Source organism: Helianthus annuus, chromosome 13 (genome assembly GCF_002127325.2).
Source record: "Helianthus annuus cultivar XRQ/B chromosome 13, HanXRQr2.0-SUNRISE, whole genome shotgun sequence".
In the NCBI taxonomy this organism is placed as follows: Eukaryota; Viridiplantae; Streptophyta; class Magnoliopsida; order Asterales; family Asteraceae; genus Helianthus; species Helianthus annuus.
In genome coordinates this window covers 88076395-88148483 of record NC_035445.2, presented here as the reverse complement: position 1 = coordinate 88148483, position 72089 = coordinate 88076395, and the positions used below count along the sequence as shown (strand labels likewise).

The 72089-nt window shown below is 35.3% G+C and overlaps 2 protein-coding genes and 1 long non-coding RNA gene across 3 annotated transcripts; all 3 read right to left on the bottom strand.

Moving 5' to 3' along the window:
- Positions 1-30410: 30410 nt before the first annotated feature.
- Positions 30411-33505, bottom strand: LOC110901223 (protein FAR1-RELATED SEQUENCE 5-like). The gene is made up of 6 exons (XM_035982263.1): positions 33424-33505; positions 33374-33379; positions 32349-33144; positions 32055-32253; positions 31248-31817; positions 30411-31175 (listed from the first exon to the last, which is right to left on the bottom strand). The coding sequence occupies exons 1-6, from the start codon at positions 33503-33505 to the stop codon at positions 30411-30413; spliced, it is 2418 nt and encodes an 805-aa protein (XP_035838156.1).
- An 8489-nt stretch (positions 33506-41994) lies between these two features.
- LOC110901224 (protein FAR1-RELATED SEQUENCE 5-like) lies at positions 41995-45088 on the bottom strand. The gene is made up of 6 exons (XM_035982262.1): positions 45007-45088; positions 44957-44962; positions 43932-44727; positions 43638-43836; positions 42832-43401; positions 41995-42759 (listed from the first exon to the last, which is right to left on the bottom strand). The coding sequence occupies exons 1-6, from the start codon at positions 45086-45088 to the stop codon at positions 41995-41997; spliced, it is 2418 nt and encodes an 805-aa protein (XP_035838155.1).
- A 13766-nt stretch (positions 45089-58854) lies between these two features.
- Positions 58855-59294, bottom strand: LOC110898527. Its single transcript, XR_002569470.2, has 2 exons — positions 59191-59294; positions 58855-58907 (listed from the first exon to the last, which is right to left on the bottom strand). It is a non-coding gene; the product is annotated as an uncharacterized LOC110898527 (long non-coding RNA).
- Positions 59295-72089: the final 12795 nt, after the last annotated feature.

Sequence of the window (72089 nt, the reverse complement as noted above, 5' to 3'; positions counted from 1 at the left end):
CACCAACATACTAACATACACCTACATACATACATTCATTCATACACTTATTTACATCCTAAACTAAAAATTATACAATTTCTAAACTAAAAATAATACAATTTACATCCTAAACTAAAAATTATACATACTAACATACACATTTTAGAATTATACATACTAACATAAGTCGTCAAAATTATACATACTAACATACACATTTTCACCAACATATTTACATCCTAAACCAAAAATTATAGAAGTTCTAATCTTTAAAAAAAAAATATAAAACTAACCGTTTTTTTCAGGTTTCAAGTAGACTAAGACCGCTGAGACGAGGTGGTGCCGGAGAAGTTTCGGTGGTGACCGGAGAAGATATGGTGGTGATCCGAATATTCTTCCATAAACACAAATATACACAAAAACGAGCAAAGATTAAAGCCTATAACATGTAAATAACAAAATAGAGAAGAGATTTAAGAAAAACAAAGTTAAACTCACCAATTTGGGCAAAAAACGCGGTGTAGCGGCGGTGGTTCGCAGAGTTTTTGGGGGAAAATGAAGGAGGAGGGAAGGAAATGGCGCTGTCTGTGCTTTTACGGACAGATCAATACCGGCGACAACCTGTCGCCGCTACTGACTTATGTGTCGCCGCTACTATGCTAACTAGGGTTAAAGAGGATAAGATTTCTGTGGCTAGGGATTAAAGTGAGACACAAACCTTTAGCGGAGACACATTGTCGCCGCTATTAATTATCTACTGTCGCCGGTATTGCTTCTGGAATCCCCAACCGTTAGATCAGAATACTGATCAACGGCTGGGGAATAGGTTTGACGCGGATCGACCAATAGCGGCGACAGCTGGCCTGTCGCCGCTAAAGGTGTCGCCGCTAAATGTGGGACGTTCTTGTAGTGTATGCATGATCCAGTTGACTAATATGCACAATCATGTAACTATAACACTGTTTCATGACAAACTTCCTAAATCCTAAATCCATGGTCAAGTTTTTTTTGACTAATTTACAAGGTTTTTTTTTTTTTTTGTTTTTTTTTTTTTTTTTTTTTTTTTTTTGAAACAATCATTTACAGGTCCACTCAAGTACTCGCCCGATTATGTACCCACTATTTTATTACATTAAAACAAATAGCAAACATAAAACATCCTGCTATTACCATAAATCAAGACAAGAACCATCATTCACAATAACATATCATCATTCATAGTTGACTAACACTATTACATATCAAAAAATGGGTAACCCTGATCATTAATGTTAAAAACCCCAAAAATGATCAGACCAAAAAAACCCATTTATAGTGTTTTACTTAAGTTTATAGTTAGACATCATAATATGTATAAGACACCACCACCATCTTCAAACTCCAATGTCAAAAAAGAGCTCCATGTTCAAGCTGCCTTTGAACCACCACACGATCCAGATCCGGATATGACAGCGGGTCCATTGCACTGTTCGGGTTGTACTAGTTAAAACCAGACGTTTTCACGTGCTATCCCGTTTAACTTGGATTTACTTCTTTTACTTTTTGGGGGTTTTGTGGCATTTGTTGGTAATTGCATGTTAATCACTAACAAATTTCCTGACAATATTCAAACTTTTTTTTCTTTTCTTTTTTGGGAATTTTCGTCATCCGTTGGTGAACATATTACTAACGGATTTTTTGACGAAATTAAAAGTTACTCTTCTCCTTTTTGAGATTTTGTGGGATTTGCTACTAATGATCGACGAATATTCAGACTACAAGTTAAAAATTATATTTTTAAGTATGCGTTGATAATCACTTATGTATTGATAATCAAGGGCTAGGATTAGTTCACTAGTGTTCACCATCAAGAGGTTGTTCACTAATGAACCTAACCCTATAGAACTTTTATTTAACGTTATAAATATCAACATATCACAATTTTAAAAATTATAATTTGTTGAATCGGGCATTCACAATTTTTTATAATAAAAATGCTATTCACCATATCCGGATAGTATACATATATCTAGGGCCGTTCAAATCGCTCGTCGCTCGTCGCTCGTTCGACGCTCGTTCGAAAATTGCTCGGAAAATGCTCGTTCGATTTGACGCTCGGTTGTAAACGAGCCGCTCTGCTCGGTTCGGTTTGTAAACGAGCCAATCATGAGCAAGGGTCCGCTCGGATCGGTTCGGCTCGAACTATTATTTTAATTAGTATATATATACATATACATATACATATACATATACACATACATCTATAAACATGTATATACACAAATATAAATTATACATATATATACACACATACACCTATATATACACACACACTTACACATACATATATACTTAAATATAAATTAAATTTATTGTTTTATATGTACCAATCTATTAGAATTTGGTCAACTATATACAAATTTACAACTATATCTATACGTACTAGCCCAACCACGCCAATAAAAAATAAAAAAACAAACTAAAAGTTAAACGCTAAACTGATAAACGACAGTCTGTTCATCAACTCAATGTTTCATGTCGTTACCCTAAGTCGATCGTCTCCTGCTCTCAACGTAATTGTTCGTGCAATATGATCATCGCCTCGCCAACCACAACAGTGTTATTCATAAGAAAAATATTATGCCATAAAATGTGCATGTTTTTAAAGACATAAAAACTTGAGAACCAACATTGTCACTATCTCTCTCAGCAAATTTAAATTGGACGACACGGTTATCCAAATCGCTCGACGCTCGCTCGGAATTTTTACTGCTCGAAAAATGCTCGCTTGATTTAATGCTCGGTTTTAAATGAGCCGCTCCGCTCGGTTCAGTTTGTAAACAAGCTAAGCACGAGCAAAGGTCCGCTCGGTTTAGCTTGGCTCGTGAACAGCCCTACATATATCGTTGTTTTAATATCTTGACCAAGCACTTTTATAGAACAATATATATTTTTTTAGAACAGATATGTTTTAATAATCATGAACTTTAGATTCAAGAGTTTGCAAAATTGTAGGCGCACACTATTTTTATTGGGGGATGATAAAGAGTGATTCTAGTGGGGAAATGTTTTCATGTTATCAAACTCACTTTCCCTTTTATTTTGTTTTTTCTTTAATTCTAGCTTTGGAACAAGTTTTACATAATAGACACCCATAAACTAACTAAAAATATATTACAATATTTGCTTGATTAAATAAAATAGTGGTATTTCTCCGTACTATACGCCGGGCATGGTTGGTGTCAATTCGGTTCGTTGCAGTACCAGCACGTTGATATACGCAAAATTATACCGACACGTGTTTTACAACGTTTGAAAACCATAAAAGCGAATGGTAGTAGTCATTTCGATAATACCGATATGTCGAAATACCGATATGAGTACCGATGTGATCGACAGAAAAATGTTCTGTTGTGAATGCTACTTTCTTTTAAAAAATATATATATACAACTACATATTTGGCTTTTAGGAAGGCAAATATATATATATATAGGGGAAGGTTCATTGGGGAACATTAAAAAAGTGGGGAACAGCGGGGAACCGGCTCAAACGAACTCCGATTTGACTCATTCCGGCAGCGTTGGAACCGGCTCGTCGAACCCTAACTAAGATCTCTTAACCCTAAACCCTAAATCCTAACTCCTAAACTCTAAACCCTAAAGCTAAAAAATAAGGCTAAAACCTAAGCTAAACCGTAAAATCTAAAATATAAACCCTAAAAGCTAAACCCTAAAGGCTAAAACTAAAGCTAAACCCTATAACTAAACCCTAAAGCTAAACCCTAAAGCTAAACTCTAAACCCCAAAGCTAAACCCTAAAGTTAAACCCTAAGAGCTAAACCCTAAAGCCAAATCCTGATATATTTAAGGTTTAGGGGTTATGATTTAGGGTTTAGGGTTAAGAGATCCTAGTTAGGGTTCGACGAGACCGTTCCGACGCCGTTGGAATGAGTACAATCGGAGTTCGTTTGAGTCGGTTCCCCACTATTCCTCACTTTTTTAGTGTTCCCCGATGAACCTCACGCTATATATATATATATATATATATATGTATATATATATATAGTGGAGAGTTCAAATGAAAAGAATCACAAATTAAGAATAAAAAGAATAAAAAGAATAAAAGGGTACAAAGGTAATTTAAACCAATCATTTAATTAGTCTACCCTTTATTTTTGCTATTTAAATTAATAAACATTAATCATTTAATGAGTATATCTGTAATATACGAGAATTCTAAAACTCTAAAATATATTTTTTTTTTTTGTAATTAAGATGTCGGATCTTAAATGAGTACAATCGATTAACTGATTACCGTTACATACCTAACGATATTTTCTAGTAAATATTAGTTAATGATATTGTAATTTTCATATACTCATATTAATAATTATAACATCTCTTTTGCTAATAGTTTAGGGATTTTTTTTAGACTAAACTAAAAGGTTTGTTTTGTAAATTGCCTAATATTGTAAGGTTAGAATTGTAAATTCAAATCAAATCTGTTCATCTTCACTATTTAAAGAAAATGAAACCCTCGCCGCATCCTCGTTCGTGACCGGCGACAATTGGACTTTTGCTTCACAATCATCAATTGTATTGACCGTACTTGAATCGAACTCACACACCCACACCTCTGATCTGTTCTGAACCTCCACTGGGTTGATCGATCGCACATCATCGTCGTGTCTTCATCTTGTTTTTGTGTAAACCAGCAACCGCCATCGCATTCCGCAATAACCACCACTACTTAATTGTTCTCTAGCCTACACCACATGCCGCCAGCTGTTATGGCCGCCGTCATTAGCCTCGGATCAGATTGCTTGTCACAAGCCGTTGCCTACCGCCGCCGCGGTTCAGGTCAACACTGCCGCACACCGCCGTAACGCCACCACGTTCCGCCATGAAGCAAAGTTTGCCGCCGTTGGTTCAAACCACAATCTCCGCTGTCGTGTTCTTGTTGTTGTTACCAGGGTGTCTGTGCTGGGCGGTTTGATTTGGTTTTGCTTGCTTGCTAAACTAAGGTACGGATTCCGTTTCTTTTACATCATAGTATAATTTCATTTTCGTTACTCATTGGTACGAATTCTGTTTCTTTTTATCGTAATATAATTTTCAATTTCTTCTACGCGTACGAATTCTTAGGTCTTGATATCGGAGTGTAATTTTATTTTCATTACTCTCTGTATGGATCTTTGTCTTTGTTTTAAAGTCCGGTTGCCATGGTTTGATACCTATATCCATTTGATATGTGATACATTATCTGAGTCAGTATTATATTTGTATACTTGTTTGTTAGTGTGTTGTAGCATGCCATACCTCAGACTTGTATCATGGTCGCATGTTCCTCTATAAATTATTTATAAGGCCTTAGTATTTGTACTCTGTCACCCAAGCATGTTTGGCTTATCGTTTGGGCGTCAACGGCATGGCACTTGTCGTGACAGTGCGTAATTAAAGTTCACGGCGTCTCTAGCCCGTGCTTGTGTAGCACCTTGGCCACTAGAGGAGTATAGATCGATCTTAGCTCTGAGTTTGAGTTTGTTTGTCTGGAGATGGAATAAGGGGTGAACGCCACACTCACCATCTCATAGGTGCATGGACTAGCTAGCTGTATACCAGTCTGTTTCTGTTTCTGGCTTTGGGTGCTTCTGTGTTACACGATTTATTTTGTTGATATATAGTTGTCGTGTAAGTTAGTATATGTTTCTGTATGTGAATATGTTAAGTATCTGTTCTGATATGTCTGATATGTTTGTACGCATCCGGTTTTGTTTCCGATCGTGTATTGGGTTAAATATGCTCCTGATTGTATTCAGTATCCGATTCTGTTATGTATTAGCTATGTCTGTTTCGACTCAGTATCTATACCGGTTTGTATCAGATTTGTCTCGATCACTATATCAGTCTCGATTTGGATTTAGATTCCGTGTTACACATTTAGTTTGTGTCCGACAATATCTGTATTCGGTATTTGATTCAGTGTCTGTCGATACTTGTCGTTGACTCTATGTTTGTTCCGTGTCCATTTTTCTTATTGGTTTAAGAAATTTTGTAAGGATTAAATTATTCTACTTTTAAACTCAAGTTATCTAGATTATTTTGGTTATTAAATATAAATCTCCAAAGTTATACAAATAGTTATTGTAAATTAAATAATAACTTATGAAATTTGATTAATTAATATAGATGGATTTGAATCTAAACATTTATTTAAAAATAATTGTTCGACAGTTCTTTTCTTTTAAAGATTATAATATTTTTATTGGTATTTAAAATGTTTAGGCTTACGTATTTGGTTTTGATTCTGTATCGGCTTTCCATGTGTAACGCCCCAAAACTCGGGTCCAAATATTTTATTTGGACATTTAATTAGGACGGAATAAGTAAATAGGATTTATTGACTAAGTGGGATATTTAACTAATAACCAAGTCATTTAACTTGGTTAGGTAAAGTTGGCTATTAAATAAGAGTGGAAAATAATGGGGGTCAAATAAATAAGAAAAGAACATGAGGGGCTAAAGGTGGGCAATAGGGATGAATTTTTATAAGAATGTGGGGGTGGGAAAAATACCAGACATTTAGTCTGTGTGCACCATCGCCATTTTGAGAGAAGCAGGAGGAGAGTTCTCCAACTTCTTGATGAAGCTCCAATTGAAGAGGAATTCTAGCCCAAATCTCATGCATGGATGCTAATTCATCACCATCTAGTTACAATAATCATCATGTAAGTCATAGTTTTCAACTTAGAGAAGTTGTTAGTCATGGGTAAATCTTGAATTGTTGAAATTGTGAGAAATTGAATATGAATAAGTGATAGTATCATGAAATGGGACATTATTCATGGCTAATTTATATCAATTTGATGATTTGAGGTGAAACCCACCATGGTGAATGAAAGTGCCGACATGGGTGTTATACCCATGTCCAATCCTTGTTTGATTTACTTGTTCCTAGCTTGAAATGGGTTTTAAGATGATAGTCTAGGGCTAATTGTATGAATGGAATGTGATATTGAGCACTCTCTTAGTGATTGGAACTTGGAAGGAGATGACTATGCTTAAACTAGTTGTAAACTATGCTTAGTAAGTTGTATGCACACCAAGTGTTTGATAAAATGCATAACTAGTGATAATAGATGATATGGTGTCCTTGAAATTGTGAATTACTAGTATAATGAGTTGGTTGTGTTAGTTGCTAGTAAATATGAAAAAAATGAAGGTGTCTTGAATGAATTTCATGTTGCAAGTATAATAGTTATGCAATTGGTGAACGATGGCACCTTAGAGGTCCATGAACCTTGTTGTTGTAAAAGATACACACTATGTGATCCATTGGCTTGGTAAACATGCAAGTCATGTGTTGTTAGGGATGGTATGTAGAATCTTAATTGAAAACATTGATGTAGGTCCATGTTACAACGATTAGTCTAGATGTGGAAAAGTTTGGTGGTTTGACTTCTAAGAAACCCAACAAGTAGGAAGTAAACTTGCCTTGATATAAGTAATACTATGGTTAAACTAATGACCCTAGAATCTATGCAAAACTACGAATGTAACATGACTCTCATAGACATGTTGTGTGGTGTGATGAATGCGTAATATGTTAGATGGATAAGGTCACAATGTGTGTGTTGACATTGAATGCTTGGAAGTTAATGTGACATGAAAGTCGATTGTGGATGTGGTTAGCTAGTATTAGATTGTGGGTTAACGTGTGTGTGTATGTAAATGATAATGAAGGATAGGTCCTCGGAAAGGCGGACTTGTACCTTCGGAGCTAGCAAGACAAGGGAAGCAACATATCAAGTAAGAAGCATGAGGTTTACAAGATAAGTGATTTCCGTAATCACTTCTTAGTTCAAGTAAGTAATAAAGTGTTGAAATTAATTAAACATGATGTTTGAGGTTAAATATGTAGGAAAGTCTTTCGTCGTAACTGATGGGATTAAAGTTGACCAAAATGCCCTCGATGGGTATTTTGGGCAAACGATCTTAATAAGTAGTTTAGAAACAAGTTATTGATTAGTGTAATGTCTTGGACAAGTATGAAAGTGAAGTATAGGGTTTTGTATGTTATAGACCTTTTAATGTATAAATACCCATAACGGGTCGAATAATTCATAAGTGAATAATAAGCCGATAGTGTAAGTTAAGAATTTCCTTAATCCGGATATGGGATTTTAAGTTCATATGATAGAATGTGAATTTACAAGCATGTAGGAAGAAACGGGAGGTTAAACGGGTAAACGGTTCAAAAGTTATGCGCGTTTTAGTGCGTACGGACGACGAAACGGAGCTGCAGAAAAATGCAAAATCTAGAGGGCGTCGCCGACGGGCATGGGGGCGTCGCCGACGGGCTCTAGAAAATCAGTTTTTGTGCTGACGGGTTAATTACCTGTCTACGGGTTTTTGGGCTACGGGTAAATGCAAGGCCCGTCGCCGACGGCCCTAGGGGTGTCGGTGACGGCCTTCCCAAGTCCCAAAAGCTGAAATCTTGTTATTTAAGTTAATTTATGTACCGTGGGCTTCGGTTTGATATCCGTGGACTACGGCGGACTTTCCAAACATGATTTTGAAGGTTCCTTGGATGTTTATGGGCTATAAAGCTAAGTCTAAGACCCACGTTAATAATGTATGATTATGTAAGAGGTACGCGTGATCTAGTACGTGTTCGTTAAAGTATGTACATATGTAGATAAGCAAGTTTGTGTGCTTGTATGTATTTGTATACGTATGTAGAAGTTATGTAAGCATGTATGTAGGCATACACGTATGTATGTTTATAACTCCAAGTGTACGTATGTAGTAGGATATGTAGTTATGCTTAATGATATGTATGAGTGTATGTACGCATGTAGATGTATATGTATGTGGGTATGTAAGTACATATATGTGTATGATTTTGACACATTGAGGATTAACGTTATTAATGGTGTACCTTGAGAATGATAAGTAATGCAGGTACATTCATGAAGCCTCGCCAGGAAATGGATACGCAGATGAAATGCTTGAAGTTTGATAAAGAACGAGATGTGAAGTGTATGCGAATGATCTTGTTTATACATTGTGTGCTAATGTTTTTGAATGTATGTGGTGAATGCAGGTTGTGCGGGTCACGGAGGATCATCAAGGAATAAAGATCGAAGACCGAGTCACTTAAGGGATTGTACGGGGTTGTCTAAGGATGTAAATTTGTTGTACATAAGCTATGATTTATTCTATAATAGAGTCAGTTTGTTGTATTCGATATAAAAGAGTTATTTTAAAAGTGAACTTTCAAGTAAGACGTAAGGTTTATAGTGAAAGAATTTTTATGGCACGAACTTCCGCTGCGACTTTCGCTAATTACGTGTTAGGGTGTTACAAGTTGGTATCAGAGCCCTGGTTTGAGAGAATCAAGTACAAGAAAGTAAGTACTCGAACTCAAACTTGTGTGCTCTTATGATAAGGAACCCGTACAATCCAAGACTCGGTCAAGGCCTAAAGGAATAAGCAAATGTAAGTATGTATTAGCCTATGTAATTGAAGGAAATTAATAGTATGTTATGTGAAGGGTAAGCGCAATTGTTTGGAAGGGAAGATCCGTGGATGCGGTCTAGGACCGACATCAAGGCAAGTAATAAGGCGAATTGACCCCAGGTACGTAAACCTAACGTGTGGGCATATGAAATGGTATAATTAAGCAAGTGAAAGAAAATTTTTAGCAAAATATAATAACGACATAACAAATAAGTTGAAAAGGTTACACGAGCCGAAACTAAATTCTTCGACATAAGGTGGCAATTACACGAAGGCACGAAACTAGTACGTGGAATGTGTACCTGGCCAGTACACAAGAAACGTATGACGTTCGTGAGACCGTGATAATTATTACAGGTATGTCCGATAGAGTTTGGTAGCAGCTAGGCGTGTGGGTGAAATGGGTAGTAAGACTCTCGGGGGATTGAGAGTACCTTGTAGGAATGAAAGATGTGAATGCAATGCTTGAATCCGCAAGACGGATTCAAGGAATGAAATATGCGAATGCAATGCTTGAATCCGCGAGACGGATTCAAGGAATGAAAGATAAGAATGATGCAAATCCCTTGCGGATTTGGTTATGATAGCGAATGCTATGATAAGCTATGCAAGTCGACCGGTTCAAGTTGAACAAGTCGAGTAAGGATAAGGTACCATCCGTTTAGAACGGGTGGTCGTGAATGCAATAACGAATGTATAAGTTCGACCCGTTATACGGATAGAACGAAAGATTTATGTTGAAAGCAATTAACCCGATGTGACCGGGTCGTAAGTGGTATGCTTGAATCTCATTACGAGAGTATATGCCGTTACCCATTTAATTGGGTAATCGAATGCGTAAAAGAAATGAAAGTATATAAGTGAAAGGAATGAAAAGTAGAATGAAAAGTTTGAATCCAGAAGTGAGTACGAGTCAAACAAGTAAGAATGAACTATAGGAAAATGTTTGAATTCGTAAGTAAGTACGGACCAAACAAGTAAATATCCTTTCAAGCGGATATTATCCAAATTATGTTTCAAATTTTGCATATATATTTATATGAAAATATGTTGTATGCAAGAATGGTTAAAAGGACAAATGAGTCATACGGGTCAAATGGTAAACGCCATTTGAACCCGGTAAGTAATGTTTTGATTGTCAAGTTTTATGCTTATAGGTAAGCGCAAGGTACGGGCATGCATCGCCACAAATTTGAAAGAAATAACCATCGCAAGGTATTGATAGTGAGTCAATGCTTTTGACTCACGCCAGGTATGTATAAAAGGTTATGCTTTCAATAGTAGCTTATGGCTCGACTAGAGAAGGGTGTGTCAAAATTTGGGTAACTAATAAAACAGAGGTGAGAATGTATTTAGTATGGGACTTTCGAAAAGTCAAACAAATGAAGATGATATACTAAGGAACAAACATGCATTGACCCATTACGAGCGGGCCAAACGAACAAATATTTTAAAGGAATTTGGAAGGGGGGTAGTATGTAAACAAGATAACTTGATAAATTTCATGATTGATGGAATTGAATGAAAGGCGCTAATCATCGATTTTATATGTAAGGATGGTAAAACTCTTGAGGTGATGAAACCAATAGAGTTAGTAAAAGGATGCTCGCGAGCTAGAATATGTCATAAAAATGAATAAAACCCATCCAGAGATGGCACAGACTTGTGACAAAGTGGACCGATCTGTTCTTGCAAGTCGTAATATTGCGCCAAAGTAACAAGGTTAGTGAATTGTTTAATATGTGAATGTAGATATAAGGCTATGGGTTGAATAGGTAATTCCATATGAACTAATGGTAGCACAATTGTGATATGGCAAAAATGTATATATATATATATATATATATATATGCGTGAAATAGTAGCTACGTTGTGGTTAGGGTGAGAATTTATAAGTCAACACAGGAAGGACATTGACTCATACTTGAGTCATGGATAGGAACATAAAACCCTAGAACGGGATTTTAGGTCATGATTTATTATCTCGGGGGTTACCTTACAAGGGTACGCCTAGTGGTTATACATGTAATGACAACAGAATGATACTTAATCTTCTAGCAAGTGCGAATTATGAGAGTGAAATAATAGCTATGTAGTAATGATCATAACCCCGAATGAATGTTAGCAAGATGCATGTGTACATGGTCTAAATGAACATGTGTTAATGAGAGTAACTAGAAAGAATGCTAACGGTAGAAGACCAAAGCAAAGCCCTAAGGTGTACGCATTATGAGTGTGTTCTTAATATGTAAATGAATGAATATACTGACCAAGAAGAAAAGGCAGTTATTTTTCTGAGATAATGAACAAGGTTTCGGGGACGAAACCTCTTTTAAGGGGGGTAGACTTGTAACGCCCCAAAACTCGGGTCCAAATATTTTATTTGGACATTTAATTAGGACGGAATAAGTAAATAGGATTTATTGACTAAGTGGGATATTTAACTAATAACCAAGTCATTTAACTTGGTTAGGTAAAGTTGGCTATTAAATAAGAGTGGAAAATAATGGGGGTCAAATAAATAAGAAAAGAACATGAGGGGCTAAAGGTGGGCAATAGGGATGAATTTTTATAAGAATGTGGGGGTGGGAAAAATACCAGACATTTAGTCTGTGTGCACCATCGCCATTTTGAGAGAAGCAGGAGGAGAGTTCTCCAACTTCTTGATGAAGCTCCAATTGAAGAGGAATTCTAGCCCAAATCTCATGCATGGATGCTAATTCATCACCATCTAGTTACAATAATCATCATGTAAGTCATAGTTTTCAACTTAGAGAAGTTGTTAGTCATGGGTAAATCTTGAATTTTTGAAATTGTGAGAAATTGAATATGAATAAGTGATAGTATCATGAAATGGGACCTTATTCATGGCTAATTTATATCAATTTGATGATTTGAGGTGAAACCCACCATGGTGAATGAAAGTGCCGACATGGGTGTTATACCCATGTCCAATCCTTGTTTGATTTACTTGTTCCTAGCTTGAAATGGGTTTTAAGATGATAGTCTAGGGCTAATTGTATGAATGGAATGTGATATTGAGCACTCTCTTAGTGATTGGAACTTGGAAGGAGATGACTATGCTTAAACTAGTTGTAAACTATGCTTAGTAAGTTGTATGCACACCAAGTGTTTGATAAAATGCCTAACTAGTGATAATAGATGATATGGTGTCCTTGAAATTGTGAATTACTAGTATAATGAGTTGGTTGTGTTAGTTGCTAGTAAATATGAAAAAAATGAAGGTGTCTTGAATGAATTTCATGTTGCAAGTATAATAGTTATGCAATTGGTGAACGATGGCACCTTAGAGGTCCATGAACCTTGTTGTTGTAAAAGATACACACTATGTGATCCATTGGCTTGGTAAACATGCAAGTCATGTGTTGTTAGGGATGGTATGTAGAATCTTAATTGAAAACATTGATGTAGGTCCATGTTACAACGATTAGTCTAGATGTGGAAAAGTTTGGTGGTTTGACTTCTAAGAAACCCAACAAGTAGGAAGTAAACTTGCCTTGATATAAGTAATACTATGGTTAAACTAATGACCCTAGAATCTATGCAAAACTACGAATGTAACATAACTCTCATAGACATGTTGTGTGGTGTGATGAATACGTAATATGTTAGATGGATAAGGTCACAATGTGTGTGTTGACATTGAATGCTTGGAAGTTAATGTGACATGAAAGTCGATTGTGGATGTGGTTAGCTAGTATTAGATTGTGGGTTAACGTGTGTGTGTATGTAAATGATAATGAAGGATAGGTCCTCGGAAAGGCGGACTTGTACCTTCGGAGCTAGCAAGACAAGGGAAGCAACATATCAAGTAAGAAGCATGAGGTTTACAAGGTAAGTGATTTCCGTAATCACTTCTTAGTTCAAGTAAGTAATAAAGTGTTGAAATTAATTAAACATGATGTTTGAGGTTAAATATGTAGGAAAGTCTTTCGTCGTAAATGATGGGATTAAAGTTGACCAAAATGCCCTCGATGGGTATTTTGGGCAAACGATCTTAATAAGTAGTTTAGAAACAAGTTATTGATTAGTGTAATGTCTTGGACAAGTATGAAAGTGAAGTATAGGGTTTTGTATGTTATAGACCTTTTAATGTATAAATACCCATAACGGGTCGAATAATTCATAAGTGAATAATAAGCCGATAGTGTAAGTTAAGAATTTCCTTAATCCGGATATGGGATTTTAAGTTCATATGATAGAATGTGAATTTACAAGCATGTAGGAAGAAACGGGAGGTTAAACGGGTAAACGGTTCAAAAGTTATGCGCGTTTTAGTGCGTACGGACGACGAAACGGAGCTGCAGAAAAATGCAAAATCTAGAGGGCGTCGCCGACGGGCATGGGGGCGTCGCCGACGGGCTCTAGAAAATCAGTTTTTGTGCTGACGGGTTAATTACCTGTCTACGGGTTTTTGGGCTACGGGTAAATGCAAGGCCCGTCGCCGACGGCCCTAGGGGTGTCGGTGACGGCCTTCCCAAGTCCCAAAAGCTGAAATCTTGTTATTTAAGTTAATTTATGTACCGTGGGCTTCGGTTTGATATCCGTGGACTACGGCGGACTTTCCAAACATGATTTTGAAGGTTCCTTGGATGTTTATGGGCTATAAAGCTAAGTCTAAGACCCACGTTAATAATGTATGATTATGTAAGAGGTACGCGTGATCTAGTACGTGTTCGTTAAAGTATGTACATATGTAGATAAGCAAGTTTGTGTGCTTGTATGTATTTGTATACGTATGTAGAAGTTATGTAAGCATGTATGTAGGCATACACGTATGTATGTTTATAACTCCAAGTGTACGTATGTAGTAGGATATGTAGTTATGCTTAATGATATGTATGAGTGTATGTACGCATGTAGATGTATATGTATGTGGGTATGTAAGTACATATATGTGTATGATTTTGACACATTGAGGATTAACGTTATTAATGGTGTACCTTGAGAATGATAAGTAATGCAGGTACATTCATGAAGCCTCGCCAGGAAATGGATACGCAGATGAAATGCTTGAAGTTTGATAAAGAACGAGATGTGAAGTGTATGCGAATGATCTTGTTTATACATTGTGTGCTAATGTTTTTGAATGTATGTGGTGAATGCAGGTTGTGCGGGTCACGGAGGATCATCAAGGAATAAAGATCGAAGACCGAGTCACTTAAGGGATTGTACGGGGTTGTCTAAGGATGTAAATTTGTTGTACATAAGCTATGATTTATTCTATAATAGAGTCAGTTTGTTGTATTCGATATAAAAGAGTTATTTTAAAAGTGAACTTTCAAGTAAGACGTAAGGTTTATAGTGAAAGAATTTTTATGGCACGAACTTCCGCTGCGACTTTCGCTAATTACGTGTTAGGGTGTTACACCATGTCCGTTTACGAAACTTTTATAAGCATTTCATTTGAAATCCATTTTATGACATTTATTATATTTCTAAATTATAACTTTTTCAAAGTTAGAAAATTAGTTCTTTTTGTCTAATGTTGATTTGCTATGAAATGTGATAAAACTAGTTTATTTTGATAAAATTCAAACGCTCAATATAAGAAAATACTTTTGCCAAGTATCTTGTTTTAAAAATAATAGCATTACTAAACGTTGTTTAAAATATTTGATAGTTATTATTTCTTCGATTTGTTTAAACGTTTCATTTTACAAACTACGAATAATAGCTTAGAAACTTTTCTGGTTATACGGATACTAGATTATTTAAACGATGTTTTCAATAAGTTTGTTTATACAAGATAACATATTTTAGTCATCGTGGTCAACCATGTATCAGTCTCTACAACGGTTTTGTGTTGGGTTCGCTATCAGTTATGTGTATGGCTGACTTTTGTTTCCGTATCAGTTTTCGTTGAAGCTTCAGATCGTTAGTGAATCAATTTTTGTATCAGTCTTTTGTCTGCATCTGTTTTCAGTACTCGTGTCAGTAATCGTTTCAGTTCAGTCTTAGTTCTATTAGGTTTTTTTTTTCTTTCCGCTGATATAACTTTACTTGTACTATTGATTTCTCCGTTACTGAGCAATTTTTGGCTCAGCCGTATTTTTCTTTTTGTGTTTTTCCTGTTTGTTTTACAGGTAATATGGGATGATATGGGATTTCAGTGAAGAGCGTTAGGAAGTTACTAGCCAAGATTCCTTACTTCAGTAGTGTAATAAATGTAATTAGGATCTTTTATTTAATGCTATGGATTTGTTTTAGTTTTGATATCTCTAAGAGTCACACGTCAGCCCTAGCGGGGTTGGGGTGTTACAATATCCTATAAATTAGTTGTGCAATAAAAACATTCATGCACATGATCCTACATATTCAACGTTTTCTACACCATAATAACAACGTTTCCTACACCAAGAAAATAATGTTTTGGTGTAGAGTACAAAATGTGTAGGTTCCCAACACTTTTAAATAATTTTACGATAAATAATAATATATGTGTAGGACACAACACTTTAAATAATTTAGTCGCTCCTTATAAAATTGGTGTAGGACCCAACACATTAATAATAGTGAAGGAGAAAATTATGGTGGCATTAATGAGATTGGAGTAACCCTTTATAATATTTCATAGTGTTATACATCAAAGTGTCTATTCTACCCTTATTAATTAAAACATTAATTGAAAGTGGATAACAATAATATCTTGATTCACAACCATTGATCAAAAACATATAGGGCCTAGATTAATTTAGTTTTCTTCTTTCAAGAATATTCTTCTCAAATGAACATTCCCCTATATATATATATATATATATATATATATATATATATATATATATATATATATATATATATATATATATATATATAGGGGACCGCTAAAATAAAAACCACCTCCAGTTGTAAGAACCATGAGAACTTTTTGATCCCAGGCGAGTTGAACCAAATTTTTTTTTTCATAAACATAGATGCGTGTATTATAAACACATTTGTAAAAAAAATTAAAAAAAAATGTCGTGAGTGTAGTTTTGAGCACCACAAGTTAATAAAATTTACGGTACCCGTAAAAACAAACTTGTGGTGCTCAAACCTACACTCACGACATTTTTTTTTTAATTTTTTTTACAAATGTGTTTATAATACACGCATCTACGTTTATAAAAAAAATTTGGTCCAACTCGCCTCGTACGGTGTAGTTCTCATGGTTCTTACAACTGGAGGTGGTTTTCATTTTAGCGGCCCCCTATATATCTATATATATATATATATATATAGATATATAGGGGAAGGTTCAAATGAAAACCACTAGTTAACGCGAAAACTCGAAAACTAATTAAAAAAAGCCAAAAAACATACAAAAATTTTTTTTTTTTGCAATCCAAATTTCGCAGGTTTTTTAATATAAAAAAATTCAAAAAAAAAAAATTTTTTTTGTGTAGTACACATGTGTAATACTGCACATATGTATGTGTACTACACATGTGTACTATTACACATGTGCACTACACAATTTTTTTTTTTTTGAAAAAAAGTTTTTTTTATATATAAAAACTAGCGATTTTTATTAAAAAAATTGAAAAAAAAAAATTTTGTGTGTTTTTTAGGCTTTTTTTAGTTAGTTTTCGAGTTTTCGCGTTAAAAGTGGTTTTCATTTGAACCATCCCCTATATATATATATATATATATATATATATATATAGGGGAAGGATGTATAGAAAACTTATTTGTGCTAAGAAAACCTAGGAAACCCAATCTATAACCATTGATCAAGATCATCCAATAGCTCATAAATTTTGAATCCTTTTTTAATTAAATTTAATAGAATGATGAGGTCAACAAAAGTACTTGAAGAGTATTTAGGTAAAATCAACCATAATTGTAGTACATTATATATATTATAATATTATGTGATTTGACATGCATTAAAGGACGTGCACAAATATCTATAAGAACTAATCAAATACGCCAACCTCATTTCAAACATTTCAAAAGACTCAACCCAGATTCATCTCTTTCTCTCTCAAACAATCGATCTTCCCAAAACCCATCGGAGAAGAAAAGGGGCACCGGAGAAGAGGATCTGACCGGAGAAGAAAAAGGGCACCGGAAAAAGGTGCTACAGTGAATCGCAAAAGAAAATAAAAACAAGGTGCGACGGTGAATCGAAATCACTAGATATGAGATCAACATTTCAGTTGTTATCATCCGGTAAAAGTTGCCGGAAATGGAAGAAAGCAAGAACCAAGTGCAGAAGCAAGTAAGTTTGGTTCGATTTTTTATCAGTAGGTGTTTTGATCGGTGATGATTTTTGCTTCTTTCCGATCGGTAGGTGTTTTGATCAGATAAATGTTGGGTTTTCTGTTTTTTTCCGATCGGTAGGTGTTTTGGTCCGATCGGTGTGTGATTTGATCGGTGGTGATTTTTGTTTTGAATGAGACTAGAAAGTGTTAATGTTGGTTTTTATGTTTTTTTTTTTCCAATCGGTAGGTGTTTTTTGGTCCGATCGATGGTGATTTTTGTTTTGAATGCGACTAGGAAGTGTTAGTTATTTTGAGTAGAAACAGTCTTGGGTTATTTATTATTATTTTTTTTTTTGGATTGCCAACTGCACGTTAAAACTATTGATTTGTAACATGTGTTAAACATGTCTTATATTTTTATCAAAAACATATTAGGTAACATGTGTTAGACCTGCCTTGTTTTCTATCAAAATTAGGTAAACCTCTGATATTAGGGTACAAGTCTAAGGGCTCTAAAGCATATAAATATATTAGCGTAACATGTGTTAAACCTGTCTGATATTAGGGTACAAGTCAGCGGACTCAAAAGCATATAAACATATTAGCGTAACATATGTTAAACCTTCTTATTAGGGTACCATGTGTTAAACCTCCCTAATTAGGTAAACATATTAGTGTAACATGTGTTAAACCTGTCTCATTTTTATCAAATGATGTAAATGTGTGTTAAACCTATCTTATTACCATGTGTTAAACCTCTCCTATTAGGTAAACATGTTAGTGTAACGTGTGTTACACATGTCTTATTTTATCAAATTATGTAACATGTGTTAAACCTGTATTATTTTTATCAGATTAGTTAACATGTGTTAAGCTCTCATATTTTTTCCAAGTTATCTAACAAGTGTTAAACTTGTCATATTTTTATAAAAATAGGTAACATATGTTAAATCTGACTTTATTTTATCAAAAACATATTAGGTAACCTGTTTTATTTTAATGAAATTAAGTAACATGTTTTAAACCTGTTTTATTTGCAGCAACAAAGAGAGTAACAAGATCGCAAACTGGTAAGATACCGAAAAAGCGAAAGAAAGTAGACGAAGAAACGGACGATGAATGGGATGAAGAAAGAGAAGAAGCTGAAGGGGAGGTCGTGCGTAGGAAAGTTGCGGATGAAGTATGCCACTCATATTCTGTTGTCGCCCTCTAACACTTTGAACGACACTCATATTCTGTTGTCGCCCTTTAATAAATGGGAGCAGGAAAATGAAGGAGGTGAGAAAGTTGCGGACGAAGTATGCCACTCATAATATTCTGTTGTCGCCCTCTAACACTTTGAAAGGCTAGATAGAAGCTGCCTCATTTATGGGAGGGCGCAGAGTGTGGTAGTGTTGTCTTTTCTACAGTTTTTTTGAGAAAATCTATGGTGGTTTTTGTAGTTATCTTGGGTACCACAACTTTTGTTTATAACAAGTCAACTGGCTAGTGATATATGCGTGGTGGTTTTTGTAACTATCGTAGTCACCACGAATTTTATTTATTTTAAATTATGGCCATAACCCAAAATACAATATGACCATTCTGGTCTTCTCTGTAATATGTTGGTGTCTGGATGTTAAATAGTTATGGTGGGAAATGTATTTGGTTACCAGTTATCAGTTAACATGTGTTATTAGTTAACATGTTTTATTCATTACCAATTGTAAGAAAAGTAGTAGACGAGCATTGGGTGGTCAACATATTGTTTCAATTGTAACCTTTGATACTAATTAACAAGTGTAACATGTGTTACACAGGATGAAGTAGAAAACAAGGTACATACCTTTAATGTTACTTGGAAACAATAAGCAATTGTAACACGTGTTACACATCTTACGTAAGTAAATGCAGTACATGGTGGAACATGTAAGTAACATGTGTTACATACGATGTAGTGAATAAAAACAAGGCACATATATAGTGAATAACATACATATACATGTAACATTAGTAACTTGTGTTACATACGATGTAGTGAATAACATACATATACATGTAACATGAGTATATGCACCACAAAGGCATACGCATGTTACATATGTGTATGAAACACACTTGGTATATATAAAACACTTAGTATATGTAACATGTATACATCCAAACATGCTAGTACATGTGATTTGTAACACACGTTACACAAGTATATGCAACACATGGGAATCATTGTCATCTAATATAATCGAAGTAATCACATAAAAGAAGTGTGTAACATAAGTAATAAATGATGGTTTGATTGGTTACCGAATTGGTTACAGAGGTGCACCCTTTTAAAAAACAAAAATAGGTCGTTAAACATAAAAAGTGGTAAAGCTAACATATAAAAGTGGTACCATATACAAGAATATACACATCTAGTAAAAAAAGTTAAGGGAAACCATGCCATTGTCAAATTAAAACCAAAATACATGTTGAAACACGAGCGGGATATTGTTTATGTTTCACATGAAACGTACATACGTTAAACTAAGTAACGAAGAACATACTGAGCTTCACCAATCATGTTGTACCTGGGAAAAAAGAGGGTAGGCGATTAGCACAAAATCATGTTACATGTCAGGGGTAACACATGTAACAAGTGTCAGAACTCAATAAAATGCATAGTCTTATTCGAACCCTTTACATTATCCAGATACATGCCACAATGCCTGTTGTTATTTGAAAAAGATAGACAATTTTAAGATGTGTAACACATGTTACAACTACCTATTCTTTTCAAGTAACAATGAAAAAAGATATCTTTACTGTTACTTCAAAACAATAAGCAATTGTAACATGTGTTACACATATTAGGAAAGATTGTAATATAAGAGCTACATGTGTAACACATGTTACAACTGCCTATTGTTTTGAAGTAATAATGAAGGAATCTTTTTTCACAACATTATACAGGTACATGTAAGAATGCCTATTGCTACTTCAAAACAATAGATAATTCTAACATCTGTAACACATCTTAGAAGGCCCACATGTAAAGGTGTCAGAAATGTAATATGTGTACATGTGTAAAGTTTTGCTATGTAATATATGTACATGTGTAAAGTTTTGATATAACACACGTTACAAACATGTGTTACATATGTGCATCCCCCTTTGTGTCCAAAAAAGGGGTTGGGGGTAACTATAAGTAACATGTGTAACATTGTTACTACATATAAGTAACTTTTTTTATTTGTAAAATTAACGAGATATTCCAAATAAATTATGAAGTTTCTAAAGGTAAGGAAAATGTGTTATCCAAGTGAAGTCCATCTAAAAAACATTTTTGCATTTAAAATCACTATTACGTTAAGTATATATGTGTAACTCCCTGTAACAACATATATTACCTCAAAGTGTAACACATGTTACAAGATATAGCACAAACAGTTTAGAATGCAACTGGCATAAATGTAACATACGTATCTAATTATGCCAGCAAAAAATGTAATAACGTACGTATACATGTAACATGAGTATATGTGTATGAAAAATACTTGGTATATGTAACGTGTATACATCCAAACATGCTAGTACATGTGATTTGTAACACAAGTTACAAAAGTATATGCAACACATGGGAATCATTGTCAAATAATATAAACCAAGTAACCGCATAACAACAGTGTTTAACACAAGTAATAAATGATGCTTTCATTGGTTACCGAATTGGTCACGGGGGTGCACCCTTAAAAAAATAGGTTCGTAAACATGTTAGAATGTGTTACACATGTTAGAATTGTCCATTGTTTTGAAGTAACAATAGGCATTCTAATATGTATCTGCATAATGTTGTGAAAAAAGATTCCTTCATTGTTACTTCAAAACAATTTGCTTTGCTCCTTGATAACCATCTTCATCTTGAACACAAAACATCCATTCACCTATAACACCAAAAAACAGTTAGTATGCAGATCAAAAGCCCCAAACAAGCAATCAAACTAACAAAAACAGGTACTGTTCAGATCAAAAGTCTCAAACAAGCTACCAAACCAAACACATTTTTTTTTATAAAATAAACGAGATCATCAACGATTAGATTATGGACTTTTTAAAGGTAACTAATATATAACAACAACAACAATCATTATCTCAATTCTAAATTTTTTTTAATACATTTAAAACAAAAAAAATACCCAACAAACAATCAAATCTATTTTACTAATACACACACAAAATCATTCAACTTTTACCAAATGAATAACATTAAGACATGGAACCAGTCCATGTCATACTTGTGAGTATGTTCTTTGTGTTCTAACAAGTTTTTCTCTTAACCAAAACCCATGAACCAAATGATTTCTGACATGCTTCTCTCTCACATAATTGTGTGTGTGTTCTTGGTGTTTTAATAACTTTCTCTCTCTAAAACCCATGAACCAAATGATTTCTGACCTGCTTCTCACTCGCACACTTGTGTGTGTTTTTGGTCTTGGTGTTCCAATAATTTTCCCTCTCTAGAAACTCATGCAACCAAACGATTTCAGCCTGCTTCGATCTTCAGATCTGGTGGCTTCGATCTTCAGATCTGGTGGCTTCAAAAGAAAGGGATGAGTACATGAACACATGGTGTCTTCGATCTTCGATCTTCAGATCTGGTGGCTTTGATCTTCGATATTCAGATCTCGTAGCTTTGATGGTGGCTTTGATGAAAAGGTGATATTTCTCTCTCTAATATCTAATGAATTATTTTGAAAATGGTTAGATGAAAAGTGATATATGAGAGAGAGAGAGATGTGACATAAAGAAAATGATGGGATGAGGAAGGGTGAGGTGATGGTTTAAACAAAATGACTAAATTGCCCTTTGATCATGTGTTTTTAATAGATGATGTGGATCAATCTTGTCCACACAATCCAGGTTTCCCAAGTTTTCTAGATTAAATGGGTTTTCCATAGATACTTACATTATATATATATATATATATATATATATATAGGCCGGTTATCATACAAATAACCTAATCGTACATTATGTACGCTTCATCCACAACCGTCGGATCATCTCTCTTAAACAGCGCGTTTTTCTATTAAATTTATCAAATTAGGATTAATAAAAAAGAAACCGCCAAGGTTAAAATCGTCAAATTTAAGATCAAAGCACCTGATAAACGGCAAACAAAACCTCAAAAATCATAAAGTAAGATCCTAAATCAAAACCAAAAACGAAATTATAACAATTAATCAAAAATCGATCGATTCCTATTCACCAAATTCTTCTGAGAAAATGAACTTCTGATGAATTTAGAAATTCTGGATGGACTGACTATCGAAGAAGATGATGCAGAATGTCAAATCATGTGCGAAATCATCGACAATGCAAATGCGAATTCAGTAAAAAAAGAATTCTTTGAAATTTCATATAGTTTGCGAATTCATGACATGCATATGCGATTTCAGTAAAAAGTTAAGTATTCTATGAGATTTCATATAGTTTGCAAATTCATGATAATGCACATGCGATTTCAAAAAACTTTTTATATAGTGTGCGATTTCAGATATTTTACACATGCGATATCAGAAAACAGGATATTTATATGTTGGTTTCTTACAGTTTGCGAATTTCTTTCGAATCAAGTGCGATTTTGAATAAGAACACTGCAAAAAAACTTTAAAAAAATACTTTGTAATAAAAATGCAAAAAAAAAAAAAAAAACAAACTACCAATCTTAAAAACTAAAAATAGTATTAGTTTATATAAAAAAACTTAATTTATTAACGATGTGACTATAATTTGACATGTAATGATGAATTTTACAATAAATACTACTGAACTTTACCACCCTACCTATATAATAAATTTACTATATTAATATAAAAAACCTAGATATAACTACCTTCCATATTAAGATAAATAATACGAAAAACACTTGGTATATGTAAAGTGTATACATCCAAACATGCTATTGTAACACAAGTTACAAAAGTATATGCAACACATGGGAATCATTGTCAGATAATATAAACCAAGTAACCGCATAACAACAGTGTTTAACACAAGTAATACATGATGGTTTCATTGGTTACCGAATTGGTTACGGGGGTGCACCCTTAAAAAAAATAGGTCCGTAAACATGTTAGAATGTGTTACACATGTTAGAATTGTCCATTGTTTTGAAGTAACAATAGGCATTCTAATATGTATCTGCATAATGTTGTGAAAAAAGATTCCTTCATTGTTACTTCAAAACAATTTGCTTTGCTCCTTGATAACCATCTTCATCTTGAACACAAAACATCCATTCACCTATAACACAAAAAACAGTTAGTATTCAGATCAAAAGCCCCAAACAAGCAACTAAACTAACAAAAACAGTTACTGTTCAGATCAAAAGTCTCAAACAAGCAACCAAACCAAACACAATTTTTTTTATAAAATAAACGAGATCATCAACGATTAGATTATGGACTTTTTAAAGGTAACTAATATATAACAACAACAACAACAATCATTATCTCAATTTTAATTTTTTTTAATACATTTAAAACAAAAAAAAAATACCCAACAAACTATCAAATCTATTTTACTAATACACACACAAAATCATTCAACTTTTACCAAATAAATAACATTAAGACATGGAACCAGTCCATGTCATACTTGTGAGTATGTTCTTTGTGTTCTAACAAGTTTTTCTCTTAACCAAAACCCATGAACCAAATGATTTCTGACCTGTTTCTCTCTCACACAATTGTGTGTGTGTTCTTGGTGTTCTAACAACTTTCTCTCTCTAAAACCTATGAACCAAATGATTTCTGACCTGCTTCTCACTCGCACACTTGTGTGTGTTTTTGGTCTTGGTGTTCCAATAGTTTTCCCTCTCTAGAAACTCATGCAACCAAACGATTTCAGCCTGCTTCGATCTTCAGATCTGGTGGCTTCGATCTTCAGATCTGGTGGCTTCAAAAGAAAGGGATGAGCTAATTACATAATTACCCTTTTGCTTTTACTAAAATAATAAAAATTAACATATTAATTACAAACATGCCACTAACTAAGATTATCAAGATCATAATAATCAACGGTCTATATAAGTTCACGCAGTTCACGTCTAGGATGTTGTTCACGCTGGAACCTCAGTACACATGTGTATGTTGTTTACTTCGTGATGTACACCGGTGTACATAGTGTTTATATTGTTATATCTGTTTTGTTTGTTTATTTTGATGGCTACATAGTTTTGTTTATGATAAATAGGGGTTTGTGCCATGTTTTTAAGTGATTTTAGGCTTGTGTGTTTGTTGAGTTATGTAGTAGTAAGATTTCATAGTTCACATGTGTAGTTATATGAATGTGTACACATCTGTAGGGTATGATATAAAGATGAGTTGAAAAGTGATATGTTTTGCCTATTATGTGCATTGGTTCCTTATTATGATTAATTTCATTTGTTTTTACATTTGTAGGTTCGAAACTTAGCAATGAGAAGACGTAAGTTTTAAATATTTTGAAAGATCTCACGAATAGAATGATTGAATGTAGGTGGTAATAAATTTAATAGGAACCTATATAACTTAATTTTGTAGGTGGAAAAAGCGAGAGGATAGCGCGTATGTTGGCGAGTAGATTTAGTAACACGATAGATTGCCCCATTGAATGTTCCGATGATGAAGAAACGGACAATATAGGTGAAAATGTGTTAAATTTATATATTCTATAATTTTATATAAATTTGTGTTTTGTATAAGTGATTAACATAATTTATTTTGAAAAAAAAGCACCGAAGATGTTAAAAGAAACCAGGGACTATAAGAAACCGACGGCTTCTTCAAAGGATGTGGACGTACAGTTTAAGAAAGATGATGGTAATATTGTGAAGTAATGTGTTTTATATTTTTTCTATGGTTTTAAATTAAGGTTCTGTAAGTATGTTTTCTGTAATGTGCCCGTATGTGTAGAGGATGGTAAAACTGGCGATGGCCGTGGTGAAAGGCAGCCGCTGAAAAAGAGGGAACAACCGTGCGAACCGGGGGTGATTCACGGAAAAGGCAAGTAAACAAAAATTACAAAACTTTAAATTGTAATGTAAAAAACGCTGTAATGGTTAATGCAGATGCATCCGGCGAGAGTCAGAAGCGTTTTAAAAGTTTAAATGGGTGGCAGCGAGCGAAAAGGTTGTCGATGAAGAAGGGTAAAAAAACAAAAATGAAGCCCGTTCGTGTTCCGTTTTCTGATGTACCAGATGGTATATGATTTGTATTTCAATTTATAGTAACTTTAACTAGTGTGCTAGTGTGATTGCATTTAAATGAGTTTTAAATGATTGTGTACAGTTGTTATCAAAGAAAGTCAGGGTACGCAACGGACTAGTGAAAAAAGTAAACCGACTGGCGTCAGTGCAGGTATGATTTATTATGTGAATGTACACATGTGTACTGTAAGGTGTATGTAATCTGGAAATTATTTTCTTATCTAGGTTCGCGGAAAGAAGGTGGTATTGGAGTGTCGGTGGGGTCATCATTGGATGATAAAAAAGAAAAGGTCGAAGAACCCAACGGTAACTGTTTTTAACTAAATTGTTGTATTCTGTATGGTGTTTTACTAGGCTGCTTGTTTATTTTTTGTTTACTTTTTTTTTTTAAATAGTTGCAGAAGACGATAATAAGGATAACGTAGTTGATGTGATGTTCAACTTGAAAAAAAGAAAAAACAAAAAATCGCCAAAAAAGCTGAAAAAAAAAGTGAAGGCAGAGGACGATCTACCAACTATACGAACTAGGACATCGCCTAATAAGCTTTATGAAGCGGTTCGTGTTATGAATAAATGGCAACGTCAAATCGTCAAGGAAATGGGTTTTGGACAGTTTTTGGGATTCAATGTCAGCGAAGTAACTGCAAACCTTGGACATTATGTGGTAGATATGCTAGACACTGATATAATGAAAATACATATTGGCGATAGGCATATAAACGTAGACAAAGAATCGGTAAGGAAAATATTAGGTTTACCAATAGGTGAGACTAGGGTGGCAAAAAAAAAGAAGGGTGAACCTGGTCATCCGTTGAAAGACAAATGGACTAGTAGGTTTGCCAAGCGTCCGATTAGTTTTAAGAACATAGTAGATAAGATCAGAGTTGATCCTTATGAGGATAGGTCAATGTTCAATATAGACTTTGTTATGTTGATGTTATCTACAATGATTGTTAGTACAAAAAATGGGAGCGTTATGTATAACATCCTGGATTGGTTTTCTCCTGAGAAGGAATTCAACGATCATGACTGGTGTCAACTTATGATGGATGCTGTGAAGTCTTGTAAGGATGACTGGGACAGATCCGGAAGATTATTTTAGGGGTCCGCTCACTTATTTGGTGGTATGTTTTACATTTAACTAAGTGTACACCTGTGTATTTTATGGTAAAATACACAGGTGTAATCAACTAAGTTTGTGGTTTTTTTAATGCTGTGTATATAGTTATTGTATCTTGAGGCCACAACTTGTCCCGGGTTTGAAGATACACACAACATGTCTCCTCTACATTTTTGGACAAAAGATAGGATGAGTATGCGTAAAGACCAGGAGATAAAGAACGGTGGGTTCGGTTTTGGTGAACTAAGAGAACTCCAAGAGTTCCATGTAGAGGGTGATGTACAAGTCGAAGAAGAAGCGGTTGACTTATCGAAGGATGAAGTGGAAAAGGGTCCAGTATCCTTCGATACATGTTCAGTTGAGGTATGAGTTAGATGTTATTGTATGTGTTTTACTGCAGAAAGTACACTAGTGTACAGTTGTTATAGTTCAATTCTAAGATTTTGTTTAAATGTGAAGGGATATGTTGCAAGCATTCTTGCGATGTGTGACGATGCAGAAAATGTTAAAGGTAAGATGGAGGTTGCGATAAACCAGTTAATTACTGGTTATCCGAAAAGTGATGATGTCATTACTATTCTTGCGCGATACAAAAGCATATTCAACAGATCTGCAGTTGGTGATAAAGGCGAATCGGACGGTTTTGTTAGTCCGACCGGGGCTAAAAGTGGTAAATAATATTATTAGGTTTATTAATTAATACGTGTATGTTTATTTAAGTCATTGTTAGAGACTTAGTTTAATATAATTGTTTAGGTGCGAATGTATCAAGCAATGTTGTAGACATGAATGAAGAGGTAGGTGGTCTCGGGACGCCTCATATAGCATCAACGTTCACTCAGGTTATCATGAAATCAGTGGATGTTTTGGAGGAAGTTATGGAAGGTGCGTATGATACGCAGAAGGTGAATGACATTCCATCTTTCAGTCTTGGATTCACACAGGATGACTCGGGGCCGCAAAATGCTGTGAGTGATAAAATTTCAATTATGGAAAAGGAGGCGGAAGTCGAGGACACTAAAGGGAAGGGAAAGCGGAAAAAAAAGATTTCGAAATATGGGCAGTCTCCCTTCATGAACAGATCCGTGAATATAGACTCCTGGTTGGATAAAAACGAAAAGGTTTTATGGAGGTATTTGTCATCCTGCGCTAGCGATGCCGAGTATGTATACCTTTAATCTCGATTTAGTACTCAAATTTTTCATATTTTTTCCCAGTTTTAATAATTTTAGATGTATGTTAGGGTTGCCCAACCAAAGCAAAAGACAGCGAAAAAGGCAGGGAAAAGTGCTGTGGTAGAAACGGAACTGAACGAGGTTGCGAGGACAAATGCGTAAGTGTGTTTTTTTCGGTTATGAAAAACTGCCTGATTTTTCAATGTACACTAGTGTATAAGTTTGTAAATTCTAGGAAATATAGGAAAAGAACATTTCTGTGACTATCGTTTACGCATATGTAGGATATAGATGTTGGTTATACACATGTGTACTTAAAGACACACACCAAAAATACACATATGTACTACGTGAAGGGATATAAATTACTGTGCCCTGGTGCATTTCTTTGACTTTCAGAATGATTCAACATTGTATATAATTAACACAAATGTTAGCGTTTTGGGTTTGGGTCAAATATCATGTGTACTCGGTAGTTGTTTTGCAATATTACACATGTGTACACATGTGTATGTGGTTTGATACGCATGTGTACTAATTTGATTGTCACACGAATAAATGTACAAGTTATTAATCGTATTGTCTCGTGCTGCAGAAAATTTGTATTCGAAACTGAAAGCGGCGTCGGGCTGTACCATTTTCAAATGGTAGATTTACTACCTAGTAGATGGATCAATGCTGGAGTAATAAATTGCTTTGCGTCAATGCTAAACTTTGAGGAAAAGGATCGAATTGGCGGACCAAGTATGTTCGGGCAAGCTGATAAAGTAAAAGGAACAAAGCCGCGGTTGTTCGGCCATACAAATTGTTTTGTAAGTGAATACTTGTATTATAATTGTCAAGATAATGGTAAAGTTTGCGTGGCCGATTATTCAAATGTATGTTGGTCGTTATTTCTGCGTTCAGGACGAGGATATCTTATGGAACGGGGAGCACGGTGAAGCTGGGCGTGTTGATAAATTCAGAAGTGCCTTGTTCTTGGTTATTGACCAAAAAGAAACGTTAATGAGTTTGTCCGAGTATTGCGTCATATGCTTTCCAATCCTTGAGCATGACCATTTTTACTTGGTGTGCTTTGATATGGAAATAAATGCCATAACGGTAATTGACAACATGGACGCACGCGAAAGCCCAATCCACCTGATCAACGACGACAACTTCTTCCGAAAGACTACGCCTTACAAAGTGGTATGTATGATTTAAATACATAAAGTAGTTCAGTTGTTTGTGTACACATGGTTACTGTTTATTACATGATGTTTTTGTGTTTCAGAAAGATATTTTCTGTAAGTATTTGAAGATGGTGAATCATCCTAAGAGTGCAGAAATTGAGAATGCGGACGTGGTAAGGTTGGAATTTGAATGGAAGACAGTGAACAACACCGTGGATTGCGGAGTCTTTGTAATGAGGCATATGGAGACGTGGTTCGGGGTAACTGCCGATAAGTGGGATAGTGGCTTCCCACTAACCCATAAGGAGAAGAAGGCGACGTTGACACGTTTGAGGAAAAAGTACGCTATAAAGCTAGTTACTTCAGAGGCCAACAAGCACCGTGGGCGCGTATTAGATGAAGCAGCAGAACATGAAAAGACGCATGGAGCAGGTGTTTTTTAGTAGGTCTTTATGGGTTGACAATAGTACTACTTTTATGGTTACAATTTTTTGGAATGTAGTTAATAACAACAAACTTTGTGATTGCCATACTAGAAGCACGTTATGGTTTGGTATTTTGTTAATTTTTAAAACAGTAGAATAAAAGATTATGGTCTATTAGATTGTTATTATGTTTTTTTTTTGTTTTGTCAAACTACTTGACAAGTTTATAAAAAAATGATTACATGTTCAGTGGTGGTGTGAACACCCAAGTACACCTGTGTACTCCGGTGTTATCAGATAAGTACACAAAGTGTACTGCTTGCATGTGTCGATTTTTCCAATATACAGTAATGTTGCCTGAGACTTTGGGAAGCTTTTTTTCCATCTATATAATAACTGCCATACCATAACGAAAAAAAAAATATAACTGTTAGTGAATGTTGCCATACAATATACATGAATGTTACCTGTGTATTATGCATCGAACAAAACACAATAACTATTAGGCGTCAAACAATCACAAAAACAAATTATCAAACGCTAAAATGAAAATCACATAAAAAAAAGAAAAAAGTTCAACAAATTGGTTTCCTAATGTTTGTAAGTTCAAGAAAAAAGTCTAGCCGTCACTATCGTTATCCTCGACATTAGTACCGGTTTCGTCTCCTTCGCCATCATTACCGGTTTCGTCTCCTTCGCCATCAGTACCGTTGTCATCTTCTTCGTCGTACTCAGAATCGTCATCGTCTTCTTCCTCTTCAACTTCTTCGGTAGATGAATCATCCTTCGTTGGTTTACCTTTTTTAGTTGGACAATTCCTTTTATCATGCTTCCTAACCCGTTTCCCACAAACACTACATTTTCTTCTCTTTTTTTTGAATTTCTTTATTGCTATTTCCCTTGCGCCAACCTGTCGTTTATGCTTACCACAGCCTTTGTTACGGATTTTCTTCGGTGCAGTACACGAGAGCGCCTCTGGTATGGCATGCGAAAGAATTTCCTGGTAGACGACATCCTTCTTATTAATCTCCGGATCATATGGAACTTCTGCAAAGATCCTATCTTTTAAAGCTTGTACTTCTGCATCGAGTTCCTCTAATTTATCAATCTTGCCTCTCACTCTGTCTCTACACATCTCCAAATTCTCTAATATGTTGCGCCATAATCTTCCGCTACTGCTTTGATCAATAGATAACCTGTTGTCAATGCTATACACACTGCTAGGAATAGCATCTCTCCTCCATCTTGGGTGAATATATTGACTTGGAATCTTATGTATGTTATGATGGCCAAGTACGCAGAACACATGACGACATAGATACCCATTTCGGGTAAATCCCATACACTTGCAGGTAACTGATAGATCTTCTTTGTTAAACGTGACCTGCAATTTAATGGTTAGTTGCTGGAAAAAATGTATTAAATAAAAAGTATATTGTAAGTGTTAGTTGCTAACCTTGAACTCATTTAAAACTTCAGATGTTTGATCTTGGTGAGCAATCACGAAACAGTTTACTCCATCTAAGATTGATCGTTCAGCAATGTAACTATTCTCCTTACCCTTGACAATTTCCTTTTGGACATCGAAGAATACTTTTCTAGTATAAATTGCGTTTGCATGACGTTCGATCGGCCATTTAGTTTTGTATTCTGGATTAGTGGTGTCTGTTTGATGAGAGAGTTCACGTTGGTCATTTCGTAACCCATCGACGGACGTATCGTAGCACAACATAAACTGTACCAACGTATTGTGTGGACTAGAGTTTGATTTGAACAAATGGTTGGCGCTTTCGCACCTAGAAGTAGTCTTCATTAACGTACACATAGGTATTTCGCGAAAATATCCTGGGATCCACTGTTCACGAATCAAATACATCTCAGTCAACCAGGAATGCTCTTGCAAACCGTACTCAGCAATTAGTAAATGCCATCTCTTTTCAAATGTTTCTGGTTTGATGTAAACATTCCATACTAGTTTGTGGAATTTTTTCTTGATTTCCGCGTTCCTTTTGTCGTTACCCTTGATCTAGAAGATGAAGAAAAAAAAAAGATATCAGTATTGTAAAAATCCGATGTACACACGTGTACATAATAGTTATAGGTAATAATACACATGTGTACATGTAGTTAACAATGCCATATTTAAAACTATGTGTGCAAAGCAGGATCATTATGCTGTAGACATGTTTGTAGCGAATACCTTTGCTGGCAACTTTTGAATAATGTGCCACATACATAGTCTGTGGATGGACTTGTCAAATACGTTGGCGACAGCTTGTTTCATAGCACAATCCTGATCAGTTAATATCAAGAGTGGCTGTTTTCCATTGTGTGCTTGAAGAAATTTTTGGAGTAGCCATGTGTATGATTCAATAGTCTCATTATGTAACAACCCAGCCCCAAAAATTGTACATTTTTTATGATGGTCAACTCCAGTGAATGGCACAAAAATCATATCATACCTGTTTGGAAAAAAACTTATCAACTGTAACTGATAACTAGCAAGTGTTAAAAATTCATAAATGAGATTATTAAAACTCACATATTTGTATGATACGTTGCGTCGAACGCCAAAACATCACCGAACGCTTCGTAGTTTAGTTTAGAAACGCCATCGCACCAAAATATTAACTGAAGTTCCATATCATCAATATGGGTATCAAAACTGTAATTAACTCTATTTTCGCTTCGAGCTTTGAACTTGTCAATTATCATTTGGGCGTCTCTATCGCCAATAAAATCTCGAATGTCACGGCCACAATTTTTGTAGTCCACAACAGTACCGTGAACATTATGGTGACCACCTTTTATTGCAACATGTAACTTGTGGGATTTGGTAGGGCCAAGATTAGCATTGCGACACTTAGCTATGAACTCTTGTGTAGAAAAATCGAGCTTTCTTCGCTTTAGTGATAAGTCAAGATTCTCGGGAGAGGTAAACCCATGGTTGTGTTGTTCAACAAAACCATAGATTTCATAATCAGTTGACTTTTTTATACGGCGAAACTTCACACATGCCTTACAATCTGTAACTTTAACATTGGAACGGCGCGATGGTGAAGTTGAGTCAATATCATCAGGGTTAGTTTCTTTATGTTTATGTTTGTTCACTGGCGCCCTTGAGCATAAAACGTATCGCCGAGTCGTAATTATCTCGTTGCCTATTTTTACTTTTTTCGAAGTACCCAAACGGGTTCCAAATCCGGCAAGTTGTGCGTACGCCTCGTACATTGCAATTGCTTGTTCAATCGTATTAAATCTAGCTTTCAAAAACGGTTTGACTCCATGGGGGACAATGGGTGTCCAGTACCTAGTCCCATTTGGCGTTTCGTAAACATTGCTAGCAACCGACTCTGCCAAATTAAAGTAAAAATATTAATTCAAAAAAACAAAGACAACAAATGGTTTGGGGTTCCAAGCCCAACGAGCTCATGTTATTAACTATCTACATATAAATACCATGTATTATGCACTAGACCGTGTATTATACACATGTGTACTATCATGTTATACACTATTGACATGGAAAGAACCGTGTGTTATGCACATGTGTACTATCGTTATTGATTAAATAAAACATACCAGTACCTGCCGGAAAAAGATTAAAATATGTTCATCAATTATATTGTTACCTGGATGGTCCATTGTTGTAACAAATATATTATCGCCATCGTTTTGGTTAGAATTGATATTGTCGATTTCTGGGTCGGCCATGATTGATCTTGATACAACAGCACCTGCCGGAAAAAATATGCGAATACGTTGAGCAATTTATTTCAAAACGACATCAAGTGAAAAACATAAATAAACAGTCAAGTTGTCGGTCAATAATTCAATAAGTAATTGGAACATGTTCGCCGGAGATTTATTCCGGCATAATTTGTGATTTCCGGCATCTGACGGCGAATTAAGCAAAAAAAAAAAAAAACGAATGTTACAGACGATATCCAGCGATTAGAGAAGACTTACTCGGCAAAAATCAAAAAATCCGGCGATATTTTCAGGTTCTTGCAAAAGGTTAATGTCCGGCAAGATTTCAGTTTACTGAAGAAGACGACGTCCGACCACAAAATACTAAAAATCTCGAACTGTAGATGATATTTATCATGTAGAAACTTTGATCGTGAAGATATAATTTACGTGAGAAATATCGTAACTGAAGCTTATTATATGAAAAGATCATGAAACAAATTTTTGATAAATATAAAAAAATGTGAAGATAATCTTTAATAAAATTTGAAATCCTAAGAATCTATAATTTTCATTATTCTCGGATAATTGTAACTGAAATGATATTATGAAGTTGAAATTAATAAGTTAATAATTAAAAATCAATATTTATATGAAGTTACAATCTTACCCTTATCAGATGGATATGAAATCAATGGTTCAAAAGAGTTCACGCAGTTCACGCTGGAGAAAATGTTCACGTTTGAACCTAATCCTATATATATATATATATATATATATATATATATATATATATAGGGTGAGGTTCCAGCGTGAACAACATCCTAGACGTGAACTGCGTGAACTTATATAGACCGTTGATTATTATGATCTTGATAATCTTAGTTAGTGGCATGTTTGTAATTAATATGTTAATTTTTATTATTTTAGTAAAAGCAAAAGGGTAATTATGTAATTAGCTTATTTGGTCATTTTGCAAGATATTTGCATAATTAAATATGAAATCCCGTGATTTTCTATTCTTAGTTATGGTTAAAATAACAAAATCCCCTTTTTTAATATAATCAACATCGTATCTTTCTCCCTCACTTTTTATATTGTTCGCCGTCTACAAAGGCCAAAGTTAATCGGCGCCGGAGTTTCAATAATCGACGGGAAGTAAGCTTCGTCTTCAACAATCGATGGTACATATTGAAATCCCTTATCTTTAATTGCTTCAAATAGTAGTTGCATGTTAATATCCTTTTATTATTCAACTAAGAACCCTAATCGGAATTAGGGCATGAAATTTTTGTTGCGAATCTTGTGTAGTTCAGGGTCCGGTGAGTATACCAGTATATGTAGACGATAAGTACACATGTGTATGTTGTTTACTTCGTGATGTACACCGGTGTACATAGTGTTTATATTGTTATATCTGTTTTGTTTGTTTATTTTGATGGCTACATAGTTTTGTTTATGATAAATAGGGGTTTGTGCCATGTTTTTAAGTGATTTTAGGCTTGTGTGTTTGTTGAGTTATGTAGTAGTAAGATTTCATAGTTCACATGTGTAGTTATATGAAAAAATATAAAACACATTACTTCACAATATTACTTCACAATATTACCATCATCTTTCTTAAACTGTACGTCCACATCCTTTGAAGAAGCCGTCGGTTTCTTATAGTCCCTGGTTTCTTTTAACATCTTCGGTGCTTTTTTTTCAAAATAAATTATGTTAATCACTTATACAAAACACAAATTTATATAAAATTATAGAATATATAAATTTAACACATTTTCACCTATATTGTCCGTTTCTTCATCATCGGAACATTCAATGGGGCAATCTATCGTGTTACTAAATCTACTCGCCAACATACGCGCTATCCTCTCGCTTTTTCCACCTACAAAATTAAGTTATATAGGTTCCTATTAAATTTATTACCACCTACATTCAATCATTCTATTCGTGAGATCTTTCAAAATATTTAAAACTTACGTCTTCTCATTGCTAAGTTTCGAACCTACAAATGTAAAAACAAATGAAATTAATCATAATAAGGAACCAATGCACATAATAGGCAAAACATATCACTTTTCAACTCATCTTTATATCATACCCTACAGATGTGTACACATTCATATAACTACACATGTGAACTATGAAATCTTACTACTACATAACTCAACAAACACACAAGCCTAAAATCACTTAAAAACATGGCACAAACCCCTATTTATCATAAACAAAACTATGTAGCCATCAAAATAAACAAACAAAACAGATATAACAATATAAACACTATGTACACCGGTGTACATCACGAAGTAAACAACATACACATGTGTACTGAGGTTCCAGCGTGAACAACATCCTAGACGTGAACTGCGTGAACTTATATAGACCGTTGATTATTATGATCTTGATAATCTTAGTTAGTGGCATGTTTGTAATTAATATGTTAATTTTTATTATTTTAGTAAAAGCAAAAGGGTAATTATGTAATTAGCTTATTTGGTCATTTTGCAAGATATTTGCATAATTAAATATGAAATCCCGTGATTTTCTATTCTTAGTTATGGTTAAAATAACAAAATCCCCTTTTTTAATATAATCAACATCGTATCTTTCTCCCTCACTTTTTATATTGTTCGCCGTCTACAAAGGCCAAAGTTAATCGGCGCCGGAGTTTCAATAATCGACGGGAAGTAAGCTTCGTCTTCAACAATCGATGGTACATATTGAAATCCCTTATCTTTAATTGCTTCAAATAGTAGTTGCATGTTAATATCCTTTTATTATTCAACTAAGAACCCTAATCGGAATTAGGGCATGAAATTTTTGTTGCGAATCTTGTGTAGTTCAGGGTCCGGTGAGTATACCAGTATATGTAGACGATAAGTACACATGTGTATGTTGTTTACTTCGTGATGTACACCGGTGTACATAGTGTTTATATTGTTATATCTGTTTTGTTTGTTTATTTTGATGGCTACATAGTTTTGTTTATGATAAATAGGGGTTTGTGCCATGTTTTTAAGTGATTTTAGGCTTGTGTGTTTGTTGAGTTATGTAGTAGTAAGATTTCATAGTTCACATGTGTAGTTATATGAATGTGTACACATCTGTAGGGTATGATATAAAGATGAGTTGAAAAGTGATATGTTTTGCCTATTATGTGCATTGGTTCCTTATTATGATTAATTTCATTTGTTTTTACATTTGTAGGTTCGAAACTTAGCAATGAGAAGACGTAAGTTTTAAATATTTTGAAAGATCTCACGAATAGAATGATTGAATGTAGGTGGTAATAAATTTAATAGGAACCTATATAACTTAATTTTGTAGGTGGAAAAAGCGAGAGGATAGCGCGTATGTTGGCGAGTAGATTTAGTAACACGATAGATTGCCCCATTGAATGTTCCGATGATGAAGAAACGGACAATATAGGTGAAAATGTGTTAAATTTATATATTCTATAATTTTATATAAATTTGTGTTTTGTATAAGTGATTAACATAATTTATTTTGAAAAAAAAGCACCGAAGATGTTAAAAGAAACCAGGGACTATAAGAAACCGACGGCTTCTTCAAAGGATGTGGACGTACAGTTTAAGAAAGATGATGGTAATATTGTGAAGTAATGTGTTTTATATTTTTTCTATGGTTTTAAATTAAGGTTCTGTAAGTATGTTTTCTGTAATGTGCCCGTATGTGTAGAGGATGGTAAAACTGGCGATGGCCGTGGTGAAAGGCAGCCGCTGAAAAAGAGGGAACAACCGTGCGAACCGGGGGTGATTCACGGAAAAGGCAAGTAAACAAAAATTACAAAACTTTAAATTGTAATGTAAAAAACGCTGTAATGGTTAATGCAGATGCATCCGGCGAGAGTCAGAAGCGTTTTAAAAGTTTAAATGGGTGGCAGCGAGCGAAAAGGTTGTCGATGAAGAAGGGTAAAAAAACAAAAATGAAGCCCGTTCGTGTTCCGTTTTCTGATGTACCAGATGGTATATGATTTGTATTTCAATTTATAGTAACTTTAACTAGTGTGCTAGTGTGATTGCATTTAAATGAGTTTTAAATGATTGTGTACAGTTGTTATCAAAGAAAGTCAGGGTACGCAACGGACTAGTGAAAAAAGTAAACCGACTGGCGTCAGTGCAGGTATGATTTATTATGTGAATGTACACATGTGTACTGTAAGGTGTATGTAATCTGGAAATTATTTTCTTATCTAGGTTCGCGGAAAGAAGGTGGTATTGGAGTGTCGGTGGGGTCATCATTGGATGATAAAAAAGAAAAGGTCGAAGAACCCAACGGTAACTGTTTTTAACTAAATTGTTGTATTCTGTATGGTGTTTTACTAGGCTGCTTGTTTATTTTTTGTTTACTTTTTTTTTTTAAATAGTTGCAGAAGACGATAATAAGGATAACGTAGTTGATGTGATGTTCAACTTGAAAAAAAGAAAAAACAAAAAATCGCCAAAAAAGCTGAAAAAAAAAGTGAAGGCAGAGGACGATCTACCAACTATACGAACTAGGACATCGCCTAATAAGCTTTATGAAGCGGTTCGTGTTATGAATAAATGGCAACGTCAAATCGTCAAGGAAATGGGTTTTGGACAGTTTTTGGGATTCAATGTCAGCGAAGTAACTGCAAACCTTGGACATTATGTGGTAGATATGCTAGACACTGATATAATGAAAATACATATTGGCGATAGGCATATAAACGTAGACAAAGAATCGGTAAGGAAAATATTAGGTTTACCAATAGGTGAGACTAGGGTGGCAAAAAAAAAGAAGGGTGAACCTGGTCATCCGTTGAAAGACAAATGGACTAGTAGGTTTGCCAAGCGTCCGATTAGTTTTAAGAACATAGTAGATAAGATCAGAGTTGATCCTTATGAGGATAGGTCAATGTTCAATATAGACTTTGTTATGTTGATGTTATCTACAATGATTGTTAGTACAAAAAATGGGAGCGTTATGTATAACATCCTGGATTGGTTTTCTCCTGAGAAGGAATTCAACGATCATGACTGGTGTCAACTTATGATGGATGCTGTGAAGTCTTGTAAGGATGACTGGGACAGATCCGGAAGATTATTTTAGGGGTCCGCTCACTTATTTGGTGGTATGTTTTACATTTAACTAAGTGTACACCTGTGTATTTTATGGTAAAATACACAGGTGTAATCAACTAAGTTTGTGGTTTTTTTAATGCTGTGTATATAGTTATTGTATCTTGAGGCCACAACTTGTCCCGGGTTTGAAGATACACACAACATGTCTCCTCTACATTTTTGGACAAAAGATAGGATGAGTATGCGTAAAGACCAGGAGATAAAGAACGGTGGGTTCGGTTTTGGTGAACTAAGAGAACTCCAAGAGTTCCATGTAGAGGGTGATGTACAAGTCGAAGAAGAAGCGGTTGACTTATCGAAGGATGAAGTGGAAAAGGGTCCAGTATCCTTCGATACATGTTCAGTTGAGGTATGAGTTAGATGTTATTGTATGTGTTTTACTGCAGAAAGTACACTAGTGTACAGTTGTTATAGTTCAATTCTAAGATTTTGTTTAAATGTGAAGGGATATGTTGCAAGCATTCTTGCGATGTGTGACGATGCAGAAAATGTTAAAGGTAAGATGGAGGTTGCGATAAACCAGTTAATTACTGGTTATCCGAAAAGTGATGATGTCATTACTATTCTTGCGCGATACAAAAGCATATTCAACAGATCTGCAGTTGGTGATAAAGGCGAATCGGACGGTTTTGTTAGTCCGACCGGGGCTAAAAGTGGTAAATAATATTATTAGGTTTATTAATTAATACGTGTATGTTTATTTAAGTCATTGTTAGAGACTTAGTTTAATATAATTGTTTAGGTGCGAATGTATCAAGCAATGTTGTAGACATGAATGAAGAGGTAGGTGGTCTCGGGACGCCTCATATAGCATCAACGTTCACTCAGGTTATCATGAAATCAGTGGATGTTTTGGAGGAAGTTATGGAAGGTGCGTATGATACGCAGAAGGTGAATGACATTCCATCTTTCAGTCTTGGATTCACACAGGATGACTCGGGGCCGCAAAATGCTGTGAGTGATAAAATTTCAATTATGGAAAAGGAGGCGGAAGTCGAGGACACTAAAGGGAAGGGAAAGCGGAAAAAAAAGATTTCGAAATATGGGCAGTCTCCCTTCATGAACAGATCCGTGAATATAGACTCCTGGTTGGATAAAAACGAAAAGGTTTTATGGAGGTATTTGTCATCCTGCGCTAGCGATGCCGAGTATGTATACCTTTAATCTCGATTTAGTACTCAAATTTTTCATATTTTTTCCCAGTTTTAATAATTTTAGATGTATGTTAGGGTTGCCCAACCAAAGCAAAAGACAGCGAAAAAGGCAGGGAAAAGTGCTGTGGTAGAAACGGAACTGAACGAGGTTGCGAGGACAAATGCGTAAGTGTGTTTTTTTCGGTTATGAAAAACTGCCTGATTTTTCAATGTACACTAGTGTATAAGTTTGTAAATTCTAGGAAATATAGGAAAAGAACATTTCTGTGACTATCGTTTACGCATATGTAGGATATAGATGTTGGTTATACACATGTGTACTTAAAGACACACACCAAAAATACACATATGTACTACGTGAAGGGATATAAATTACTGTGCCCTGGTGCATTTCTTTGACTTTCAGAATGATTCAACATTGTATATAATTAACACAAATGTTAGCGTTTTGGGTTTGGGTCAAATATCATGTGTACTCGGTAGTTGTTTTGCAATATTACACATGTGTACACATGTGTATGTGGTTTGATACGCATGTGTACTAATTTGATTGTCACACGAATAAATGTACAAGTTATTAATCGTATTGTCTCGTGCTGCAGAAAATTTGTATTCGAAACTGAAAGCGGCGTCGGGCTGTACCATTTTCAAATGGTAGATTTACTACCTAGTAGATGGATCAATGCTGGAGTAATAAATTGCTTTGCGTCAATGCTAAACTTTGAGGAAAAGGATCGAATTGGCGGACCAAGTATGTTCGGGCAAGCTGATAAAGTAAAAGGAACAAAGCCGCGGTTGTTCGGCCATACAAATTGTTTTGTAAGTGAATACTTGTATTATAATTGTCAAGATAATGGTAAAGTTTGCGTGGCCGATTATTCAAATGTATGTTGGTCGTTATTTCTGCGTTCAGGACGAGGATATCTTATGGAACGGGGAGCACGGTGAAGCTGGGCGTGTTGATAAATTCAGAAGTGCCTTGTTCTTGGTTATTGACCAAAAAGAAACGTTAATGAGTTTGTCCGAGTATTGCGTCATATGCTTTCCAATCCTTGAGCATGACCATTTTTACTTGGTGTGCTTTGATATGGAAATAAATGCCATAACGGTAATTGACAACATGGACGCACGCGAAAGCCCAATCCACCTGATCAACGACGACAACTTCTTCCGAAAGACTACGCCTTACAAAGTGGTATGTATGATTTAAATACATAAAGTAGTTCAGTTGTTTGTGTACACATGGTTACTGTTTATTACATGATGTTTTTGTGTTTCAGAAAGATATTTTCTGTAAGTATTTGAAGATGGTGAATCATCCTAAGAGTGCAGAAATTGAGAATGCGGACGTGGTAAGGTTGGAATTTGAATGGAAGACAGTGAACAACACCGTGGATTGCGGAGTCTTTGTAATGAGGCATATGGAGACGTGGTTCGGGGTAACTGCCGATAAGTGGGATAGTGGCTTCCCACTAACCCATAAGGAGAAGAAGGCGACGTTGACACGTTTGAGGAAAAAGTACGCTATAAAGCTAGTTACTTCAGAGGCCAACAAGCACCGTGGGCGCGTATTAGATGAAGCAGCAGAACATGAAAAGACGCATGGAGCAGGTGTTTTTTAGTAGGTCTTTATGGGTTGACAATAGTACTACTTTTATGGTTACAATTTTTTGGAATGTAGTTAATAACAACAAACTTTGTGATTGCCATACTAGAAGCACGTTATGGTTTGGTATTTTGTTAATTTTTAAAACAGTAGAATAAAAGATTATGGTCTATTAGATTGTTATTATGTTTTTTTTTTTTTTGTTTTGTCAAACTACTTGACAAGTTTATAAAAAAATGATTACATGTTCAGTGGTGGTGTGAACACCCAAGTACACCTGTGTACTCCGGTGTTATCAGATAAGTACACAAAGTGTACTGCTTGCATGTGTCGATTTTTCCAATATACAGTAATGTTGCCTGAGACTTTGGGAAGCTTTTTTTCCATCTATATAATAACTGCCATACCATAACGAAAAAAAAAATATAACTGTTAGTGAATGTTGCCATACAATATACATGAATGTTACCTGTGTATTATGCATCGAACAAAACACAATAACTATTAGGCGTCAAACAATCACAAAAACAAATTATCAAACGCTAAAATGAAAATCACATAAAAAAAAGAAAAAAGTTCAACAAATTGGTTTCCTAATGTTTGTAAGTTCAAGAAAAAAGTCTAGCCGTCACTATCGTTATCCTCGACATTAGTACCGGTTTCGTCTCCTTCGCCATCATTACCGGTTTCGTCTCCTTCGCCATCAGTACCGTTGTCATCTTCTTCGTCGTACTCAGAATCGTCATCGTCTTCTTCCTCTTCAACTTCTTCGGTAGATGAATCATCCTTCGTTGGTTTACCTTTTTTAGTTGGACAATTCCTTTTATCATGCTTCCTAACCCGTTTCCCACAAACACTACATTTTCTTCTCTTTTTTTTGAATTTCTTTATTGCTATTTCCCTTGCGCCAACCTGTCGTTTATGCTTACCACAGCCTTTGTTACGGATTTTCTTCGGTGCAGTACACGAGAGCGCCTCTGGTATGGCATGCGAAAGAATTTCCTGGTAGACGACATCCTTCTTATTAATCTCCGGATCATATGGAACTTCTGCAAAGATCCTATCTTTTAAAGCTTGTACTTCTGCATCGAGTTCCTCTAATTTATCAATCTTGCCTCTCACTCTGTCTCTACACATCTCCAAATTCTCTAATATGTTGCGCCATAATCTTCCGCTACTGCTTTGATCAATAGATAACCTGTTGTCAATGCTATACACACTGCTAGGAATAGCATCTCTCCTCCATCTTGGGTGAATATATTGACTTGGAATCTTATGTATGTTATGATGGCCAAGTACGCAGAACACATGACGACATAGATACCCATTTCGGGTAAATCCCATACACTTGCAGGTAACTGATAGATCTTCTTTGTTAAACGTGACCTGCAATTTAATGGTTAGTTGCTGGAAAAAATGTATTAAATAAAAAGTATATTGTAAGTGTTAGTTGCTAACCTTGAACTCATTTAAAACTTCAGATGTTTGATCTTGGTGAGCAATCACGAAACAGTTTACTCCATCTAAGATTGATCGTTCAGCAATGTAACTATTCTCCTTACCCTTGACAATTTCCTTTTGGACATCGAAGAATACTTTTCTAGTATAAATTGCGTTTGCATGACGTTCGATCGGCCATTTAGTTTTGTATTCTGGATTAGTGGTGTCTGTTTGATGAGAGAGTTCACGTTGGTCATTTCGTAACCCATCGACGGACGTATCGTAGCACAACATAAACTGTACCAACGTATTGTGTGGACTAGAGTTTGATTTGAACAAATGGTTGGCGCTTTCGCACCTAGAAGTAGTCTTCATTAACGTACACATAGGTATTTCGCGAAAATATCCTGGGATCCACTGTTCACGAATCAAATACATCTCAGTCAACCAGGAATGCTCTTGCAAACCGTACTCAGCAATTAGTAAATGCCATCTCTTTTCAAATGTTTCTGGTTTGATGTAAACATTCCATACTAGTTTGTGGAATTTTTTCTTGATTTCCGCGTTCCTTTTGTCGTTACCCTTGATCTAGAAGATGAAGAAAAAAAAAGATATCAGTATTGTAAAAATCCGATGTACACACGTGTACATAATAGTTATAGGTAATAATACACATGTGTACATGTAGTTAACAATGCCATATTTAAAACTATGTGTGCAAAGCAGGATCATTATGCTGTAGACATGTTTGTAGCGAATACCTTTGCTGGCAACTTTTGAATAATGTGCCACATACATAGTCTGTGGATGGACTTGTCAAATACGTTGGCGACAGCTTGTTTCATAGCACAATCCTGATCAGTTAATATCAAGAGTGGCTGTTTTCCATTGTGTGCTTGAAGAAATTTTTGGAGTAGCCATGTGTATGATTCAATAGTCTCATTATGTAACAACCCAGCCCCAAAAATTGTACATTTTTTATGATGGTCAACTCCAGTGAATGGCACAAAAATCATATCATACCTGTTTGGAAAAAAACTTATCAACTGTAACTGATAACTAGCAAGTGTTAAAAATTCATAAATGAGATTATTAAAACTCACATATTTGTATGATACGTTGCGTCGAACGCCAAAACATCACCGAACGCTTCGTAGTTTAGTTTAGAAACGCCATCGCACCAAAATATTAACTGAAGTTCCATATCATCAATATGGGTATCAAAACTGTAATTAACTCTATTTTCGCTTCGAGCTTTGAACTTGTCAATTATCATTTGGGCGTCTCTATCGCCAATAAAATCTCGAATGTCACGGCCACAATTTTTGTAGTCCACAACAGTACCGTGAACATTATGGTGACCACCTTTTATTGCAACATGTAACTTGTGGGATTTGGTAGGGCCAAGATTAGCATTGCGACACTTAGCTATGAACTCTTGTGTAGAAAAATCGAGCTTTCTTCGCTTTAGTGATAAGTCAAGATTCTCGGGAGAGGTAAACCCATGGTTGTGTTGTTCAACAAAACCATAGATTTCATAATCAGTTGACTTTTTTATACGGCGAAACTTCACACATGCCTTACAATCTGTAACTTTAACATTGGAACGGCGCGATGGTGAAGTTGAGTCAATATCATCAGGGTTAGTTTCTTTATGTTTATGTTTGTTCACTGGCGCCCTTGAGCATAAAACGTATCGCCGAGTCGTAATTATCTCGTTGCCTATTTTTACTTTTTTCGAAGTACCCAAACGGGTTCCAAATCCGGCAAGTTGTGCGTACGCCTCGTACATTGCAATTGCTTGTTCAATCGTATTAAATCTAGCTTTCAAAAATGGTTTGACTCCATGGGGGACAATGGGTGTCCAGTACCTAGTCCCATTTGGCGTTTCGTAAACATTGCTAGCAACCGACTCTGCCAAATTAAAGTAAAAATATTAATTCAAAAAAACAAAGACAACAAATGGTTTGGGGTTCCAAGCCCAACGAGCTCATGTTATTAACTATCTACATATAAATACCATGTATTATGCACTAGACCGTGTATTATACACATGTGTACTATCATGTTATACACTATTGACATGGAAAGAACCGTGTGTTATGCACATGTGTACTATCGTTATTGATTAAATAAAACATACCAGTACCTGCCGGAAAAAGATTAAAATATGTTCATCAATTATATTGTTACCTGGATGGTCCATTGTTGTAACAAATATATTATCGCCATCGTTTTGGTTAGAATTGATATTGTCGATTTCTGGGTCGGCCATGATTGATCTTGATACAACAGCACCTGCCGGAAAAAATATGCGAATACGTTGAGCAATTTATTTCAAAACGACATCAAGTGAAAAACATAAATAAACAGTCAAGTTGTCGGTCAATAATTCAATAAGTAATTGGAACATGTTCGCCGGAGATTTATTCCGGCATAATTTGTGATTTCCGGCATCTGACGGCGAATTAAGCAAAAAAAAAAAAACGAATGTTACAGACGATATCCAGCGATTAGAGAAGACTTACTCGGCAAAAATCAAAAAATCCGGCGATATTTTCAGGTTCTTGCAAAAGGTTAATGTCCGGCAAGATTTCAGTTTACTGAAGAAGACGACGTCCGACCACAAAATACTAAAAATCTCGAACTGTAGATGATATTTATCATGTAGAAACTTTGATCGTGAAGATATAATTTACGTGAGAAATATCGTAACTGAAGCTTATTATATGAAAAGATCATGAAACAAATTTTTGATAAATATAAAAAAATGTGAAGATAATCTTTAATAAAATTTGAAATCCTAAGAATCTATAATTTTCATTATTCTCGGATAATTGTAACTGAAATGATATTATGAAGTTGAAATTAATAAGTTAATAATTAAAAATCAATATTTATATGAAGTTACAATCTTACCCTTATCAGATGGATATGAAATCAATGGTTCAAAAGAGTTCACGCAGTTCACGCTGGAGAAAATGTTCACGTTTGAACCTAATCCTATATATATATATATATATATATATATATATATATATATATATATATATATATATATATATATATATATATAGGGTAGTGTTATATAGAAAACCTTAAAAATTTGAGAAAACCCAACCTCCCGACATTTTTTTTGAAAAAAATAACATATGTAATATACATGTTTTTAAGAGTTTTGGGCTAAAAAAACAAAAAAGCGCCGAAGGAATATTTTTAAAAAAAATAAACAAGTTTCAGCATTTTTTGTCTAACACATGTTAGTCACAAAAGTTGCTGAAATTTGTTTATTAGTTTTAAAAATAATCCTTCGGCGCTTTTTTGTTTTTTTGGCCCAAAACTCTTAAAAACATGTATATTACAAAACAAATATAGGGGGTCACCATTCCACCAAATTTTTAGGGTTTCTATCTTTTTAAGAAAACTATGCAAACCCATTCTCATCCATTGATTGTCTTTCATCCAAGAAGATCTATGGCTCTCCTATTTTGTATGTATATTAGATTTAAATATAATCAAAGAAGGGCATTTCTGGTAGAACAAAAAGACTTTTTGGCATTGGAAATGACAAAACCCACTTGTGTAGTACTAGTATCATCATCTCTCTACTCTTTCTTATAGTCAAATCTTTCAAAACACTATCATCTCTCTCCTCTTTCTTCATCATGTGAAAGAGAAAAGCTTCATGGTCTTCAATGGTGATCCTTCAATGGTCGAGCACATCAGAGTATCACAAAGACACACGCACGAGTGTGTGTGTGAGAAGAACGATGAGAAGATGAATGTTTTTAGAGAGAGAAAGTTGATGTTTTAGATAGAGAAACAACAATCTTTATCACAAAGACACACGCACGAGTGTGTGTGTGAGAAGAAGGTTTGAAGATCTTTTTCGTGTTCATCGGACGGTTATAGATCCGGTAAGTGTTCTTGAAATATCATTTCACACTTGATTTTTTGTTGAAATGGTTGTTAATATGTTTTTGTGTGCTGAAAGTGTTTTAGTAATGGTTAATGGGGTATCCATGGTTAATGTTAATGTATTTTAAATAAATCAAAAACTTTAGGATGAGATTTTGAACAGGTTTTTTTGTTGGTTTGGTTGCTTGTTAGGGGCTTTTAATGTTAACAGTAGCTGTTTTTTTGTTGGTTTGGGTTGCTTGTTTGGGTTTTTTATCTGAACAGTAAGTGTTTTTTTGTTGGGTTGCTTGATTCACAGACTCAGGCCCATAACATGTGTTAAGCCCCCTGTTAGAATGTTATATAACGTGTGTTGATTTACAGAAACAAACCCATAAAGATATTCAATTGACAAGCTGGATGGATGTAGGCGAAGTTAATGGGTGTTCTAGTAATGGTTAATGTCACACCCCCAAAATACCACCTAGGGAGTGTCCCTGATAGGCGTGTGACGTACCAACAATAAGCCACTAATTACATTGAACCCATACATGTTTCAAAATAAAGTTCTCAATTACTAATAAAAATACCATCAACAAGTTTAAGTGAAAACCAAAGTGTTCAACGGAAGCAAATGAAAAACCAAAGTTAAACAGTTTCAAACCAATATATAGTATCAAGAAAACAATAACGTGAATCCCTCCAGTCGACCCATGACTACTCCAGCTACTCCAGACAGCAAGTTCCAATCTATAGACATCTAACGACCTGCGAGCATGTAACAAGTGTGTCAGACAAGGCTGGTGAGTTCATTGTTTTACGAAAATGTTAGTTACCAAGTGTTTAGTTAATCCATTGAATTTTACAATCCGAAAGTAATGTTGATAATAACCCGAATACAAGACGGCTTCTGATTATTTTGCCCTTTCTCCAATGCTCCTATCAAAGCATTGGTCATGACTAGGTCATTAGTTCAACACTTGTCCTCCCAGGTACGGGGTGAGGTTGCCAAACCTAAGTAGCGCTACTAACTAATACCATGTTACCTCCCCGGTAACCAAACAACACGGAGGGACTTTAAAGGTGATAGGAAGAGTATATTATCCAACATTCCCGTTTTTACCCAAAAGACTTATCCCTCCCCGGGATACCCACTGACTGTCCCAACCACCGGGACACATGCTCAAAAGAGATGAACTCACCTTAGTTTTGCTCGGTAAGATTTATTACTTGTTTAATTGCTCAAATCAATCCTAACATAGTTACTGATAACGATCAGATTCATGCACCAAAATCCACTTATTATAACAAGTTGTAAACACAGATTGGTCACTCATGGCACGTATGGCGTAACAGTTCATGTAAATTCATATCACCAATTCAATCACGTGTAGTTCACATAATGCGCAATAATTATTCGAAACACGGGTAATTACGTATCACAAAACATAACCAACTAGCAACACTTGACAGCTCGTTACATTATTTAAACTGAGGTGCGGCCCACTGACTACGCCAATGTAAGTATGTGTGTGTTTGGGCCTCCTATTGTTCATTGAGTTGGGCTTGCATCTCAATAAAATAAAACACACTTAATATGCGGCCCAATGCATTACCCAACCCATCATTTAACCGAACAACCTAGCCCACTCAACCAGGCCCAATCGACCCGCAGTCCACAATGGGCTAGGAAGCTGACCCGAGTTCCGTGAATATCCCATACGGCCCAATAGTGCTTGATGCATTCAATGCATCCCCTCGACCCACTCTCAACACCTAGCCCAATCAATATGTATACGATTAATCAAAACATCCGGCCCAGATCCTTGTGTGAATCTAACCTTATATATTAATAATTTCTTTTCAATTAATTGTCCAACAGAGTCTTACACAAGCAGTCCTATTATTGAATAACAATTATTCTTCTAATCTTCACATAGTCAACAAAGGCACTCTTATGATATGTCAAGATTTTCACTCATGTATCAACGGTTTTGAGGTTGACAACAGTTCACAAAACAATTTATTTTTAACATGCTTAATTCTAACATTTGTACATCTCTATAAACTTATGACAAGCAAACCCCCCCCCCCCCAAATTCTTTTCAAACCATCAGTTAAGAGCCACCGCATAATATGAACATCGGAACATATATTACCATTTAATCAACTTGTATTATTGCATCCGCCTCATTATTATTAGAACCGAATAACCAAACCATACCCTTAACATTCTTCTTAAATATGTAACTAGCATGCAATCCCTAAGCATCAATATATATAACAGAAACATGACAAAAACTTCTCACATTTATTTATGACACATACATGAAATTCTTGTTAATCAAGATTACACAGCTACCATCACTAATTATGAAATAGCATAAGTATAAAACTACTAACCCCAAGTTATAATCGAATTAGATGATGTCTCGAACAGGGGGGTAGGGTCTTATCTCCTGTCGTCGCTAATCAATGGGAAAGAATAGGGTTTGTTGTATTGTGAAATTGTGAGGCATAAGGAAGTTACGTAATATTTAGATATAGTGCTAAAAAGACACAAGTGGGCCGGTGATCGTTACTTGGGCCGAGAGCTTAATTAGTATACATAAAATGTGTATATTATGCATGATAGTTTACGTATACCCATACCAATTTGATTGGGGTTCCTTCTTTGGCCGGCCATGATGATAGGCTCAAGCCCATTCAGTTGGGCTGCCATAATTAATGGCAAAGCTGCCAATTTATGGGTCAAGGGTGGCGGGTTTAGGCTTGAGTTATGAGAGGTCTTGGGCCAAGCCCAAACATCCAAAAGAGCAGAAAGGTGTGCGATGGTAACGAAATGTGTGACCCGGAGTGTTTGTGCAATCCAAAAGCATAACGTATACTAGTTTATATCGTTCACATAATAAGCATTTAACTTACAACGATATCACATATTGACAATTAAACTCGTAGATTAATTTCTTACACCCAGGCTATGCCAATGCATAGGGTGAAATTTCGAGTTGTCACAGTTAATGTTCATGTATTTTAAATAAATCCAAAACTTTTGGATGAGATTTTGAACGGGTTTTTTTATTGGTTTGGTTGCTTGTTTGGGGCTTTTGATCTTAACAATAATTGTTTTTTTGTTGGGTTGCTTGATTTACAGAGACAGACCCATAACATGTGTTAAGCACCTGTTAGAATGATATATAACGTGTGTTGATTTACAGAAACAGATCCATAAAAGATATTCAATTGACAAGCTGGATGGATGTAGGCGACGTTAATGCGGGGACATTGAATAAGTCACATCCTTTGGGAAAGAAGTCTTCGTTCATTTATAACATGTGTTGGTGGTTCATGCTGTAACAGAACACCATGATGTAACCTGACATGTGTTCATGTATAACATGTGTTAAGCCCCTGTTAGAATGATATATAACGTGTGTTAACCTTTTGTTAATTAAAAAAAAACAAGTAATATCTATTTTATTTTTGTTGATGTTTAAAATATCCGATAATGTGGATACTGCGCGTAAAACTTGTACAAGTAATAAATGTACAAGTTAGCATGTAACGTGTAATATGATACGAGCCATTTATGGTAACACATGTACCAGTAATTTTGGAATATATAATATGAAACGGGTCATTTGTTTTGCACATTTTGGAATGTATAACATGTGTTAAGCCACTGTTACAATCTTTTTGTAACCTGACATGTATTCATGTATAAGCTAGTGGTTTACAAAACACCATGATGTGTATATACTGATCTAACATGTGTTACAATTTGTCTGTTCGGAACATGTAATTGCTTAACATGTGACAAGGGTGAAAACAGTCGACGGGGGCGATGAGTTTAATGGTGAGCTTAGTTAATATCGTAATCTTGATGTAACCCCACTTGTATACATATGATAACATGTAAGCATCCATTATAACCCGACTTGTATTCATGTATATGAAAGTGGTTTGCAAAACACCATGATGTGCATGTACTGATCGTAACACGTGTGACAACCCGAACTTTCAAGATTAGTAACGTTTCACCTTGTGATCTTAACTCCTCGTTATTCCTCTTCAATGTGTTACACGTTCCGTGTTTTTATAATTCTGTTAAACGTATAAGATATCCTTTGTTAAACAAATACACTAGTATCATTGGGCCGAAATTGTATTGGGCCACAGTTATAACCTGACCCGAATCACTAAGTCTAGTACCCTTATATTGTTGCCTCACTCTGGTCCAAAGCCCAAACAGGAATATCACTCAAGTGGGTTCGGCCCACTTGTTCCAATTATATATGTATATATTATCACGCATCTCCCATATTAACGTAAAAGATAAGCAAACCCTAGCAATACTCCTCTTGCATTCACGGTGACCAGCAACAGGAAACACCCCCTTGGAAGCCTTGTGTGCCCGAACAACTCCCTTTATCTTTTGGTTAGTGATATTACTGTTCATGATTGAGTCGGATAGTTGTATTTAATTATGTGCAATATGTTTGTGTCTTGTATATGCATCACAAGGAGACATGACTATACTTGTTAAATGTATTTAGATCGGCTGGGATCGGTTAGGATTCTTGGGGTCTAGGTGATGGTTTTATGTATGCTTATGGTGGTTTGATGATTAGATTAATAACTATTAGTCATAATATATGAACATGTGTTAGGTTAATATGATATGTAATATCAAGAATCGGTTAGTATATCTATCCTGGTGTACTTGCATTCTTTAAACATTAAATTGAGGATATATGTGCTGCATGATATCGAGGTGTGCATGTGAATAATGTGGGAATTTATAATCAATTTTGATATAGATGTAGTCTAACGGTCCAATAAGGTGAATGGTTTGATTAAAGTTGATAATCTTGGAAAAAAATGGCGGCCATGTGAGGTAGCCTCGATCAAATCAAACAATGTGACATCCTGGCAATGTTTTCAATAGTATGTGAAATAATTAATTAGATGGTGTCTTGGTTGTGGAAGTTGGGACATGTGTATAACAGATATAGTATTATTTGTGTTTATGAACTCAACATTATGGTAATAATAATAGTAATAAATGATAACCTATATAACTAACCATGCCCAATGATAATATATATGTTGGGACCTGATGATGTGTGTTATTAGATGATTTGCATGATTGTTATGATTAATATTATGTGAATAAAATGATGATATATAATCACATATAGTAACAACGATTTACTTGATGAAAGTGATGATATATGATCACATATATAAGACAAATTATATTCAAAAACTCAATGAATTGGTGATTAGTTCGAGAAGTAATTAACAGGGTATTCAGATTTATAACACGGGTAATTTGGGTTTTGCATGCTAACGGGCTGCGCAACAACTTATCACAGTCTGTTGGGCCCAAACTCAACTGGGCCAGGTTGTCTCTTATACTAGTAATACCAATATGTGATAATCTGAATGTTTTTCCATGTATGTTAAGTATGAATAATCTTGTGGAAAACGTTTTGTTGGAATGTTAATGGGTGTTGGGCTGCACCGGGTTGGTCGCGGACCACAATCAGTCGCACCTATGCACTCGCACTTTAGTTAAGAGCCGTACACTTATAATGGGTCATTTTGGTTTGGACCGTATACATAAATTGCATGTGTCTGAACTCGTGTTGTGAACTTGCGTGAACTGAGATGTCATACGTGCTACGAGATGATCAATATGTGTTATCAACTTGATAGAATGAGTGAAAATTCGTGCATTAGTCTGATTGATACTAATAACCGTGTTAGGATTGGTTTGAGCAACTTGAACACGTAACTAGTCTTACCGAGCAAGTCAAAGGTGAGTTCACTGCACTTTTCTAAGCATGCGTCCCGGTGGTTTGGGACATCTGGTAAACGTTTCTAAAGGGGATACTGGGTAAACTGTTTAATTGGGATGTTGGTTATTGAACACAGTATAAATCATGTAAGACCCCGTACATCTACCGTGTTGCTGAAGAAGCAACGGGGTATTTAGTTGATAGCGCTATTAGGTTTGGCACCCTCACACCGGGCCGAAAGGACGGGCGTGAACTAATTACCTGGACTTCATGACCAATGCCTAGTTAGAGGCATTGGGGTTGGGCATTCTCATTGTGTACATACAAGACCCCTTACATCTATTCAAGGTTGTTTGATACCTTGACCTCATGACCAATGCTTAAATGGAGGCATTGGGGTTGGGCATTCACATCTAGTCGCCACATACGGTAATCGAGTTAATAACAACATCAAGTCAAATCGTTGAACTGTTTTATACACATAATTGGTAACTAAACTGATTAACAAAACTTTGAACTCACCAGCGTCGTCTGACACACTTGTCTGCATGCTTGCAGGACTATAGGGTTATAGCATTGGGAACCTGCTGTCTGGAAGGCTGGAGTGGTCATGGGTCGAGATACTTGGAATTGCAATACAAACCTAATGGTTATGTACACATGGTTTATGAAATACTTAACAAATGAGTTATGCTTCCGCTGTATACAATGAATGACATGTAACGTTTTGTAATACTTTATGTTAATAAATGAAAGCTTTATTTAAATATATGTATGAGTTCAGTGTAATTAGTGGCTCGTTGTTGGAATGTCACACGCCTAACAGGGACTTTCCCTAGGTGGTATTTTGGGGGTGTGACAGTTTGGTATCAGAGCCACTGGTTATAGTGAACTTGGTTTTAAAACGTTTTTATAAAACCAGACTATAACCGAACAGATCCGAAATCGACCATGACACTCAGCTCCAGATTGCAAGGTTCGTCTCTCGTATACTCATTGTACTGCATAACCAGTGAACACTTACATATGATATTGCATGTGATTGCACGTTTAGCACAACAGTATGAATTCATGTATTACTTGCATGTGCTATGTGACTGATAGGGTAGTATTTCCCTAAACATTCATGACTCGCGTTTTGTGATGTTCTTTGCTTACTACTCGCGTTTGAGGAACCATTTGACATGAGTTGAGATGAGCTGAGATGAGCTTGCAAATCACAATATCATTGTGGGTGCACACATAATAATAATGTGGGGTGCATGTGAGTCCCAGTGAGACTTAACGAGTGAAAAAGGGGTTCTGTTCCGTTCTTTGATCGATGTGAAACACAACAGTCTATAAGAGTCATAACAGTGATTATCTCTTACTTGAACGTGACCTTTTCACTCCTCTCTAAATCCTTTCGAATCTCGATGCTATCAAGGCTTACTTGAACACCCATCTGAACGCCTAGCGAACTGTGTAGAATGTTAGGTGCTTGTACGGACATCCCTGAGCTGGATGTTGCAACGACAATGATTGGTCTATACCTTTCTCACTTTTCTTCGTCTGCTGGAACTCTATGTATTGACGTCTTAGACTCCGAAGTGTGATCACCTCTGCAACACTCTCGCAGCATACCGCGTATCACTCAATCGACTTACTAGATCGATGGACAAAAAGACAAGCGTAGTATTTTACCGACCTCAGTATTTGGACAACCCTGAGGTCGACTTCAGGGCAGAAGTTTGGAAGGCCAGAACATTTTTAACAACATGTCCTAGACAAAATAATAAGTCTCACATTACATATTACTAGATTTTTTACCCGCCGCGCGTTGCGGCGGCGCACAACAGATAGGCAACGCGCAACGGATAGGCGACGTAAGTAACTCGATTATTGAATTGCAATTTTATTTATTATACAAAGTCTCAAACCCATACACTTGTAGGTTCATGCTGTAGGTTCAACAGGTGGTGAAACAACCAAGCATTAGCATTGATGCTGGTAGATGTTGACTCGGTCCAGAGGATTGCACATTGTAGCATGTTTGAAATTGAAAATAACACTCTGTTTCAAGAGTTTACTATACAAAATCCATAAATGTTATGTAATATTCATAAAAAAAAAAAAAAAATTAGAGTCTAGCCAGCTTTCATGCTCAACAGATTACGCCAAAGTATTTCAACCCAAACCTGTGTTTTTTTTTAACACTACCACTATAATTCGCCTTCTAAAATACACTTCAAGTATTGCCCGCCCTTCTCAATGCTTCTTCTCCAAGTTCACAATCTCTTCATGGGTTCTTTTTCTTTGAAACCATCTCCCCATCATCATCATCATCTCTGCAAAACTAAACAACTTATCCAACCTCGATTGTTCAAATAAATGTGTGAAACAAAAGACGGATAAATGCTCCAAACAAAAAAAACTTTTGGCCCGATAAATGACCCCCATTTGACCCATTACCCAACCCATCCGACACCCATTTTGCCACGTCCAGTCGATAAAGAAAATGCGAGTTTCAACTGAGAAACGCGATGAAGAAGATGCAAGTTTCAACTAAAAAAAAGTGTAATCATACCTTTGATTCCATGTATTTCTCGTTTAATAAATGTTCGAGTTTAGCTCAGTATTAAACATGTATTGCTCGTTTAATAAATGTTCGAGTTTAGCTCGGTATTAAACATGTATTAAACATGTATTGCTCGTTTAATTGGATTAAGACCAAAAAAACATGATTATTGCCTTTAACATGTATTGCTCGTTTAATAAATGTTCGAGTTTAGCTCGGTATTAAACAGGTTGAACAGTTAACCTGTTTAAATTTATATGTTTTTTTTAACATAAAAGTTTATAAAATTTGTTTTTTTTATTTTTTCAATATGTGTTTAAACGTTTATTCAAAGCTACACATATACCTTACTCAAATGACAAACAACACGTAACTATTCATGCCAATTCTTAGATAACATGAACCTTTCTGCTTTTTTCCTTTTTACATAATTAAAATTTGTTATTCCTAGGATAACATTAAACTATTATTTCATTTTTTTACTTCATTTTAATTTTAGGCAGGTTATCTTTTATTGTACAGTTCCAACTACACAGGTCTTGAGCTAGGCGTTAATAAATAAACATGAGCAGTTTAAATCTTATTTTCCATGGTTGATTACAAATGATTAATTTGTCTGATGCGGATACAATACAAAATAAGTGTTCTGTGTAGTCATTAATTTCTTTTACAATGTAATAATGCTTAGCAACCAATATCTCTTCATCAAAACTTTGATTTTTACCTATGTACTGTACTAATTACACGAAATCCGTTTTTTCCGTTAGTTTTTCTTTGATTAGATACGGGGAAACCAATATAAGATTTCATAAACAGTAGCAACTAACCAATTCACATCACACAAAACGAAAAGCCTTCGAAAGTCAAAGAAAGTGATGCAAACAACACTTATTCGTCTAATGAGAGCAATAATACGAACAAATAATTCTACGGAGCATCTAAGTGAAATCAAACGTACCGTGAGCATCTGAAAAGACTAATAAACAAATTCAGCAACAGCCGGCTAAATATGGATGGTTCCAGGTTCAGAAAATTCCAAGTGCTTGCAGCCTCTGCAGTATTTGCTTGATCGGAGTGTCGAGAAAACCTAATGCCACTGCCACCATCCAACAAAAAAAGTAAACTAAAATAAATAAACGAAAATAAATGTAAACTGAATCGAAGGAGAAACGCGATCTAGTTGTAAACACAATTGTTTTACAATCTCATCTCATCCATAACACAACTAAACCAGATGTGTGCGTGAAATATATGTCTCATTGAAGATCTTTTCCAATTACATTACAAAAACAAAATAATTTTGGATGGAAAGTCGTATTTTAGGAGTAAATCATTTTTTGAAGCAGGGTCACTAATTCAGAGTTCTTGGCTTACTCCATTCCCTCTTTAGAGCATGTATTGCATTTTTTTTTTGTTGCTTTTCCTTCTTTGCTAAAGAGGCTTAACACAGGTAATGTAGCCATACTTAGTAGACCTTTTTTGCACCAATTTTGCACATATGAGACCGTGGGGTATGGTGGGGCGGGGGTTTGGGGCATGGGTTGACACGTGGACTTCGAGGGGCACCGCTGATCAATTGCATGTTGGGTCGGTATGGCGGGGCGTGGCTAGCCCGCGTGGGTTGGCCACGTATTATAATTTTTTTTTCAATTATTATGGGTTTGGCTTGACCAAACGGTTGTTTTTTAAATTTAAATCCTAGCCACCTATAGCCTAGCCAACCCAGCCAATGAGAGCCGGCCACGTAAGACCGCTAGGCCCGCCCAACGCCCGGGCTGAAACCCCTGCCCAAGGGGCCACGCCGAAACCCAAGCCCACCCGGGGTGGTGACTTGGGCGTTTGTACCCAACCCACGCCCCAACCCCGCCCCATACCCCATAGTCTGATTACAACTCTCATTTAAATTGATAAAATCATAAAAGATAAACAACCTCCTTGTAATTTTGAAAAGCAGCTAATGATCCTCCACCACGTAGATCCATATATTTATAAAGCCATTCTTGCTACCTCCATATATATGCTGAACCATTTGAGGAAAAGATTGCTCACTCTTCCATCCCACATGAATAAGAAGCAAGCACCCTATTCAACAAATCATTACATGTGCAATTATCAATTCAACTTAGTAAAACCACTACAAAAATAGTCAAAAATACATGCAGCGGTTTCAAAAATTTAAGCTAATAATGAATACTTCTTTTCAAACCTTGTGCCACCGTTCAAAAGGGCTATCAGATAAATATTCACAGCATGCCTCCTTAGTACCTGTAGATTGATAAACAGGAGAAAATGATGTAAATACCAAATGGCCTTAAAAAGCTCTGCTACAGATTGGCAACTAACTGACTTGCTAAAAAATGCGCAGTGTCATATGAGAAACTAAAGGAAAACATACTAAAACACGAAACGCAAACAAAACTCAAAATTAGGGCTTGCGTCAAGAACAGTGACTAATTCATCAACGGAACCCGGAGGATGTCACACCCGCTACTTTGTTTCCTTAATCCATTACTCTTACACAACATCTGATGAGGTCATCTTAAATTCCACTCACTCAATTCGATGTTTTTTCAAGCCATGATCATCGCTATCTTCACAATCTAAAATTTCCAACAAACATCGATTCATTTCTATTTCAGTTTAAAATGTGAACAAAACTACCAAAAAACATACTTGTGGTCGGCAACAACCATAGTTCGCGGGGGTCGTGCTCGTGGAATTCTCATTCTCTTTTTGTGAAACAAATGAAGTAGATATGATATATTAAAAAATAAAAAACTTACCATTATGGCATAGGTAGTTGAAGAACTCTGTCTTGCTGCGCTTCCGTCTTCCATACCTAAGCTCAACTATAAACTAAACCCTACATAAAATTATTTTTCTCAAGAAGAAAATTTATTGCAAATCAAATCAAATCAATATATTAATTGAACATTTATAAGTCAAATATAGTGAGCAAAGTGACATAAAACCTGTAAAACAGTTGCCTAAATCCAACCGTACATACAAACAAACTTAAATAAACCGGAGTAGCAGGCGACAACAAATTGAAAAATCTCCAAGTTATTGTCTACCTGTACCGAACAAACACATGAATCGAAACAAAATGAGATCGATTAAGAGAAAAGTTTCGGTATACAGACCTTCGCCGGAGAACTCGCCGGGAGAAATGTAACAGCATCGGCAAGATCTAATCAATCAAAAAGCACACCACCAGATGAAGAGATCGGAAAAAGTCCACGGAACCCTCAACGACACCGCCATCACTGTGCCCCCGTCGTCTCTCCACCCCCTCCTTTCTCTCTCTCTCTCTCTCTCTCTCTCGCCGCTTGGTCTCTCTGTCGTGTACTGTGCAGCATCATGCGATGGTGTGTTACCCGTCTCTCGCTCTGTCTCTGGAATCTTCTCTCATTCTCAAGAAGAAGAGGAAAAGGAATTCTGATATGAGTTTGGTGGTCTTTCTTGGTTTTCATGTAAAAAAAAAAAGAAAGGAGAGAGACACGTGTTTACCTTGCTATGCATCAGCCACCACGTGGCATTATCACAAAAAAAACTAAACCTTTAAAACCTAAATGCTCTAAGCAGATTAAAACACGTAATGATGTACAACCAATAAAAGAAACAATACAACAAACAAAACCAAAAACACAACCAAAGCTTAAAGTACAAATTCACAATGCACAAACATGTTGCAAAATTATAATATATAACTAGTAAACGAAAACACAGATCACTAAGAAGGGGTGGAGCTTCCATTGACGGTCTGTCTTTGCTGTTTATCTGCTACCTTTGCTGACTCATCTCTTGCATAAACTCCATTAACCTATTCCAACAAGCTGGTCATTAACATATATAACAAAGGGTCTTGATTTAAAAATTTTGAAATAAACAAACGAAGCTTTGATTTTAAATCTATCAAATATCATAAAAAGTATAAATCTAAACAAATTACATAAATAACAAAAGTAAGATCTTTAAAACGTGTTTCTCTCACACACATTTGTGCATGTGTTCTTGGTGTCCAGATGAACAAGATGAATATTGTTGTTTCTCTCTCCAAAACATCAGTTTTCTCTCTCTAAAAACAGAATTAAAAATGTGATGAGAGCAACACCTTACTTTCTTTTCTTGAAGAGCTTCGATAATTGCTTCGATCCTCAGATTTGGTGGCTTCAATAGAAAGGAATGAGTATAAGATCTACCCGGCGACATTAACGGGTTATATGGTGGATTTGTCTCCATGGACATTAATGGAGAAAGGAATAAATGAAGAAGTAGATTGTAAATGAAGATGTGCAGGACATTAATGGAGGTATTTCTTATAAATGAAAATGATAAAGATATTGAGTTAGAAAGATACATTGGGAAGATAAATGGGTAATAAATGTTGTCAAATCATAGTAGACAAAAGTCAATATATCTTTTTGAGTTGGGTAGTATAATGTTGAGTTTACCAAAGTGCCCTCAAAAGCAAAAAGAAAGATGGAGATGGCTGGGACACGTGGCCAATTGTAGGCCTTGTGATGGGTTTTCAAAGTTTTCTCAAAATAAAGGGTTTTCTCTAGAGCATTACCCTATATATATAATTGTGTATTCATAAAGTTAAATAATAAAAAAAGTATGTTAGTGTAAATAAATAACATATGGTTAGTGCGAAAGAAAAAAAAAAGCAATGTTTAAAATGAGAATACAAATGATAGATTGTAAAGAAGCTATTTGTTTAGGGACTAAAATAGAAAGGGAATAAGGTTTATGAACACTTGGAAGTTTACTTGTGCTTTAATATATATAATAACTAAGTTAGAAACTTTTACGATACACATCCTTAGGTTGCTAAAATTTTTAAATGAAAAAAATTATAAAAATATACGCATATCGTAAAAAATATACCGTCACCAATGCAATGTGATAAATGCAATCACAAACGTGCCTAGTCAGCAGTCACATCAGATTTTCACAAATACACTTAAAATAAACATTTTCTCTTCAATCCTACAAACATTTTTACCAATACTTATATTTCCACACCGTCGTCACTTTTACATTTATTTTTAATAATTAAGTTATAGCTATCAATATGCATTTTTTTCCGCATTATTTATATCGAAAGTTATAAAAAGAAAACATTAAACTTCTAACCACGAACATTAATATATACGTATCTTAAACTTTTGTATTATTTTTTTTTATTAATGTAGCATTAATAAACTTATGTTGTAAAATAAAACATTACATTGTTTTTGTTATTTTGTCCGGTTACTATATTTGAAATGAAAAAAAAATGATATACACGTCACTAAAGCTTATAATGTACAACTTATTTATCGAGGTCAAAATAAATTAAAACAAGAAAAGAGTAAAATAATAAAATAAATACAAAACAAATATAGGGGGTCACCATTCCACCAAATGCACCTTTTTTTCCAAGAACATTTCACTCAAATGCAAACCCCTCCAATGAATTCCTACTTAAATGCTAAGTCCACATAAGGCAAATGCAAGCTAAATGCTTTTAAACCAACAATGACAAATTGAGAACACATTCAAATCAGTGTACTTCTAAATATGCAGATAGAAGATTTTAGATCATTTATGTAAAAAAATGATATGAAATGATTCATTGTTACGTAAATGTTGTTTTTGATGATTAAAAGTGTAAATTTATATACAAAGTCTATGTAATAGAATAATCATTAAGTACAACAAATCAACAAAATAAGGCTTATAATTTATGAAAAACATATATCATAAGTAACACAAATTATGTAAAATATAAACATTACCATTATACTACTTAAAATGAATATGTGTTGTTATAAACACACATTCTAAAAGTATTGTTTAAACGTGCAATCAAACCATTAAAAATATACAAAATAAATAACCCAAATAAACTGTTCTAAATACTAAGAGTTATAAACATAAAACAACATAACTTCATTCTTCTTTTTTTTAACGGCAAATTTGGAGCACTGATGGACCACTGGAGTATCATCGTGCTACCAACGGAACCACCTGATCATATCCATCTACACTAGGCATATGCCTATACACCAATTCAGGAGGAAACCAAATAAATATGGGAAAACCCCCCTTGTGAGAGTCGAACTCAGGACCTATTAGTCTCAAAGCCTTATCTCACAACCAAAATGCCAGTAGGCTATAAAGACATGGACTATAAGTTCATTGTTCTAACATCACCATCATAAAACTGTTGTAAATATTGATACACTAAAAGAAGAAACAAACCAACCACCTTCACAATCATGTGGTTCTTGCTTTTGGCAACTTCATGAAGAATTAACATACCTACACTTTTGATGTAGCTGAAGGTGCACCTATCACCATCCTCGATTCCGTTTGATTTCAGAAATGAAGGCCATTCCTTTACTGTATACCTTGGTTTTCCATTTGACTTCTCTCTTTTAAGAGCCATCTAAAACTCAACACCTTCAAGATTTTTTATGGTAATGATACTAGGTTTGCCATTTCAGCAACTTTATTTTGCAACGTTACAAAAATAAATCAATAAAGTAAACAATAGTTGTTGGAAAAATTGAAAAAAAAAAACAAAACTAATAGATTGTAAAAGAATATTATTAATGTTTTGGTCAAAAATTACCTTAGCAATTCTATGATCAAATTAGTTTGTAAGGTAGTGTGCTAGTTTGTGAATTTTAGAATATATTGTTGAAATAATGTAACGTAAAGCAAAGAGGTTGAAATGTAAAGTCAGAATATCGGAATATTGCTCGGGATATTAGGATGAAAGTAAATGTTAAAACAACAAAGAATACACAATGTTACAAGGAAAGCCCTTGATCAGTTGAGATCGCCAGCACAAAACCTCGGGCGCCGATTTGAAAGTCGCATGCATAGTTTTTCTATTGAATATATGAAAAGTACAACTCGAGAACTAATCTCGATCGATAATACAAGGTTTGCTAGTGAGCTGCAAGAAAGAGTGTTAGCAAGAATCGAAATCAAAGTGTAATGTTGTGTAACATGCCTAATCGATCAGATTAGCCTCATTATATAGTCTAAAGATCTAAGTATATATCCCAAAATTTTTGGGATACACAGAATATTAACTTGTGAACGTTAAAGACTTCTTCAACCACGTCCAACGTTCCTCTTACAACTACAAGTCTTAGTTCTTAGCTTGACCAAGTCGTTTATATTTATTCATTGCAATACTTAAATAACACGTGTAAGAAATAAATTAGTGAAACATAAGAAATAGGTCCAGGATATCAAACCTATCTGCTATCCCGGCGGGTCGCCATCTTTAGTCTGGAATATTGATCAAAATATTCACCCATAACAATTAATAGTAAAGTATATGAACAAAGATCATTACAATAAGATATCGAGCAATGTAGGTGAAGACATAAGAATCTACAACGTTTGATTCTTCCACATTTGCATCTAACATTTCAGCATCTAAATATTCTCCATCATCATGCATAGGTTCATCTTTTGGGATTAGCACACCGCCCCGTTTGTTGGGTCATTGTTAAGTATTCAACCAATATGGTCTTATTTACTTCGGTGATAAGGTTACGCTAGTGGACACTTTGGTTTGATATTTAGTCTATTGCATGCTAGTATGATTATATAACTTAGTATACAATTAACATGTGGATTTGAGACTTTATTCATATTGTGCTATGTACAGAAACTTGTATGCTCACCGACATTATTTTGTTGACATATATATTTTATACATGTTGCAGGAAATATATGATGATGATACTACATGAAATCTACTTAGGGTGGATCTAGGAACACACCAAATTTTAATCATGCACTTTGATATTTTAGGCTTGAAATCCCATTTGTTGTACTTTCTTTTTCCTTTAACAATGTAACGTTTATTTCGATGAAATGAAATTTTGAATTTTAATATATTGTCACAATTTCAGCGTTATGTTATCTTTGAGCAATCTATTACATCTCGGCTCGATGTGTCCGCCATTGGTTGGGGTGTGACAGTCTACACTCTTCACTACCAACCACCACCACCATCACGACCATCGCCACAACAACCACAGTTTCTTCTCTAGATCTTACCTGGTAATCGCCCGATCTACAGATATTTGGAAACTTCAAGCCATAACATAGTCGTTGGAGTCCCACCGGAACTTCTTAGGAAAGTCCAAGGGTTGCAGGAACCCTAAGTCGGGTCGCCAGAAATCGTCTCCACCTGTTGAGCTTCACCACTCCAGGCGCAACCCACCATTCACCTCCACTCCAGCCGTACGCCACCACACGCTGTTCAACTAACACCACAATCACCACCAACACGTCAATCCGCCCCCATAACTACCTCTGCCATATAACCGCCAAACTGCCCTAGACAGTCGCCACCTCTTTTGTGGCCTTGCGCCACTGCTGCCCACCACCCCGCGTCGCCACGTGGGGCCGCTGGTAGGTGGTCGTCCCTCTCTCTCGCGACTCTCTCCCTCTCTCTCTCTATATATATGTGTGTAGATTTATGTTTGTGTGTGTATAATAATAATATGTTTAAAAAACCAAAAATAAAAAAGTCTATGTAAAATAATCATTTTACCTCTGAGCTAACCCAGTTTTTTAACTGAGATTAATTTTTTGGACTGAAATTAAACATGTTAAAAACGTAAGTGAGGAAAATAGTAAAATTTCAAAATTATATTACTATCTATCTTAAAGTACAAAGTCGGTGGCCTTTGCCACCGACAATTTACACTTTAACCCTTCTACTTTGCTTCTCTGCGCTGCTTCATCTTTCCGATTTAGTTTCATTGTTTTTCAATTTGACCACACACGTTCTACCTTCTCTTTCTACCCACGTTTCATACCCCAATCAAAATCTGCAGATTACAACTGATTATTATCAATTATCATTGATTCGAAGACGGTGGCCATGAATCATCATCAATGGATGTCCGACGATTCAAGATCCGGCGGCTCTGCTGCTTGACCAGTCGACGGGTGCTTAGGTAACGAAAAACCCTCCAGTTACTCTTCCTATTGAATTGTTTCTATTAATTGATGCTTACAACCGCTTTTTATGAGTTCAGTTTCCCCCAAGAAACACCCAAATCTGAAGAGCCCCTTTTCAGACCAAACCACAACCCTAAAATTGAGGTCGTCGTGTAACACCCACCCCATAACCCGGGTGATTATGCACAATTGATACACTTACGGCGGAAACAAACTAAACTTTCATTAAAACTTATAATAGTCTGAGTACAATACTTTATTTATTTACAATCTTTTGGCAACTAAGAACTCCTTGTCTTCTAAAACTCCACAACTGTCAAGTAGTTCCTATAGCTTTCCTCATGACTCACCTGAGATAAGTATACTCAAAACGACGTCAGATATATATTGGTGAGCTCATACTATACAATTTTTATAAAGACAGACCACAGTTTACATTATATGCATACACAATATGGGCATGTGACCACAATATAGTCAGGTTGGGCCTCATTGAACCTTATAGGTCACATTTGACTTGTCACAAACCACCGTACAAGAGACATACTAGTCCTCCAACTGTGTCCCCCTACGGCCATCACATAGGTATGAGTGTGTGTCGCTGGGCTTTATAAGCACGAAGTGCCTGTGGGTACAACACCTTATTACCCTTCCCAGAGTGACACACCTCATTAAGCATAATAGGATCCCATATACCCCTACTGACACATGCATACTGCAGCATTCTCATTATTACCAGTTATGGACGAGTATACTATCACAGTTTAAAAGACAAGTATGATGACTCACCTGATTAGCAATTGCTTAACAGCCGCTAGTACGACTGGGTTATGTCTCAAGGTCCTGACACAATTACATAATCCTAGGTTAGGTAATAGTACACCTAACTAGTCATTATCATGGTTGGATATTGGTTAGTGTTGTCTTGTTTAAGCATGGTTGATCAGTCTATGCTTAACTAAGGCTAGGCTACCCAATACCTGCCCCTGACAATAACCCTAGTACCTAAAAATAATATTAACATTACCACTACTACTAATAACAATATTACTAATAATAATAATACTCCTACTAACTACTAAAATTGAATAATAAATAACTAAACATAAACGTAACCGAGAGCATACCTTAAAACTATCTACGGCACGTTGATGTAGAGTTTCCCTACTCCTGCTCCTACTCGCGCTCCAAAAGCGACTATTAACAACACCCAACGGGGTATCGTATACTTGGGATTCTCTATACTAGAGCGTTTCCATTAAAGAAACCGGTACCTAAACAAACTACTGAGACTCTTATTTAAAGGAAGCAAGCAAGCACCTCAAAACCTTTCTGGGTCGATGTGGGATACAATTGACATGCCTACCTGCCTGCTTGACCTGCTAGCTTGCTTGCTTATATATATTAATTCAGTTGCTTCACTCGTTTTTCTCGTATACGTTTAAAATATGACGTTTTATAAAACGACGAATATGTCATTAGAACTAGCATATTTTTATTTACGTTTTAACCTAAGTTTCATTAAAAACGGAGTAAGGTCAAAAATAATATATTTAATTATTAATATTAAACGATCTCCTATATTAGCCAAGGCTTGTCAAGATATTTCACCTTTCACACAATCATCTTACTCGTTTAACAATATATGAAATATAAATTACATAATTCATACGTTTATAACTAATACATTAAGGTTTGGGGTATTACACGTCATTCATATTGAAGCTTTCATGTTATGATCGTTGCGACGGTCAACAATTCAGTTCATCTTTGATTCATAACTCTGCATCAAGATCACCTCACACCGGTGTTCATATTTCCCACCAACACATGTATTTTTTTGTTCGACTTGCGACTTTACTTGCCAGACTATGTGCTTCTCGATTCTCCTTTATTTCATTTGCTGTCGTTCTTGGTCATCAATTGAATAAGAATATAACTACTATATTGGTTGAGGCTTACTTGAACTTCACCACAAGAACTGTTCTCTGTGTTGATTGATTTGAATTATTAGTCCTGCTTCTGGTTCTTGCAACCTTTGAATTTTGATTGTCAAATTATGAGTTATTATATATGCTGAAAAATGATAAATAAGTATCTCTATGTTGATCGATTTAGAGATACAGTGCCTTGCAAGTAGTAGGATTGAATAGTAAAACTCAAGAATGGAATGTAATTTTGGGATGCCATAAGTATTGGAAATTGGTGCGTGTATACATTATTTTTAATTTCCTTTTGACAATAATGTTGTATGTTTGTCTTTTGTTTTCAGATGCCTAATTATCGTCATACCGCTTTCCGATTATGTATATTCGCTTGCATGTAAGAAATGGGTATGCACCATTGGTTTTGGTTGTCTCTTCTTCATTTTGGGTTGAATTTGTTAAGGGAAATCGACTGCTTAGTGACTAAGTTTATGTCATATGATAGTATTTGCTTTACATAATTATATGTGTGATTTTATTCTATTTTTGTTAGTACAAAGTTTTATTTTTCGAACCTTGTCAAAATGTATGTTTACCCTTTTACTCTTTTTGCTGACATCGGATATATATTGTCATGCATGTAGACATGATTGAATTTAAGACTAAAATTTGCTTTTTTTAATCGTCATGTTATTTGTTTAGTTAGGGTGTTTACCTTAATAAGCTTCTTGTCATAACTAAATTCGCCTTATTTTTTTCTTCTGCAGGAAACATTATTTTTTCTTTCAATTTTTGGGTCTCTTTACCGCATTACTCGCCAAGTTCATTCGTAAGGTTATTTTCCACATTTGCCTTTTGATGGGATTCCGGCATAAGTTTTGAAAAAAAACTAAATTCGTACATTAATCATCCAGTTTTTTTAATAAACTGATTTAGAAGTATCAAGTGCCGAAAATGCTCTCTACTGACTTTTGACCCAACCCATTCGATGCATTTCAACAACCTCTAATTTTCTTTTATATAATTATCCATCAGACTATCGGAGAGCAACTAAAAATGGAATTACTAACCTTTGCTTATAATTGACATATATACACTATCACACCCCGACCACGTAAAACAACAAGACGTGGCGGAAACGTCGGAGAGTGTTGTAACAGAATCATTGTTTCACAACCATGGATCAAATAATGTTGTTTCATTGAATCATTAAACTCATTGTTTTATTATAAATCAGATAAATACAAATATTGTCTTTCAAGTTTTAAAGTCACTAAGGCACGAGTCCATCCTAAGTGTAGCATGTATCAACAATCATCACAAAGCAGCACCTGAAACATGTGTAAAAATAGGTACGTCAGCATAAAAATGCATGTGAGATACATAGGTTTTATTGTAATTAGGATTCATAACTTATAAGTTTAAAGAAAAAGTGTTTAAGAAAAGTTAGTCATGATCCTTGTAAAATGTTTTTGTTTTGTAAATCATATAAAAATCGATAAGAAAAAAGACGATATAAAAGAAAGATGTATAAATAAATAATTAGGTAAAAATGAGTTTGTATATATATATATATATATATATATATAGGGAGGGGCTCATGCGAGAACCACCCTTATTGTGAGAACCGCGAGAACCAATGTGAACACAACCTAAAATAGCTAAAAAAACCTAAAAAAATCTAACCCCCCCCCCCAAAAAAAAAACTAACCCCCCCCCCCAAAACCTAAACCCCCCTCCCCCACCCCCAAAAACCTAAACCCCCCCCCCCCCCCCCCCGCAAGCTAAAATGCTAAAAACTAAACCCCCAAAAATTCTAAAAAAATAAAAAAAAAATCTAAAAAAATCTAAAAAAAAATTTTTTTAATATTTTTTATGCGCAAATCGCTACTTTTAGTGGCCAAAAAAATTTTTTTTTTAATTTTTTGCTTCAAAAAGTAGCGATTTTTATATAAAAAATATTAAAACAAAAATTTGTGTGATTTTTAGCTATTTTTAGGCATTTTTGGTGTGTTCACATTGGTTCTCGCGGTTCTCACAACAAGAGGTGGTTCTCGCATGATCTTCTCCCTATATATATATATATATATATATATATATTGTTCGAAAAACAATATTTTGATAAAAAGGTTCCTGGTATAGTTGAAAATATACCTTGGTTTTAGGAAAGTCGAATAAGTAATATATTAAAATATATTTCAGTTCCAAAATAGTCAAACAGATAGTATATTAAATATACTTTAGTTGTCAAAATAACAGTTTTCAGTAGTATATCAAAAGTATACTTTGGTTTTATAAATAACATATTAAACTATGTTTTGGTTCTATAACTAACATATCAAAATATGCTTTGGTTTTATAAATAACATATTTAACTATGTTTTGGTTTGTAAAATAAAATATATGTTGGTTTTGTACATTTATCACACATGAGAGCATGTCAAACTATACTTTTGGGAGTATAACTAAATATACCAAAATAATGTGACTTAAGAATCCATTCAGACCTAGTGCATCAAACTACACCTTTGAGACTATAGGAATACCATGAAGGCAATCCCTATTTGGATGGAGAAATAAATTGGTTTCAGACATTCCATGATAACAGGAAATGGGTGTCAAATCCTATAGCGCTATATCATACTACCAACCGGTCTGGTGAACAAAAATAAGTACTATTCCAACAACTAATTTTATAATCTTTGAAAATCAGTGTTTAAACCATAAATAATCATTCAGTTTGTCAAAAGATAAGTATTAACATGTATAATCAATTATACTTTGAAATCATGAAAATAACAGATATGTACACATGCTTCACCCCAAAACATTTGAAAACAGTAAAAGAGGGGACTATGTACTCACTTGAGAGTGCTTAGAAGTCTTGAACAACTACCAAGCAAAGCTAGAGGAGTCCTGGAAATCAAACGGCACCTAATATAGGTAACTACATAAATAAACCGGACCTAAAACGGAAGATCGGGTAGGATGAGGTCTCGTAAACCAAATGAGTGTGGGAACTCATATGATATGGTTTAACAAGGCCTACCTACTAAAAGGAAACCTAACCTAAGTGCTTACGACCCATTACGACCCGTTTAGGTATCATATGCTACTTTAACGCGTCGTTCGCGTAAAACGCGTTCGGACCGCCTAACTAGTCCTATGACAAGTATTATATGCGTAAACATGTTTAATTATGTTGCATAATCAGTTAAGTGACAAAAGTTTGGGTTACATATGCTTAAATATCAATTATGCATAAAAAGGGTATTTTGGTAATTTTCCTAAGGCATATAGACTACCTATCATACGACTAACTAAACGAAGTGACCATAAGGTATAACCTCGGAAGGTTATTCCCTATATAACTATGGCCACCTAATGTGTTTGGTCGGATCCTAAAGATCGACCAAACGGGTCTAGTTCGTAAGTCTAAGCGGTTGTTTAGACCGCTTGACTTACGACTCTACATAAGCACTAATCTAAAAGTGACGAGCTAAACATGTTTAAAACATGTTTAACAAAGTTTGAAAACAAGTTGGATATCAAAACGAACGGTTTTGATACCTAAGAGTAGTTTGGTTACAAAATACGCATAAACACGTATTTTGGCCAAAACTACGACTCGTCACTACACCTAATCAACGTGGTAATCAGTAGGCATAGTCACTAGGGACTATAACCATCATGATTACGCTCACGTTGCGAAGTTCAAACGAACTTTGTGTTGACCATAAACTGGTCAACACAGAAAGTCAAACACAATTTGACTTTCAGACTCGAAAAGCGATAAAAGAACGAAGGAATACTTACAAAGGGTCCAAGCAAGCAAATCTTGATCCAAGTAGCTCAGGTATGAAGCAAGGGCTTCAACTTAGAGCATCTTAGATCAGATTTGAATGAGGATTGCAAGAACTATGGTGGGTATTTATAGGAAATGGACCACCGTTAGGATCGTTCCTCGCGAATCGTGCCTCAATCTGGACCGTACAAGTGGGCAAATGGTTTTGTAATACTAGGGGTACTAAAAAACCATCAAAATTAGCCCATAGATTGCCCAAAACCATGTCCAAAAACCTGGATACTAGCTGCTGATTCTGAAAAACTGTTTTGCTGAACTGGGGAGTTCAGGCGGCCCGCGTAAAGAATAAGCTTACCTTACGCGGCCCGTGTGGGCAAACTATTCAGAAATGACAAAATGGTCCCTAAACTTGAGAAACATGCATTTTGAGGTGTTTTTGACACGTTTAAGCCTCGTTAACCTCATTTCAAGGCTCTAAAATGATGTTAAAGTATAGGGAACTCAAAAAATGCTCAAAAATATCTCGGATGTCGGTTCGTTTGGCCGTACGGTTGCATTGTTCGCTTAATTACGACGGAAGTCGTAACGAACGCAAAAACGATCCAAATTACGCGACGAATGGAATTTTATCATGCCAATCACTAAAACATAATATTTTAATGATTACATAAATTTTTGGATGTCCGGATATATTCAGAACGTAAGATATGCGCGAAAATGCAAACTTATGCACTTTTTGACGCTTTTAGTCCCTATTGATCAATAAAGTTTATTTTAGCATACCGAACCCCTCAAAGCCTATTTCTAAGCTATGTAAAGGATATTTAGGGTATGTTTAACTTATGATCAAGTTCCGGAATGTTCGTTACTATACAAATCGGTATAGTTTTGCAGTTTGACACAATTAGTCCTTGCGATCGAACAAACTTGATTTCAACACACCAAACCATCCAAAACTTATTTCTAAGTTATGTGGAGGTTATTTAAGGTATGCTAAGCCTATTTCACTATTCCGAAGTGTTTGTTGCGTTAAACTAGTTATATTTACGCATTAGTGCGCGTATAACCCTCCAGAAAGCGATTTAAAGCTTGAAATCGAACAAGAATTGATATGTGCAAATGATACACATATTTTTACAAATCCCAAGTATGAAATATTTCATTGATTTGGTATTTGTTTGATGGTTGAAGTGACACAGGTGTCACATACACACTTTGCTACTGTTACACATGTGTTTATCTTATTGTGAATTGACTGAATTCACATGAGAAACATGTGTGTTGCAGATCATATCTGCAATTTTTTTTAATTGTGTAAAACTATTACCATAATAAAAAGAAACCAATTCTGCATTTTGTTTCATCACAGTTTCAAGAAAAGTAAATAACTTTTTGTTTGTCCATAGAGAAAAGGCTACCTGTCCGCACAGAAAGCAACAAAAAACTTGCGACATCTTGGGAAAGGCAAGCGAATGAAGCTATAGAGTGTAGTCGTCATTATATATAATTTCAGGCAAGACCCCAGTACATTAGGTACTTTTGTTTTCAAAATGTCTTTCAAGCTTGATGTCACTTTGAAGCTCCCTTTTTTTACCGGAATAAACATCACTTCATATGTCGGTAGACCTTTGTTATTCGGTATGTATGGTGCATGTACACAAACTCCTATTCCGTATGCTTTAAACAGGTTCAATGTCGATCACTATACACATATGCGTACATGCCTAATGTATAGGTACTTTTGTAGCATTTTCCATAGTTTTGCTTGAATAACACCCATTAGTATCCATATGATGCAGTTCTACAACAGATTAGTCCTCCACCGCATCGAGCGGGTGGTAAAACCCAAGTAATACCTTAATTTCAAAGTTCGGTTCCAACCTTTGAAATCACCATTCATCCATCAGGTTTCGTGAGTTGACAAAATGTAAGACCCAAGTACATATTTGACAAAAGTCGCAGCGGAAATTGGTGCCGTAAAATTTCTTTTATTACACACGTCTTGACTTACTTGAATGTTCATTTTAAAAATATCTGTTTTACAAAACAAAAGCATAACATCCGTTTGCTAAAGTACATACTCAATTAATCCCGTACAATCTATCTTGTGACTCGGTCATCGATCTCTACTCCTCGTGATAATCGCCCGTGTTTTGCACAACCTGCACTCACCACATACAATCATAACATTAGCACACAATACATAAACAAAATTTATTCCTGTATACTACCCCTTTCATTATCTTTCTAGCTTTAAGCATTTCATCTGCGTATCCGTATCCTGGTGAGGCTTCAATAAGGTA

Bases quoted from the DNA above. Each gene is read 5' to 3' on its own strand.
- LOC110901224 (XM_035982262.1), bottom strand. From the start codon at position 45,088: ATGGCCGACCCAGAAATCGACAATATCAATTCTAACCAAAACGATGGC. The intron at 43,837-43,931 runs GTATCATACAAA...TTTTCCAAACAG, and splicing joins GTTTTGGCGTTCGACGCAAC to GTATGATATGATTTTTGTGC. The intron at 42,760-42,831 runs GTTAGCAACTAA...ATTAAATTGCAG, and splicing joins AAGTTTTAAATGAGTTCAAG to GTCACGTTTAACAAAGAAGA.
- LOC110901223 (XM_035982263.1), bottom strand. From the start codon at position 33,505: ATGGCCGACCCAGAAATCGACAATATCAATTCTAACCAAAACGATGGC. The intron at 32,254-32,348 runs GTATCATACAAA...TTTTCCAAACAG, and splicing joins GTTTTGGCGTTCGACGCAAC to GTATGATATGATTTTTGTGC. The intron at 31,176-31,247 runs GTTAGCAACTAA...ATTAAATTGCAG, and splicing joins AAGTTTTAAATGAGTTCAAG to GTCACGTTTAACAAAGAAGA.